Raw genomic sequence first — 72,089 nt, 5'->3', positions numbered from 1 at the left:
TAAATTAACAGAATCTCTCGAGTTCAAGTGTGAGTAAATATGAGACAAACTGTATAGTAATTGTAGTACAACAGGACGTCTTGGCCTAAAACCAAATTGGAAATTGCTTATTCGATCAGCAAACGCAGTGTAGAGTGGTGCAAAGATAAATTTTTCAAATAATTTTGCGACAATGTTTAATAGAGTAACTGGCCTATAGTTCGAAACTTCCTTTTTGTCACCATCTTTGTATATCGGACTGACAATACCACTCTTCCAAGCAGATGGAAATTTGCGCAATCGCTTGATATTACAGAACAAGTTTTTCAGGGACATAGCTATTGATCCCCCGCATCTTTTAAACAATAAGGGTGGTATCGAATCTTGACCTCTGCTCTTCGAGATGTTAAGTGACTTTAGCTCTGTTTTGATTAAATCTTCCGTAATTAAGATGTCATTTTCCCCAAAATTATGCTGTTCACTTGGTTCGAAGTATTCATAACCGTCATCAGTCACTACCGTAGCAAAGTAATTATTAAAAAGGTTTGCTTTCTCTAGATCTGTGCTAGCTTCCCTTTTCAAGTTTTCAGATTTTATGACTGGTGGTAGACTATCCTTTTTCAGGCTTTTCAAATATTTGTAGATTCGTCCTTTGTGTCTGCTGGCAAAAAGCTTTTGCTCGTACTCGACTCTATCGTTTATTTGCAATTGATTACATTCCTCAGTGAGCTTTTTCAGTTTTTCAGACGTACACAGTCCCTTTTTCTGTAGTTTTCTTCGCTCAGTTTTAATCTTGTTCATGTGATGGGATGTCTCTGCTGATGTCCATGGAGGCAGTAGTTGTCTATTTTTAGTTCGAACAGGAACATGTATTTCGATCAGTTTAAATATCCATTCATACCAGAGATTCGTGTTAACATCCACATTGCTATAGCAGTACGGCTTGAATGGGTTGGCAATAATAGCCTCATTCAACGCATCAAAATCACAATTGCAGTAGCTAAAATATCTCGTTGATGAATTTTCTGAAACTTTACTATTAATGGACACATTAATCGTGATGGGAAAATGGTCCGAAAACCGAGAAAGATTTCCGCACAAAGTTGTATCATTGATGATTGAATCTTCATTGCACAACACAAGATCAAGACAGCTTTTCTTTGTTGTATTGAAATCGATGTATTGTTTTAAATTCATATCGAACAGAAGCGAAGCAATCTGATTTTCATAATCGTTGGCAGAATCATATGTACTCCAGTTAGTGTGAGGCATATTGAAGTCACCGGATAAGAGGAGACGCTTGCAGCACGTTTCCTCAAGGAAGCGGAATAACTTCTGTAAATCCTCAATAGATATCCGGTATTTGCTTCCCGCCGGAGGGTTGTAGAGAACTGCGATGTAAAAAGGTTCTAGGCCAATTAACTTGGTAACGCGAAGTGAAGATTGAACTGATAAGGGTAATTCAGCCACACTAATTTCCTCGGATTTGATTGTTTTCTTCACAGCTACCAGCACACCGCCGTGACGAGACGCATCTGATTCAGTTGATCTATCGCCTCGTATAATATCATAATCGGGAAGGAACAGTTCAGCACTTTTTATCTCAGCAGTGAGCCATGTCTCAGTTAAAAGTAAAACGTCGAAATCAAGTCTGTATACATAGTCAGCAAATTTAATTCTTTTGTTCAAGTCGATCAAGCTTCTTACATTGTATAGTAAGATATTGATAGATTTTAGTCAGAAGCCAGATGCAGCAGCGTTTGAAACCGTTTTTCTGCGGCGTTTTTGAACCTGTAGCTGACTTGCAGTTCCCCTAATTGTGTATCTGTAGTTTATTGAGTCGTCTCCGTCCTTCTTTTTAGCTTCCTCAATCATTGAATTTATTTTTTTGCGGGTCTGTCTTGAGTAGTCATGAAAAACACTGATCAGTTGGAGTGTCGAATGCGATTCCTTCAAATTTCTCAATGATCTAAAGATGTTAATTTTATTCCTTTTCTCTTTGAGGACAATTTTCAGCGGTCTCGGTTTTGGTGAGCCTTCATTGCTAACTTTCCCAATTCGTATAACTTTTTCTATTTGATTTTCTTCCAGATCAATCCTTAAGCCCTCTTCGCAGAAATGAAGAAAGACTTGTAGGTCCACACTTTCTCTTTCCTTGGGAGTTTCGAGTTTGCTTTCTGGAACATTAAATAGTACCAGATTATTCTCCCGTTTTTCATTGTCCTCCTTTTCTTGTTCCTGCTGTTGTAGAGTTTCTTTCATTATTTTCTTCATGTTTGGTATGGGAGTCGATACATTGCTTTTTTGCCATGATGTCTTAATTTGATCCGGTATCTGCTGCTGTTTTTCAATGACTAAATTGATTTTGTTCTCAAGCTTTTGTTCAATATGCAACATTCTTTCATCAATGAATTTCTGCACTGTGTTTTCAAGCTTATTCTCATTCAGTTGTCAATCAGTTAACTGCTTTTGTATGCAGGCTAGCTTACTGCCAATTTCATTTATATCATCGGGTCCATCTCTGAGGAGTTTTTTACCACTTTCTTCGCAGTCTTTACACAACCAAATAAGCCCTGAAGTTTTTTGCAGACATCTAAGGACACTTGTAGCAATGCCGGAACAATCACCGGCGTGGTACCAGCAACCACATTTAAAACACGAAACTGATCCATCTTTGCATTCAAGATTACAGGTACCACATGGGTACTTCGTTGATTGAGTTCTAGCTTTATCTCCCATTTTCAAAGAGTTCAAGAGTTCAAGAGTACAAGAGTTTAAGAGTACAAGCCCCTTCCTACCAGTTAAGGTTGCGAAGGCACTTGTATTTATACAATTTCGTAAAAGTCTGAGAAAAGTCTGAGCCCCTTCCTACCAGTTAAGGTTGCGAAGGCACTCTAACAAAATCAAAATCAAACAACACACTCGTGCTTATAACGAAAGATAAACAGATCGAATAACTGTACCGTTTAGAAATCGTCAGAGCCCCTTCCTACCAGTTAAGGTTGCGAAGGCACTCCAACAAAAACCAACAACACAGTCAAACAATCAAAATTTACCTATTGAGCTGTTTCTTTCTTCCGTTTCGCTCTTTCTCTCTCCTTCTTTGATGGCTTGTTTTTCTTTGGCTTGCACTGTTTCGACCTCTTCTTCTTGTCACTCTTGTAAAGGCTTTTCAAGTTCTTTCTGTGCCGCCAAACAGTTGAGAGCAGTCGGGCTTCAAGTTCAGTGGACGGGTGGGTTTGTTTTAGGTCGTCTAATACTTTGAAATCTTTACTCTTGCGATGGGATAGAAGGTTTGATTTAACGTCTAATATGGTGATTTTGCTCTCCAACAATTTGCGAAAAATGTCAGGGGCTCCCTCACGTCTACAATACACAACGGCTTCGATTCGATGACTGAATTCACGCAGTATTTCGAGTAACTTTTCAGCACTTATGGCCCTGTAGTTGTTGCTTTTGTGTTTGTTTATCGAATTACTGATAACGTCGTGCCAAATTATAATTTTGTGCTTTCTGGCAAGTATACCCTGTCCTCTCAGTAGAGTTTGTAACACCTTCAATGGGTTGTTAGCGTTCTCGTTGAAGCTGAGCCCCCCAAGACTGTAACTTCTGCCAACTAATTCACTTCTGAATTTTTAGGGTATCCTTTTGATTGTGGCATTCAGTGAGCTTGCACCAATTATGTAAACCATATATGCCGGCCTCTAAAATCCCTTTCACGAAAAGGGCTCACAATAATCCGGTCTTTTCAAACAAGCACTGAAACTATTTAATAAGTTTATCACAACAATTAGGCTTTCTATTTCAATCAACAATTAGGCTTTCTAATTACTTTCTATTTCACATATTACTCACATTCAATCCCGAACGCTTGACCCCACTCCGCTCCCCCCGTATTGGACCCTTATTCCCTATTATCTCTACTGGTTTACCCCCTCTCTGTTTACTGAGTTTAACCATCCCTAGCTTAAGCTAGCCTCCCTAGGCCCCTGCTAGCTACTGACGACGCTAATCACTTGTCAGTCTTTTGCGAGCAATTTGCCTGACTTTATTATTCGGTCATCTTGATTATTCCAAACACGAAGATGAAGTTTTTCCCTGTCTTACATGTGCTTTCCTTTTCAGAAATGGTAATGAATTTGGGACAAATCTTTGTGTTGGCTTCTGTAATTAGTCCTCTCTTTGGAAACGAAATATCATTTCACAATACCTCTGCCTTAGATGGGATCGAGCGGTTGTACTTGAGATCCTTAGAAAAAGCGTACCCGTTTTTAGTGCCTGTAGATGTTAACTTTATTCCTGACGACTCCAAGACCATCCACGAAAAGACTGCTGGAGTGTCTGTAAACATTTATCCAAATAGAATTACAATTTCTGCGCAGGTATTCGTTCAATTTTATCTATTAAGCTAAGCATTGTTTCGAATTTAAGCCCCGTATAAGAGTACAGAACGATGTAGTTCTTTTTATTAGCTCTGGTATTGTGATGTCTGTTAACTGAAGCAAGAATGAATTTTTGTATTTTGCATTAATAATAGTTATGCTCTCATTGGGCAAGAAATTAATAGAATAGAAATTTTTAAATGTCCTTTTTGTTCAGAGGGTTCTGTCCCCTGAGTTTTGATTAAATCTACTTTATATTTAATTAACCAAGCAGAGTCTGATGCAATTAATTTTTCGAACTACCAACTTTTTGCCTGACCTCAAACACGAGATAAACACGTGAAGCCCGAAGACAAAAAGTTCTCACTAGTCTCAGTATGCGATTCACCGAAACTGTTTTGAGAAGATTTCATGGTGTAAAGGGTGGTTCTAAGAGTTCGACCCCGGTCCCACTCGACTAAATTGACGGCAGTCTACTTCTACCAATTCCGGTGCAACCAAATTTAGGATTACACCTGAATTGGTTTCACTTACTATTTCTAAATTTAGATTGTAAATCGAAAAGCAATATAAGTTACACGCTATATAATTATGGGTTTACTGTTTAGTAGTAGTAGTAGTTGTAGTAGATAAGAATTTAGAGTTTATCTCTAGGGTTCTTTTGTACCCACTTTTCGTCCATTGAAAGTTTAGAATAAGTTTTAGTCTATTTTGCCCATTGAGGTGCAATTTCCACATCTGCATAGTAATCTCCAAGTGCCTGTGTTTAGTTCTGAGTACTTGCTCGTAAAAAATTTACAGTATATTTTTCCTATTGTTCGTTTGTTCATATCAGGGCCATATTTAGAGTTTCGTGAAAAAATTGAATAGTTGTTGTGTTCTATGGAAGAAATTGGAACATGCGCGGGTTAGCCTTATTTTATTGATTTAAAGTTTGCCTCTACCGCTTTGTTTGGTTGGAATTTGTCGTGTTTGCAAGATGTTTGCACTCTATGCCTTATTGACAACTAGTTATCGCAAGCTCTGTCTGGTTGGAATTTGTTGTGTATGCAAGATGTTTGCGCTCTAAGTCTTATTGACCACTAGTTATCGCAAGGAACAGAATGAGGTCATGCATTTCAATATACAAACTCAGTGACAGAATCTGGAGTTGGACTAGTCGCTCTTTGTAGCTTTTTGAACCCCCTAAAATCCATTTTGTTGCTGTGTGCTGAAGTTTCTCTAGGTCTTACATATTTTTGCTTGACATCCAGGCTTGGGAGCAAAAGGTTGCTATTGGTACAACGTAGCCTTGATACGCATTTAGTTATTTAGTTTATTTTTTCGATGACAGTCTTTTGACACATTTCGCTTCAATTGGAATAATGCACCTAGCGCTTTTCGTTAATGAAGTTGACAATTTTCATGTAAGCTTTTTGTTAAACAGAAGTCTTAACTCACGCTGCACATCAGTTTCAGTTATAGCTACAAATTTTTCTTTGTTTAACCATTGATCAATGACAATATCTACATTACTATAACAAAAGGAGGTTAAATGGCTCGTCAATGATAGATTGATTGAACTCTTCCCACTTGGCTTTTTTTGATGGCTATTTTCTTTGAGTTTTGAAAACAAGGTTTAATGCATTTGAAATTTATATGTACCGTTTATGGATAGTGATGTTTTCCATTTAGGGAATAGCAAGGTTTTCCATTTAGGGAATAGCTTTTGTGCACGTCCTGATTGATGGTACAGTTCGTTCCAATTTCTGGATCATTACATTGCATACCACCAAGTTGAGTTGGCGAACTGTCTGAAAAGTTAAACTCAAAGAGGATGTCTAGGAATTGAGTTTCAAACTGATTACTAGAAAACATTGTTGACCAATCTGCACTACTTAGGTTATTATCGCCTGTAACTAGATCGGCATATCTTTTCATGTCGTCACTGATTTCCATCAAACAGTAGATTTTTTGCCGTCTAAGTTTTCGAGAATGATATTTTTAGTAAGGACATTCAATCTTTTTAAATTCTGGTGCGTCAAATTTGACCAGTATCTCATTTGGCGTTGAAAATACTAAACAAATATTTGAGTGAATTTGCAATGTAGAGATTGTCGTTAGCTGTCTTGTTCTGAAATGCATTCCTGAAGGAAGATCTGGGTTCTTTCCAATTGACGACAATACTTTTTTATTTTACTGCAACTTTAATTTACCTCAGATTAGAATTTGGAGAGGTCTGAGTCGGTGGCCTTTTTCAAGGTTTTGCCCGTCTTCTTTAGCTTGATTAGCTTGTCAAGACTTCGCCGCTTTGCTTTTATAGGTTTTTGCTTTTTTGATAATATTAGAGGTCTCTGGGGTTATCCATGGTTGCAACTTTGATCGGTGGTAGTTTACACGTGGAACAAATATAACAATTTTTTTGATTAACTATTGATACCATTGATCAATGAGAATATCTACATTACTATGACAAAAGGGGTTTAAATGACTCGTCGATGATGGGTTGATTGAACTCTTCCCAGTTCGCTTTTTTGAATGCTCATTTCTTTGAGCTTTTAATACAAGGTTCAATGCAGTTGAAATTTATATGAGCCATTAATTGATAGTGATCTGAGCAAGCTTTTCCATTTACGGAGTAGCTTTTGTGCACATCCTGATTGATGGTACAGTTCGTTCCAATTTCTGGATCTTTGCATTGCATAACATCAAGTTGAATTGGAGCACTGTCTGAAAAAAATTAAATCAAAAAGAGTGTCTAGGAATTGTTTCAAACTCATTACTAGAACACATTCTTGACCAGTCTGCACTACTTATGTTATTGTCGCCTGTAACGAAATCTGCACAGCTTTCCATGCCGTCACTGATATCCGTCAAACAGTAGATTTGTTGCTGTCTGAATTTTCAAGAATGATTATTATAAGGCCTTCAATATGCTTTAATTCTGATGCAAATTTGATCAGTATCTCGACTTGGCGTTGAGAACACTAAAAAATAGAGCCAATTTGCAATGCAGAGATTGTCGTTTGCTGTCCTGTTCCAAAAATGCCTTAATGAAGGAAGATCTGGGTTTTTTTCGAAATGACAAGTACTTTTTTAATTTACTGACACTTTTAGTTTTTAATATCTCAGATTCGATTTTGGAGAGGTCTGAGTCGATGGCCATTTTCAAGGTTTTTATACCTCATCTTTAGCTTGCCAAGACTTCGCAGCGTTGATTCAATTTTATAGGTTTTTATTCGTTTGATAACTTGAGGTCTCTCTGCTGATCCATGGTTGCAACTTTGAGCGGTGGTAGTTTACACGTGGAACAAATCTTTCAATTTTTTTGATGAACTATTGATACCATTGATCAATGAGAATATCTACATTACTATAACAAAAAGGGTTTAATTGGCTCGTCGATAATGGGTTGATTGAACTCTTCCCAGTTCGTTTTTGAATGCTAAGTCCTTTGAGTTCTTAATACAAGGTTCAATACATTTAAACTTAGATGTGCCGTTAATGGTTAGTGATTTGAGTGCGATTTTCCATTTAAGGAGTAGATTTTGTGCACATACTAATTGATGGTACAATTCGTTACAATTTCTGGATCATTACATAGCATTACTATAACGAAAGGGGGTTAAATGGCTCGTCGATGATAGATAGATTGAATTTATCTCCGTCTGTTTTTTTGAATGCTAATTTCTTTGAATTTTTAATACAAGGTTCAATGCAGTTGAAATTTGTATGAGCCGTTAATGGATAGTGATCTGAGCAAGCTTTTCCATTTACGGAGTAGCTTTTGCACATCCTGATTGATGGTGCAGTTCGTTCCAATTTCTGGATCTTTGCATTGCATAACATCAAGTTGAGTTGGAGCACTGTCTGAAAAAATTAAATCAAAAAGGGTGTCTAGGAATTGTTTCAAACTCAATACTAGAACACATTCTTGACCAGTCTGCACTACTTATGTTATTATCGCCTGTAACTAAATCTGCACAGCTTCCATGTCGTCACTGATATCCATCAAACAGTAGATTTCTTGTTGTCCGATTTTTCAAGAATAATATTTTTTTTTGGTTTAGGGCTTTGTCTTATTTAATTCTGATGCGTCAAATTTCACCAGTATCTGAAAAACACTGAATGTTGGCTTTAAAAACACTAAAAAATAGTTGAGCGAATTTGCAATGCAGAGATTGACGTTAGCTGTCCTGTGTCCAATGCATTACTGAAGGAGTGTCTGGGTTTTTTTTCGAATTGACAAGTACTTTTTATTTTCCTGAAACTTTTTCGAGAGGTCTGAGTTGATGGCCATTTTCAGGGTTTTTATTAGCTTGTCAAGACTTTGCCTCGTTGATTTGCTTTTATAGGTTTTTATTCGTTTGATAACATGAGGTCTCTCTTGTGATCCATGGTTGCAACTTTGATCGGTGGTAGTTTACATGTGGAACTAATATAACAAGTTTTTTTGATTAACTATTGATACCATTGATCAATGAGAATACATATGCTCATTATTTTTAATTGCTCTCAAACAACCTTTGTAGCAATTATATCAGCTCTACTGGTATTTTAAATGCAATTTTTCCTACTACCGACTTTGTCCGATAGTTTTTCGTCTGGCCTTTTGATTTTTCGTCCTCAAAAATGGAATAAACAGGTAAAATCAGAGGGCATTAAATCGCTGAGCAGTTCGCGCTTAGAGCCTTACGCCTTTATGTTGTCTCTAAGTATGCAATTTACTGAAATTGTCGAGGAGCCTTGAATTCATGGAGTGAAAGGCGGACTCCTCGGGTGCTTTAATTTGATTTTTAAGGTCGTAAACCGATTGAGAGAGAGGGTTCTTAACCGTTCCTTACAAACCCATTATGGTTTGTTTTGCCGTGATCTGATGGGCTAGTAGCTCGCGCGTTTGATAGTGGGCTAACAAAGCAAAGTATGTCAACTTGATGGGGGTTTTTCCCTTTATTGACCTCCAGCTTAGTGGAGATGGAGTCTCCATCCGTCGGTTACTACAACTATAATAAAGGGAGGTATATTTGCAGGGTTATCCATTGGGAAATTTCTGAAGCTTTGTAAAAAATTTGATCCCATGGCTGATTTTCGAAGTATTTTTAGAACACCTCAGATGCTGAGCTGAAGGAGGTTGTGAAACGAGCAGAAGCCCTTCTCAAGTACAGTCGAACTGAAGCCGTGAGGCAAGTTGCTGCCGATCTATACTGCCTTCTCAACTACAAAAGCCTTCACACTTGGACAATCTTCATTGAAAGCTTTAGATTCGCTTGGAGTCCGGTGGTGACCTTTTTAGGTCTTGTGTCTTCTGCAGGGTTGCTTTTTCTCCAGCATGTGATTGTTGGAGTGGCAAGTTTGCCTAATGTTGGCGATATTGACTCATCGAAAAGCGAGCTTGTCAAATCAATCGCAAAAAAGTATCCTCAATTGCGATGGATTCTAAGCTTGCTTTTATTCTGCTCTGCTTCTATCTTCTACTCAGCTGTAGCTGCGCTTGTTTTCTGTCTTCTCTTGTTTCTCTACCAACAATGCCAAATTTGGTGTGCCAAACGAAAAGGAACTACTAAAACGGGAAAGGTCACAAGGTCGGAAAGGGTCACAGAAGCTGTATTTGAAGAGGAAAGTGTGTACATATCGTCAACGTCCAATGGTGCTGCCAGGAAGATCCGCACCACTCGCACAACCCCTACGAAGAGATCTCAGAAATAAAATGGTTTCGCTCAGGATAAACAACTATCATCGGCCTTTGCCCTATCCCCGTTTTGTACATACCTACCACCATCATATATGCCTTGTGTTTGCTAAAGTTGTCTTGTTGAATAACAAAGTTGTCTTATACCTTTTCACTATTATGAAGCTTTTAAAAGTACAAATGTGTGATGAAGTTTGTTGTTTAAGTTGCATATTAGATCCAGCGAATCACTTCGTTATTGCGCGTATATATGATTCTAGAGAGGTTCGAAATTTGTGTACCTCCTGAACTGAGTCAATTCTGGCGCAATTATTTCGATGTTCAAAGCCATAATAGTTTTGAATCCTTACATATATGTATCTTAGCACGCAGCTGTACAACACTAGGTGATATAAGATTTAAAGTGAAGCGAGTGAAAGGTCGAGGTGCAATAAGATTTTAGGAAATGGTCAAAATGTCTAATTATTCCTTTTTTTTAAAAAGTTTGGCACGGTAAAACTTTCCACGGTTATTGATGGACGGTAAAAATTTTGCATTATGAAGTAGCTTCCAGCGTAACCTCAAATTACATCGTTCTGAAGTGAATTTGAACGGATCTATCTTAATCAGGAGGGCATTAAGTTCTCTTTGAACCGTACGCTTTACCAGTCTCTTAGAATGCGATTCAACAAAACTGTCTTGAAGAGACAATATCATGACCCCCCTCCTCGGACAACCGTTTTGGGAACTGTTCCCCACCGTTACCTCTATTGGTGCGATTCGAAAGATTTGGGTGCAATCTCGAGCGGTTTGGGGTGCGATCCTGAGTAGGAAAATGAAGGTGCGATCCTGAGTCCTAGGAAGATTCCTATCCAGGTGCGATCTCGAGCGCCTCCTACTCACCACCTTGGATGGGAACCCCCAGTCACCTCCTTCCCCCCCCCCACAACACTCCCCGGTCCACCTTCCTCCATTTGGCGATTTTCCACCAACCCCCCCATGCTAACATTTGTAAGCCCCGGCTGGTTTCTACCGAAGCCAACCGCTCGCCGGTCGTTTGAGAGCAATTCGCTCGTTACTCGACGTTACTGACGTTCGCTCGTTTCTAACGTTACTCGGTTATGTTTTGTAGCATTAAACGGGATACAGAAATGATGACTTTGCCTGCTCTATTGCAAGGCTTGGAATTCATACCGTTGCTTATTTGCGAGTAGAATTTGGCAACGCTCACCAGATGTGAGCTGAGACATTTGTTGAAAATCTAAACAAGCATACGAACCAATTTTATGTAAGAGCGTGAATTATGTTTTAGTGATCTTTTTTTGAGTATAATTAATAGCCGCGTCCTCAATTCTAGGCGGCTATTATAGCGCTCCTAAATTTTTACAATTCAAAGAATTTGAATTGTATTGGTGCGCTGTTTTTTTTTAAGATGTGTTCACACATTTTCAATGACTTTGATCTTTCAAAACGGGATAAACAGGTAAAGCCCAGCGGGCATTAAGTTTCATTAGAGGCCCAAAGTGCTTTCAAGTGCTTATAGTGGTGCAGCTGATGGGATGGCCTTAATTTAAGGTTAAAAGGGCATTTTTAGTTTTTGGGCTCAAAATGTTGCAATTTTTCATGTTTATTTTTTGTGATTTTTTGAGTTTTTAGTTTGATTAGTCTTAAGTCAAAGTTTTTAAAAGTTGATGAACGCCTTTTGCGAGACAAAATTAGTTGTTATGACGATTTTATGAGCTATATGTTTTGGTAATACAACACTCAAAATAATACTAATTTTTGCAATTTTTTTTTTATGTTTTTTGAAAAATTTTGTCATTTTTTGAGTTTTGTCATTATCAGAGGCCAGGAATCTCCTTTAAGGTTTGATAATAGGGCACTGCGTGGTTTCTAGTAACAATGGATTGGTTTTCAACATTTTACTTCCTCAAATTTTAGCACTTTTTCGATAAAATATGCAATTTTTTTCAAGGTTTCCTAAAGTTTTTGTCAATTTTTGATATTTGTTCATTCTCAAGTGTCAGAAACCTATTCCGCAGTCTAATAAAAAGTTACTGAATGGTTGTTAGTTTCAATGGATTTATTTTTAACAATTTAACTTTTCCGATTTCAGATGCTTAATAAAATATACACTTTTTTTCAAGTTTTTTTCAAAGCATTTGTCTTTTATTGTTTTTCTCGCCAGGTAGCCTCATCCCGGGTTTGTTAGTTAAATAGTTGCCAGGGGGCAATTGAATGGTTGTCAACCTTTTAATAGAACAAATTTCTATTTGAAATTTGAAAATTTTTCTAAAAATTATTGCCTATCGATCTTTGAACCAATGAATTCTTTAAGGCTTGGAATTGGGTTCTTGGATATCCTCTAGAGACATAGAGATGATTCTGAAGATATTAATGTCACAATATTCGGCAACATTTCATTAAAATTTGCAATTGAATTCGTTTTAAAAGTTTTCCTGTCATTTTCGAGTTAATCGACCTTCAACGGCCAATGAATTTTTTTCAGGTCTTGCAGATTTAATACTGGACCAATATCAGAAACAAAAATTGGTTTTGAACATATTTTTGAAATAGGTATGTTTGAAGGGGTCAAATTTTGGCTTAGGGGTGAAAGTTGAAAGATTTTTAGCAATGAGTATATTTTTGTCTGGTTTGTTTGATTGTTTGTTTCTCAATGTTTTTAGATGATTTTGTTTTTGTTTTGGCTGGCATTGCTCAACTGATCTACTGGTCAGGTAGAGTTGTCTAAGTTTTTTATTCAATTCTTTGAATTGTATTTCAGGACTTGTCCTGCTATGTTTTTTTACTTCGTCTAACAGATTTTTGTTTCGTCTTAACCTGACTTCTTGGAATTGACTTTTTCAATGACTTAACTCACTCAAAAAATGACTTCTGAACTCACTTATGGAACTTTAAATTTTATGAACATTTACTTGTTAAAGGTCATAGTGTGCATCTAAGTAGTGCCAAACATATATGCCCTAATTTTTGATTATTAGAGTCTTGAGTTTTTGATTTCGAATATTAATTTAGGGATCTTCTCCGTTTGTGCCCCCAGTACTTTATGTGTCCCCCAGTTACAGAGCACGTGCCATTACATAGTAATTCATTATGTAAAAAATATTGCACGTGCATCTGAGGAGTGCAAATAATATGCGCGCACTAAGCTAAGGGGGCGCAGATGGAAAAGATCCTAATTTTGAAAAGCCCTATTAAGGCTTTCTCCTTATAGAGCTTATGTGTCTCATAAAAATGACAGTCCAAAGCTAACCCAAAAAGTCTAGTGGTTTATTAAAGGACGGGTGGTCGATCTGTATATCTAATCTCTTTAGTTGTTTCAATTCATGGAAGGCCCCAAGCGTCTATCGAGGCTATTTTCCGGCAATCTGCCGGCTATGTTTTTATGCCTCGAGGCTGTACCATATAAGTTAAAACTTCTTAATATGTTGCCGAGCAAGGAAAATCAAATAAAGATCTTTGGCTGTAATTTCCAGTCGCTTTTTTGAAAATTTGTAGTTATGAAAGTGCTATCATGTAGTAATTATCTATGAGAAGGAAGTTGGTCCTCTGAGCTAATTGATAACACGGAGATTCGGTAATGTGGTTCGCACAATGTTTCGACCCCCCTCATTCATATGTTTGGATTAATTGTCTACCAAATAAAGAGATGTTCGAAAATAGATCCTTGACTTAAAAACAGATTGTTACAAACATAAACTACTAAATGAATTAAAGTTCATTCCGCAATACAAACAGAATAAACTAAAACATTATTCGCGGTGAAAAACTATATCTAAATTTAAAACACTTAATAACAAAGTCATTAACATCAGATAAAACCAAAACGAAACAAATTCACTTTTCCATAACTAGAAGGCAGATGGGACCTGTTTCTTTGGGACCTGTTCAGAAGGGACAAAGATACGAAAAAGGAATCAAGATATATACGTATTATACGTATTATTCTTAAAATACGTATTATTCTTAAAATATTCTCTAAAAAAACCACTAAATTTTTTGAAACTAAGTAATCTCAAAAAGCCATAAAAAGAATTAGCTTTTAACTAAAACTTCTGAATTGACTTACATGTAACACCTCAAAAAATGGGACCTATCTTTGGTGAGACTGAATAATGGGACAAGACTATAAAACAAAAAAGGATACAGAATTACACAAATATTACAAACAATTTACGGAAACACAAAGGATTGAATTCTTTATATCATTGACTATTAAGTGCATTTTATATATTTTCAATTTTTTTTGTATTATTTTAGTAACCGAACCATTGCATTAAACATTAAACCGAAACATTGCATTTGTTCACTTGGGTCTCATTTGAAAAACGATGCGATCTGTTATTAAAGGGACTATGTTAAAAGACTACAAATATTGAAATAAGAAAATGCATAGTGTCTGTCATAAAACATCGAGTTTATCACAAAAGCAAAAGAGCCTAACGTTTGCATTATAGGAAAGTTGATAGGCGCTCTCATTGATGAGACTAATTGACAAGTTAACAAGAAAGAACAAAAAAAACAAACTTCAAAAATATTCTCTATTTTTTGAAAAGAATTAAAATTAAAATTGACTATATTAGCTATCAACTGACGGCATTGAGAAAGTTCACTCTTTCTTCTCAATACTAAGCTATTGAGACCTGTAATTAATCAGAATGTTTCTTACGATTACAGAAACAACATTAAATACAGAATTTCAATTTGAAAAACGCGAGAGAGAAGCGAGGAAGCTATTTTAAAAATTCCAATTTGAAAAGCCTTCAGTTTTAAGCATTTTTTTGATAAAAATTAGAACCATCAAATGGTGATAATTTGAATTCAAATTTGATTAACAAATATGAACAATATTCAATAATCACAATATTTTTTCAAGGGAAATCGGAATCAACTCCTAATAGCTATAAGCCTTAGATCTACTAACTTCGTTTTCGCTAAGAAGACAATTGCACGCTTTTTTGTTCAGATTAAGTAATAGTACTACCAAAGTGCAACAAATGCGGGCAAAACTCTTAAAATTCTTTGAAAGATTACGAAAACAATGTGGAAGCCATTAAAACCATGAATTATTCCCTAAAACATAATATATGCTCATTTTGCCTCATTTGAACGTCAAGGATATTGTCATTAATAGGAATTTGTTATGAAAATGACTTGTCTATAATTGATTTGCAAAAAAGCAATAAATTCTTAAGATGTTTGCAAAAACAGCGTTTCAATTGAATTCGAATCCTTTTTATTTAAAACTCCAGGATGAGATAAAAACTAGCTTCTCTTATTGCCGCTGATCTATTCAGAACACGTAATTATTCGATATTGTTGCTGAAAATATATCTTTGAAACAACAAATATCCCTGATAGAAAAAATCTTCAATTGAACTAAAATAAAGCAAAAAATGAACAAACTCACGCCAAATATCAAATGTTCACGAAAACTTAAAACCTCGATATTCTCAAAAAAAAACAAATTCAAAAATCTTTCATTTCTTACTTCTACGCGTCAAGCGCTTTGTAGTGTTACCACTCACAAATCTTTACGATGAATATATCGACCGGCCAAAATTGACCGAACAAAAGACCCAGTTGAGCTCTTTCTGTTTCTGTTTACCGTATATCTTGAAGCCAATTGTATGGAATATCATTTTTTCACAGTGTAATAATTTGATCTGTTGTCTATAAAAGTTTTTTATTTCAGATGTGATGTTTATATATTAGTGTGTATATATAACGAAATAGCTCCGTGTGCGATGAGTTCCCATTCCCATGTGTCAAGCGGTGGTTCTGATTATTCCAAGATTCATCACAAGAGGTCACAGTGGAAAAATTCGCCATCTTTGAACAGTTTCCCTACATCATCGGGTAATTCCATTAACTCAATGGGACGTGTGAGAGATTTTCTCGTGTATTAAATTATTGGAAATATAACCTGAAAGTCTTATCAATGTGAAAAAACTTGTTAATGCTTTTAAACAAATTACGTAGCAATTGATCGAGTCATGCTAGTCTTATTTGTACCATTAATTGCTTTTGAACGAAGTTTGAAACAATTATTGTTAACGTGTTGGTTTTTTATGCAAATTTTTTGCTTGACCGTTTTGACTTTATAGCTAGAGCATTCTTTCGCTGTGTTGAGCGGTTTAAGTTCACTTTCAATCTTCAGAAATGGGATAAACTGGTAAAGCCCAGGGAATTAAGTGTCTAAACAATTCTCTTAGAGCTTTACTAAGCTCTAAGTGTACTGTTCATCAAAGCTGCTGAAGAACGCTCGAGAGGAAAATTTTCCTGGTTTAAAGGGAGTTATTGGACTGCCCCTCTCCCTGTTTTATCCCCGCCCTCTGAGGCTAGCCTCCCGTTGCTAAGCTAGCGATAATCAACGCCAACCCCTCGCCTGTCGTTCGAGAGCAATTTGTCCGAAGTTAGTCGGGCGTACTGCATTTCTCAACAAGCTATCTTCTCTGTTTAATTGGCTCACTTTGACAGGTAACTGGGCACGTATATTTTTAATAGCCGCGAAGCGATAGCTGAGGCTATTATTGGCCTTCTCTTGGTTTTTTTTATTTATTTCGTCATGATTTTTGTTACGACCGTATTGCGTCACAACCACTTCAAATCTGCTTTTTGTTCATTCGATCATGCAATTTCAACTGATTTGCGTGCGTGACGTCATTTTTCACTCTTAGTGGATCGAGTTTTTTTGTTCATTTGCGTGATTAAATTTTTGGTAACATGTGACTTACCTCACTCTTAAAAATGACTTCCTCGCTCTAAAATTGACTTTTCTTTGCTTTAATTCAAAGAGATAAGGTCAAATGAGTGCTTGTCACTCTAATTGAAGGATATTTAAGAGCAGCAAATAGAAACAGCAATAAATTATATAGATTTTTAATCAAAATTTAACATCTCAGCGCTTAATGAAAGGAATAAGTTTCTTTGTCTTTGTAACGTCTTTTTGAGACTACAGATCTATGAAGCTTTTGCGGCTATTTTCTGGCAATTTGCCAGCTATGTTGTTACTTTTAGAATTGTCTAGTGGTCACGTCCAATTAATTTCTGTCACTAAGCTTATAGCAATTTTTTTTGTACCGTTGATTTTTTCATGCATTTTTTTTGTTCGACCGATATTTCTGACCATTTTACGCAGATAAATAGGTAAAGCCCAAGAACATTAAGTTGCTGAGCATTTCTCTTAGAGGCATACTGTAGTATTACGAGAGCCGTTACAAATGAACGGATAATTAATCCCGCATTAGAGCGAACGTATTTAGGCGCTAATTAACCATTCTTTCGCCGCGCGCTAAACAAACTAACGCTTGTTAAGACTACCAGTACACAAGTATTTAAACAACTCAGTTCGACTTATTTAAATAAGAAACATTTAGGCCTGGATCTCCTCGCTTATATCCAGGACAGAAAATGTACGTTGTTGAACGTAGGCGGCCTGTAAAACCACAGTTTCTTTTGATTTAAATTACTTCTGCTTTTGACAGTTGCAATGCAGATCTTTCCCCCCCAAGTTCAATAAAGATGAAGCAGATTGCTTCAGGGGAAAAGACAATAGAGTCTCATAAAAAGCCCCCAAGAAAACCATAATTGTTGCGGTTTTAGAAGAGGGGAAAAGCAGAAAACAGGCGCCTACGAAATCAATAATTGATGCTCTCAGCTTTTTAGATTTTTATTATTTTTTGGAGTTTCAATAATTTTTCCGTGAGATAAAAAAGAGTTAATTCTCTTGCCTTCTCGGCCAATAGGAAAATTAAGAAGCACCTCACTATGAACGTGAGTTTGTGATTCGCTCCCTATCGGCCCGAACGGAGCTGAGAGGAATTAATTGTTTCTCTCAGCGAAGTGGGACGGAATAAAATTAGAGAGACAAATAACAGAGCCAACGACCAGCAGCAGACAACTGCTTCATTTTTCTTGCAAAATAAATTCCTCAATTTAAACAGAGAAATTTTATTAAAGATTTCCAACTTAGCAAATTTTCCAACAGAACATACTTGTGAGAAATCGACTGGAAGAAGTTTCAACGACGCACTCACTTAACAACAACACAATCAAGTAACAGCTCAACCCGGTTTAATACTGCTCAGTGTAAGCTTGTTCATTTAAACTATCTATTTAATTAATTGAACTTTTCAGCCCCCCAACTATTTTAAATTGAGACTTATAGCACAGACAGGTCTTAGGCATATATCTTTGCCTTCGATTTGTTATATCTTTTGTCAAGTTTGACTGGCATACATAAAGAGATCCCGTATTGTGTGATCTGTAGCAGCCCAGTCAAATTTGATAACTGGTGCGCCCAGAGGAAAGAATCACGCCTGAATTTTTGTTTTCCTATCCGATCGGATTAAAATAGTAAAATAACCACTAGCACAGAAGTGAAAGCACACTAATAGACAAACAAAAAGAGTAATTTATATCAAATTTACAGCCGAAATACAGTAAATTTACATTAAAATAGTAACAGGCAACTGATTCTTTGCTCCTGTAAAATTGTTCTGACCCGGGTGGGGGTAATCTATGTCCAATTTTTAGTTTATTTATATAACAATTGAAGTACTTCTACATTTTATAGTCAAAACTTAACCAAAAATCATCCCCCCAAAACCTATTTAGCCTAATTTTCACCCAATTTTCATCAAATTTATGGTTAAATTTTAGTTTTTACACCTTAAATAACCGAAATTCAACCAGATTTTATCCCCCCAAAACATATTTAATTTGATTTTAACCCAATTTTCACCAAATTTATGGTTGAATTTTAGTATTTTCACTCTAAATAATTGAAAGTTATACAAAATTCATCCCCCCATATCCTGTTTAGTCTATTTCTAACCCGATTTTGACCAAATTTCTGGTTAAATTTTAGTATTTTCACTCTAAATAATCGGAATTTATACAGAATTTATCCCCACCAAACTTGTTTAGACTATTTCTGACCCGATTTGGACCAAATTTATGATTAAATTGTAGCATATACACTCCAAATAACCAAAAATTATTCAAATTTCACCGCCCCAACACCTAATTAAACTAAACTTTAGCCGATTTTCACCAAATTCACAGCAGAATTTTAGCATTTTCTTACTAAATAGCCGATTTTTAACCAGAAATCATCCCCCCAAATCATATTTAGAGTAACATATGTCTAATTTTTACTGAATTTTTGACCAAAATGTAGCATTTTCAAACAATTTAACGTAAATTTAACCAGAATTCATCCCCCCAATACGTTTTTAGTGTAATTTATATCTAATTTTCTACACATTTAAGCACACGTTGTTGCATTTTAACATTAACTAACCCAATTTTGGTTAAATTTAAGCCTTCCTTAGTTGAATTTTCACTCTGTTTTATCAATTCCTTGACCCAGGTGGGGTAATATTAATCAAATTTTAGCCAAATAAGCATCATTTTGACCTAAATTCTCAAATATTAACCAGATTTTAACAAAATTAACGTCACTTTTATCATAATTTAACGGATACTAATCATATTTAAGCCTTAAAAACATCATTCTTATCCAATTTTAACCAATATTACTCAAGAAAATAGCCATATTAACGTCATTTTTACACAAAATTAGTAAATATTAACCAAGTTTTGACCACATAAATCTCAATAAGGCTCAAATTTAACAAAGAATAACGGGTTTTAAACTAAATTTTATCCCCCCAACATTGATTTTTAGCCTGAAAATAACATAAATTGATGAGAATTCCCCCATTTTAACCGGTTTCACAAGTACAATTTCACCAATAGAGGTTTTAAACAGTGCATGGACCAAACTGGAATAGTTATTGTAGAACATCTTAATCTAACAGCAATAGAAAACACTAGAAGGGATAAAATAACACGGTTTATTACTGACGGAATTACTTTCATAGCTATTTTCTACGTGTTTGAACATTATTCTCCCGCTGATTTTTGTATAACTTATGCATCTGAGAACCCTAATTTTCAGAATTTACTAACTTTGTTAAAAACTAAAAACAGTGTGATCGAGATTCCCGCAGAAAATTTAGCCAATAATTAATTAAAAGAGCGTAAACTAGCCTTTTTAACCCAATTTGTACACAAATTTAATGTTAAAATACGGTCATTAACAGACTTAAGCACTTTAGAAACAATATTTAAACACAATAATAGCTACAAAAATACTACTACTGATGTACTAAACATCCCGTACTAAACGTTTTTATACTGTCTTCTGTGTAATTTCATACAAAAATACATTAATAAAACAACAAAAACAATTGTTCTATGTTATTTATATGTCATATATTAAAGTAAACGTTCAAGATCTAAATATAAGTATTAAAGTACATAACAAAATAGGCAAAGTTTCATATTTTTTAACTGACCAGAACGAAAACTTTTTATGCATTTACCATCACTCTTCTAGCGAAACAGAAACTGAAATCTACATAACTTACAATTGGACCAACCCAAACTTTAATGAACTTTTGTGTGCTCGAAGAAATCAGAACAGTGTGATAGAATTAGCATAAACGTTATCATCTTGTGTGTGGATGAGCCACCAAAATAAAATTTCCCCGTTTGGTTTACAAATCTTAAAAATCATAAAACCCAAATACATCAACGTTTCTCCTGACGATCCGAGTTTACCAGATAGAGTTAAATTACTTATAAAAACAGAATTTGTCACACAAATTAGATTTTCAAAAATAAACAGATATCACCAATACTCTGTTGAATTTAAACACTCTGAAAACACTTATCCGTGGTTATTAAATTTTACTGTTGAGCAAACCGATATTTACTCTTGGGTTGAAATTTTTAGCACTGATAACGGCAAAAACTTTGAATTTAAAATACAATCATTAAACGGTCCTAAACAAATAAAATTCATATTACAAAACAAACAGTTCAACATTCTACTTTAGTATTAGCGTTTTATTACTTAAGTGTAATAAAAAAAATATTTCCTACACTAATTACCCAAACTAATAACACTTTCGTATAAAATATTCTTTTCGTACACTAAAATAAAACATGGCAGCGAACGTTGTTGCGTACCCCGACATAGCGTTAGAGAAATTTATAGGTTTAGATCCATCTGAAGATGCCCAGGAATTCTTTAGTTTAATACAAAGAAAAATCCAATTCTCACTAGGAACAAGAGATCCTGCGGATGCTGCCTTGCAAGCAGCATACGACGCTAGACAAAAAGCGTTGTTTGGTTCGGTTTTGCGTGGGCCCGCAGCCCAATGGTTTGAAACCTTAGCACCAGGTTTAGCATGGAACGAAGTTGGAAATCAGTTCATTGACCGTTTTACTGATGCAAAAGACAAGTATAGGAAAAGAATTGAAGTCGAGAGTATTAAAAGGGAACCAGATGAATTGATAAAAAACTATACACACCGAATAACAAAAGCAGTTGAAAAAGGATGGCCAGATCCAGATTTTAACGACGACCAGCGTAACGCTAAGTGTATGGAGTACTTTGTAAGAGGATTAACGCCACCTGCACTCAAGCAAAAGGCACATCAGCGGTTAATAGAAAACCCAGCTACAACTTGGCAACAATTACAGGATCATGTAGCAACTAAAGACTTAAGTTTTTCTGTTAGCAGTGAATTCACGGGTACTGCCTCAAGTAGTATCGACAATAAAATAGAAATAGAAGGGTTAAAAAACCAACTCACAGAAATTGCAAATCTAATGAAAGATCATAAAATAATTGCCACATACAACAACGACAATCCCAGATTCAAACAAAACCAGACTAGATTCTGAAAGTTTTGCAAACGTTCAGGTCACACAATAGCTTTCTGCTTTAAGTACAAGGACTTTAAAAACGAAAACCGAAACCCACCTCAACAACGAGAAAATTTCACAGATAATTATAAACGTAGTAGGAGCCATTCACCAGGTCAACAAAATTACAAATCAAACAATTATGACAATCGAAATTCTAGGGACAGACAGAGAAATGGTTATAACCAAAATCAATCCAATTATCAAAACAACTCTAGATCAGACTACCGACATCGATCACCGTACCCATCAAACTCTTCAAACAATTACCGATCATCTTCTTACGATAACCGATCACAGGAACGACAAAATAACCATCAAAACAACTCCTACAGAGATAACTATAGGCAAAATAGTAGTGATAGACAAAGCAACGGTCCTCCAAGATCAGATAATCGATATCGTGATAGGAGTAGAGACCATGACCGGGATAGGACACCTACTAGACAAAACCATAATACTCATTCAAGAGATAACAGTGAAGGGCGAAGCCCTCGAGTTCACTTTACCAGTGAAACTTCCAGAGACTATTACAATAATGAGAATCACAACGACGAGTATTTAAACTACACAGGTCTCCGTTCATAAACACTACTGATAACATAGCAAGTTACTCACATATCTATATTAATTTATACCAATCCGTCGGAGACTCTTATTTACATTCTAGTTTAGACTTAATCAGATTTTCGAGGTTATCTTTCCCCTTTGTTTCAGGCCATCGAATGCTAAGAGTTCTTTGTGTGGTCTTTCCCTTTTAATAAAACAATTTTCTACTGATCTTTCAATTCAATCAACTTCTTGCTTCTTCAACTTTCTATCCCACAACTCTTCCAACTACTTCTATTTTTGGTTAGTACCCAACTATTTTATTTTACAATTGTAACCAACCAGATCAATCTATTTTCCATATTATCTGTATGAAGAAAGTTTAAATACTATGATATTAAATCATGGGAAATTGTGAAGATTCTAATCATAAACAATTGTACCATGACACTGCGCCTCTAAAATTAAATTTTATCACTATTAAGGAGAAAATTTTGAAAGCATTTTCAAAGCATTTGGAAGCAATTTATTAAGCGATAATGACCACAGCCTTGTGTAAGAAAGCGATTTATGAATTTTGAATTCGCATTGCAATTTGTTCACAAAGTTCGTTCATTGGTGAACTGCTTGTATAACTGGGCACTAATGGCATTACTCTCTCTCGTATGTCACTTTCCTTTAAAATGAAATACTTCCTCATGAGTTCAGAATTTGATTGTGTTTGAAGAAAACTGTATTCGGCATTACTTACAACTGCAAGCGGCCTCACTTTGATTTGCTGATGCCCAATTAGCATATCTGTTAAGTTGTAACGATTTCTGTATTTGTTGCAAAAATATCCGAATAAAATTTGCAGCACCGATGATATCACAAATGATATCAGACCAAAGTAAATAGTCATTTTCCACGTTGAACTCTCCGTAAACCTGCTGCTCAAACTAGGACGGATAATTTTCAAATCCTCCACTATTGGTGTTGTTAATTCATTCAACCGGTCAAATGATTTGCGATAGTAATCAGAGTTTGTTGTCATCTTCAGTTGAACTTTTTCAATAATCTGCTGTCTGGCTTGCGACTCCGTTGCTATATGAGGCATCTCATTTAGAGATGGGATTTTTGAAAATAGATAACGAAGTGGTTCTGTTAAATTTACGTCTACTCGCATTACCGAATCATTCCTACAGGACACCATATCTGAACGAATTTCCATAAATCGAGTTTCGATTTTGGTTCCACATTCTAGTTCTATAACGCATGCCTTACAACCATCAAGTCTCTTTCTGTTGAGAGGATTGGTATCTCTCATTTCACTCAAATACATATCAAACTGCTCTGTTGCAGATATGATAAGCCACTTTCCATTCCCTAAGTTTTTCGCTTTCTCCTTCACGGGCAATTTGACTGTGTTGATGTTGCAGTTTTGAAGAGCAGCAAACTGGTTTCCAAGTAAAAGTGCTCCCAAACACGTATCTTCCGCAGTTTCCAGAGAAAATCCGTTAGTGCAAACTGAAAAGCTACTGGAACCGATACAAAGATCAATTTCGTGCTGTGATAACAATGCAATCCTTCGGGTAGATTCAGCAACAGCTATATAGTCAGCCTCGGTTTCGTACTGTGATGCATAGCCATCCGAGTCGTTAGTGGGCATCGGAATAGTAATTGCGCGATATAAATTCAAGGCGGTTGATCCTGATGCAAATGGTATTGCCAAACGAAATAACATTCCATATTCTTCCACGGAAACACTTGTCAACAACTTAGTTTCGTAATATGTTAGAATCTGAGCTGGCGGGATTGCGAGAGTAAGTCTGTCAGTTGATTTCACTTGTTGACTAGCAATTTTTTCAAGTATTTTTTCTAAAACATTTTTCGGTAACAGTGTCATTGGAATTAATTTTTCGACCATTGTCATTACGGCATTTAAAATTGTTAGCCGATAAGCGTAGGTCGCAATTCGATAGCTTTTAATTTCGTTATTCAGAGCCAATAATGAACTTGCTAATAAATTAATTTTGAGTTTGAGTTTTTGATCCCGAGCATAGAAATACTGAGAACATGCCATTAATCTGCGAGAGTTCGACTCGATAACTGCGATTGCGTTATTGAGAATTCGGGCATAATTTTTCTGCGTCGCGATTATTTGTTTTTCGTTTAATCGTATATCCTTCAGTTTAATTTTTGTTCCAGGATTAACATGAATTCTAGATAAATAATCGGCTGCAGCATTAGCTTTCCCTGGTATGTGGCCTAACTTAAAATGAAAAGAAAGTACATAGTCAACTGCGTTCCAGATATTTGTTGGCAATCTTTTTGCTTGGAAGAATCGACTGACACTCTTATTGTCGGTTAATACAATTATCGGCTTTGAAGTAACTCCCCAAATATAGTGTTCGAAAGCTTCGAATGCAAAATAAACACTCAAAAATTCTTTCACAAAAATTGAGTGCTTTAGATGAGCCGGCGAGAATAAATGCGATCCGAATGCCACTGTTGCATAGGTTTTTTCGTTTGGATTAAGAGAGTGGTCATGATAGTCTTCAATAAGCAAAATATAGCCTGCTGCGTAATAACTTGCATCACTGACTATTATGAATTGGCATCCTGGTTTAGCCATTTTTAAAGATAAGTTACATGCTTCCTTCAAACTATTTTTCAAAATGTCAAGGCTATTTTGGTGTTCTTGAGTAATTATTAAGTCAGTTTCTTTCCTTAACAATTGGAAAAATGGTTGGAGTTTCACAGATAAGTTGGGAATAAATTTAGCGAAATATTGCATGAAGCCAATTAGTCTGCGCACTTGTTTCAACGTTTTAGGCATTGGAATTGTTTTCAAAAACTGTTCAATTTTTTTTTGTTTGGAGCGATTCCATGTTCAGTTATTGTATGTCCCAGGAAATTAATTTTTCGAATACCGAATTCACACTTATCCATTGAAAGTTTAAATCCCAATTTTTCATTGCAAGCAAAAATGTGATCTAAATTTTGTATCAAGGACTCTCCATCAATAGCACCACTGCCTAGGTCGTCAAAATAAACAAAACATTGATCGTTTGCTACACATGATTGTAAATGCTTGCTTACACATGAACTGAATGCAGTTGGTGACCTACTAAGTCCTTGTGCTAGTCGTTTGAATGCAAAAGTTCGGCCACCAAAGTTGAATGCAAGTAGTTGTATGCTCAGCTCATCAGCCATTTGCATTGAGAAATATGCTTGACTGCAGTCCATTTTAGCGAAAATTTTCTTGCCTGCTAAATGCGCAGTTGCATCTGCCATGGTCGGAATAGGAAAGTTGTTATTTTTGTAGTCATGTCTGAGTAAATGATTTATTCGTCTGAGGTCAATTAGGATTCGAAGTTTACCTGATGATTTTCTCTGAGCAAAAATTGTTGAAGAATATTTTGAAAAAGGCAGTGTTGTTATAATGTCGTAATATTGCATGAGGGCTAGTTCGATAAGAAGTTCATCTCGTAAGTGAATAGCTGTTGTTGGATTCGGAGTATAGATCGGTCTTTCATGTTCTGGTGTGAGTTTAACTAGGCGATCTTTGTTTTTCCCTAAATCAAGTCGATGTCTAGCAAAAATTTTGTGGTGTTTTACTAAAAGGTTTTCCATTTTTTTGCGTTCGATTTTCGTGAAGTCCGTGTTTTTCCAATAAAATTTGTTAAGAAATTCGTTTCTGCTTTTTGTGTCCTTTGTTGGATCAAGTAGTTCTAATTTTTTGAAATTAACTTTTGTGTCATATATTTTTCTTTGCACGCCAGAAAGCGTTGTAGCATTCGGGCAGTTTTCTGGAGTGGCGAACCAAAATCCATCATTGTAGTATGGGCAGTAATTTGATTTGTTGTTTGTAGATTTGTTTTCTAAGATTGAATGTGTAGATTCTGTTGTGTTGAGGAGAGAAGGATGAATAGGAATTATAAATGATGCTTGTTTTGGCGTGAGAATTGTGAATTTTCCTATTCTTGTGCTTTGAGGTATTGTTACTTTGTGGGGGAGAAGATTAATAACTCCCACCTTTGTGTTTAGATTATTATCGACTTTACTAATGGTTGACATGAAGCAGAGTCCTGTCTTTTGCTCAAATTTTGTTGAAGGTTCTATTATTCCTATTGCATTTTCCAGGTGTCTGTTTTCTTTTTGTAATTTGCAATCTAAGATTTCCTGCTGGTTTGCTGCAATAGAGACTCGTGAAACGTTCTCTAATACATATTTTTTTGTGATTGTCTTCGAATTTTTCTGAGGTATCGTAAAAGTATAGTCAGGCAGATAAAGAAGTCCTTTACTTGGGTGAAATACAATTTCGTGGTTTTTGAAAAAAGGCATCCCAAGTAGAGTCGAGTTTAATTGTGGCAAGACTAGGAAATTTTCTTGAAATGTTTGTCCGCCGATTGATATTATGAGACAACATTTGAGAGCTATATAAGCGGAAGTCCCATCTGCCATTTTTACTGTTTTTCTAATACTTTCAGATTGTGATTCCACTAAGTGAGGACATTGTACTTTGATTTTCTCGAAATTGGGAAGAGACATTGCACTAGAAAATGCGCCAGTATCAAGCAAAGCTTCGATATAAAAGTTCTCGAATTCTAGGTTTACGTAGAAAAGTTTTTCACCGTGCGTGTGTATAAATTTTCTGTTAGTTGAGTGAGCTAGTGTTGATAAAAAAATTTCAGGCTGTGGCTTACTTAGTTTTTTGATTGTCCAGTATAAACATCATACGGCAAATGTCCGCCTCTTTCCGGTGGTTTTTTGTAGAAGCAGTCACGGACAATGTGACCCGGTTGCCCACAGTTTCTGCAGATGATAGGATTAAATCTTGATCTGTATCCTTGTTGTCCTCGGTAAATATTGTTGTTGTTGTTGTAATTATTGTTGTTGTGTCCGTATCCTCGGCGACTTTGACCTTGGTTTCTCGGAGTCCAATTTTGTTGAAGTCGTCCAGTCCACCTCGGTGTTCTGTTTTGAAAATTACCTCTGTATTGTGTATATCCACGAGAGTAGTTTCCTCGACTATTCCTGAAGTTGTTGTCCAGTTTTGTCATTTGTTTTCCCATTTCCTTTTGATTTTTTACAAGATCCTTTTGTGCTTCAATAACTGAATTGATTGCTGTAACCAATGACGTTGAAGTTTCTGGTTGTGTGACGGCGTTAAATGCTGTAGCATTAGCTTCATCGTCTGGAAGAATACTTTTAAGCACTAGTCGTTTAGACACCTGCGAACATAAATTGTCAACTGTATCGGTGTCAGGACGCAGTAAGAGCTTGAGCCTTATTTGTGTTGGCATTCCAGCAATGAATGCGTCTCTAATTCTTCTTGTTCGTTCACCACTTCTATCAACTGCGCCAGCTCCTGTTGTGCTTGGAAATGCAATGTTTGCTAATTTCATCAGGTCAGTCAAATAATCTTCCGGTGTTTCCTTCGTCGAATTGAATTTGCGTTCTTGAAATTTAAGTTTATACAGTTCAAGGTGATTTTGACTAGCATATCGAGTCGCAAGTGATCTGAGAGCAGTTGTAAGGTCTGCTTTACTTGCTGCTGGTAATTCTAAGAAATAACTAAGTGCTCCCCCGCTTAAATGCAATTTAAGATAGTCAACTTTTCCGGCGTTAGGAACTTGTGATAGTGTGAGTGAGCTTTGAATTTGTTCTTTGAACACACGAAAGTCTTCTGTTGGGCCCCCTGAGAAAAGCTTAAGCTGAACTGTAGGAGCAGGATGTGCAGCTGCTATCGCTGTACCGATGCTTGTTGTTAGTTATAGCAGTTGCAATGGCATTTGCTGCTGCTGCCACATCTGTCATATTTAAAATAAGTGAAGAAGTTCAAATTCAAAAATATCAAGTTCGACTGTTGTTGCAATGAGAATATAGTTTTTCAGATATAAGAAAGCGTGTTTGTCGAGTGTGAGAATAATTAATTCCTCTTTTTCATGATCTTCGTTAACAACAAGAAATATTACTCCTTTTTCTTCGTTAGTAATAATACACAAGGTTTCTAAAGAACGGTTTTGAAAGATAAGTTTTGTCTCTAATAAATAGAAAATTTCCAAAGAATTTTCCGTATGAGCCGAATCAATAAGTGCGTCAACAATGCTAGGCAACATTTCAGTTTGTTAAACAAAATAAGGTTTTCTCTGATAATAGGTAAATTTTTGTGTTGGTAGAATCTAAAAGAGCTAAACCTTTACTATGTTGGAAGTTTGATTTATCAATTATAAAGAGGCCATGGCAGTTTGAGATAATTGTCTCATAAAGTAAATAAATTTTTGAACTTTCAGTGTCAATGAAATAAGAAAGAATTTTCGCTTGTATAAGATCTATTTGAATGTAAAGGTTTTTCGATTCAATATTATTTAGGTAAAAACACGACATTTTAGGGAATCATAGACCACTTTTACCTGTCACCATCTTATTTACATTCTAGTTTAGACTTAATCAGATTTTCGAGGTTATCTTTCCCCTTTGTTTCAGGCCATCGAATGCTAAGAGTTCTTTGTGTGGTCTTTCCCTTTTACTAAAACAATTTTCTACTGATCTTTCAATTCAATCAACTTCTTGCTTCTTCAACTTTCTATCCCACAACTTTTCCAACTACTTCTATTTTTGGTTATTACCCAACTATTTTTTACAATTGTAACCAATCAGATCAATCTTTTTTCCATATCTGTATAAAAAAAGTTTAAATACTATGATATTAAATCATGGGAAATTGTGAAGATTCTAATCATAAACAATTGTACCATGACAGAGACAAAAATAAAAATAACGGCTTAGAAACAAAGTTTTTATTGGACACAGGAGCATCAAGCTCTATAATTAATTACCACACTTATCTTGAACTATGTAAATTACAACACATTGAGATGAAAGCTTCAAAAATCATACTTTAGCGTTTAATGGTGAGAAACTAAAACTTCTAGGTCAAATTACTTTCAAAACTTCTTTCGACATTGAAGGAAAGTATCAAGTGGAAGTTACCACATGGGTTTCAGCAAAAGATGGTTGCAAGCCGAATTTGTTGGGAATGGATTTCCTTGAATTTACAGTAAAATCTATTGACCTAACCACTCCAAAAATTGATTTAAAAACCTACCCTGAAGTAGCCGTCACACTATCTAGATACCAAACGAAAAGCTATCCATACATTAGCTCTTACAAAATTGTAACTCTTGACCAGCAACTACCATTAGCACCAAAATCAACTCGAGTAATATCAATTAGACCTCCGAATGAATTCTTCAGAAAGGGAACCTCCTTCGTAATTGGAAGTGAACTGCAAGCTCAAGGAATTTATACTTACAACGTTCAGTGTTTTAGAAAAGAAAAGGAATTACCAATAATGCTAAACAATCCTCAAAATAACAAGGTTGTCATCCAAAAGAGTCCTATTGGGCACACTTTAGAAGACATTGAAATTAGACAAGACCCAGAATTTTCTGTAGTTGACAACGTTGCATTCATAAACCACCTAATGAATAGTGACACTAATTGGGATCAAATATTCCATGTTAGTGAAAAACAAGGTCCAAAAATTTCAAAAATTCAAAATTTCTTCGCAAGCAAAACTCCTGAAAAACAAAAGAAAACAGAAAAGCGAAAAAGGCAACAAGATTTTACCAACAATTACGAATTAGAAACAGACTTTAGCGACGACCTCAAGAATCTTAGGCCACAATTAGAAACAACTGATGAAAACATCAGACCTGTTGAACTTCCCAAAGAAAAACTTAACAGATTTGACAAAAGCGATCAAGCGATTCTCAAAAAATTTGATTTCAGTCAAGCTGACATCAATGACGAAACCTTAGACAAATTATTGAAAACTCTGACTAAAAATAAGGACGTTTATTCTCAACACAAATACGATGTGGGAAAGATAAAGCAAAAATTTTATGTCAAACTTTTACCAAATTCAACTTTAACCAAACAGAGACCTTCCAAAGTACCATTACATTATCAAGAAAAACTAGAAAACCTTTTGGAACAACTGTGTAAAACAGGTATAATCCGGGAAATGGGTAATGATAAAGAAATGGGATCAGAGTTTTTCAATCCAATCATAATCCTACCCAAGGGGAACACAGTAAAACTTGTTATAGATGCCCGATATTTGAATTCAATAACAGATCTTAGTCGATATTCATGGCCACTAGAGCCAATCGGAAGCCTATTAACTAGATTAAAAGGTAATTTCTTCACAACCAGTGATCTTTGTTCAGCCTATAACCAAGTCCCTCTAACTGAGGAAACCAAACAGCTGGTAAGTTTTGTAATTGGTCCAAAGCAATACACATTTGAACGCGGATTTTACGGCCTATGCGGTCTACCTAATTTCTTCAGTCGTATAATGACTATCCATTTTGCACCATTAATTAGAAAAAAACAAGCTATATCCTACATTGATGACACCATCATGCAAGCGCAAGATGAAACCGAAATGTTTGAAATAATTGACAAGTACCATGAACTTTTAAGGAAATCAGGATTCAAAGCTCAACCTGAAAAGACTAAATTTTTCCTTAGGGAAGTACAGTTCTTGGGACATAAAGTAGGTAAAGATGGGATACAATCAGTCAAGAAGCGAGTAGCAGGTTTAAAAGCACTTAAGTCGCCTGAAAACAAACGTGATGTCATGAGAGTTCTAGGTTGCTTAGGATTCTACAGCATGTACATCAAAAATTTGCATGTTGACTGCAAACCATTTTATGACCTAACTCGCACAGAAACCAAATTTGTCTGGACAACAGAACACGAAAAACTGTTTAACGGCATTAAAAACAGGATTAGCGAAGATACTTTCTTAGCAATACCTGATACTAAATACCCTTTCCACGTGCATGTAGACGCTTCTTCTATAGGAGTAGGCTCAATTCTCGTTCAAGAATTTCCAGAAGGGAAACGAATAGTGGCTTTTAATTCTAGAATTAACACTAAAGAGGAACAAAAAATGAATACCACAGCACGCGAACTTTGCGGTGTAATATCGGCATTACAAACTTATGAGCATTACCTAATTGGTTCTCCCCATCCCGTATATGTGTACACAGACCATAAGCCTTTAATGTATCTATGGGGTAGAAGAGGAAAACTCTCTCACAGGTTTTTTAGATACCAGTTAGTAATTTCTCAATTCCAGAACTTGAAAATTATTTGGACTGAAGGAAAAAACTTAGCTTTTCCCGACATCCTAAGTCGCAATGTAAAACTTAAAGATCTGGACAAGTATCAACTTAAACACAAAAAGATACCAAAAGACATTAGTTTTTACGACGAGCATGGTAACGAGGAAAAATACTTCATTTTGCGTGATAATGAAAAGGGACCAGCAGATGACTTTTTTCCAATCCTAAAACAAAGCATAACGGGTATCGACAAATTCATTTTCAAAAATGACAAAATGGTAAAGCAAAAGTACGACAATAATCAAAACAGACTTTGCTCAATAAACAATATTTCGGAAGATTTCTCGTATGGTTCATCAATTAACCACTATAGGCGTCACCGCAAACATGAAATAACCCCTGTATCATAACAGGAGGAAGACGAAACGTCTGATCATTATACAGAAATTGATTCCTACCCTGATGAAGGGATAACCGAACAAAATTTTGACCCAATTTCGGAATTTGAATTGTTCAATGAGAACCAGTCACCGGAATTAGATTTTGACAAACTCTACATTGATCAAACTAATACCACAGACTCGGAGTACAGATTCCCTCTAGAATACGATAAAGTTTTTCTCGTGAAGAATAGCACTTGTATAGATAAAACCGAATTAGCAAAAAAACTTCCCGAAAATCCAAAAATAAAGGATGCAAGAGAACTCATTGATAAACTGACAACCTTCTCTAAAGAAGTTGATTTAAATACATCAGTAATTTGTCAAGAACAAATAAAAGATCCAGTAATACAACAAATTCGTCAATTAAGAACGAACAATAACAAAGATGAAAAGAAAATTGAATTCCGACAATCTAAGGCCATAATGTCGTACATTAATAACTTTGAGAAACTGAGTTTTGTATGTAACATATGTATTCAACAACAAAAAGACGAACCAGATATTGAATACTTAAAAATTTGTGTACAACTGTCATTGTTCTTTAAAGTTTTTCAGCTAGCTCATTGTGAACTGTCAGGTCATGTAGGTTTAGATAGAACACTTGCTAATGTAAAACGATTTTTTTTATTGGCCCGGAATGTATAAATGGATTGAAAACCTAATTGCTGATTGCCTTGAATGCCAAAAAAATAAACAAAAACGGAGAGACATCCACGAAGCACCTCTCGAAAAGTGGACTGATACAGTCCCATTCCCCTTTCATACGGTCCATATTGATTACAAAGGACCTTTAAATCCTCCATCGAACGGTAAACACCATTGTTTAGTTATTGTCGATTCATTTTCGCGTTTCATTCAAGTATACCCTGTACGTTCCACAGACGCAGTAGACACCATAAAAGCTTTAGAAAAGTTCATCTTGTCTTTTGGAATACCACAAAAACTTGTTTATGATAAGGGTTCGGCATTCATGAACCAAGATTTTGCGAGTTACATTCATGAATTAGGTATAACACCCGCACCTCGAACTGCTTATGCGCCTTGGACTAATGGCAAAGTCGAGATCCAAAACAAACATCCAGGAGCACATTTCCGAATTTTTCTAGAACAAGCTCGAGGTAAATGGGACGAACTGGCACCAAAATTTGCTTCTTCTCATAACACGGTTCCAAATGCTAGTACTGGAATCTCACCTTATGAAATTGTGTTCGGACAAAAACCACAGATACCTCTGTCACTTAAGTTAGGACTCCTACGAAATTCACAACTCACATGCTCTTTCGAGTTTTGCAAAGACCTGCCTCTTCACAGGCATACCTTGCGAACTTCAAAAAACACCGAAAGTGACAAACTTCTAAAACCGACTATTAACAATTCGTTGCTTATGCGAGAAAACCAATTCAAACAAATATACAATAACGCTTATAAAAAGAGCTTAGAAAACAATAACCGCGCACATAAACATAGAAACAAACACAAATTAGGCAAGCCACTTGAGGTTGGACAAAAAGTTCTAATGGAAAACCATCAAATTGAGTTAGGAAAGTCAAAAAAACTACATGAACTGAGATCAGGTCCTTATACGGTAGAAAAAAAACTAACCAATGTTAACTATGAATTAACTTTAGATAGCAACCCCGCCACCAGGAAGGTCGCTCATAGAAATCACCTAGTCGAGTACTACCCAGCTACTGAAACTATACCAGAGTTAACCCTAGAATATGGTATAGATAAAAATAATTGTGACACCTTTTATAATAATCTAATGACAAGTCAGATGAATAAACTCAACAGTCCCTTGACTAAATTCTCCTTCCAAAGCCCCACTAAGACCGAATATTTCCCCGTGGATAATTTCATACGAAGAGACTCCCCTATGCAGAACTTCGACCCTGACCGAACACCTACCAATTTTGATTCTGGATTCAACGAAGCAAGTTCAGGTGGTCGTGACAACCCACCTCCAGTCCAAACACACCTGCCTAGCGGTAGTCGAACAAGAAGTTCAACTCCTTGCCCACAGCACAATTCTAGAATACCTCTGGACCCTAATTTAAGTCCTCTCCGCCCTAATACATCGGAAGAAGGACCTAATTTACAAACTTTAGAAAATAATAATAATAGGCGAACTTCTAGTCGCTGGGCCAAGCCGCCATCACGCTATCAAGCCGGATTTGCTTAACTTTGTTTTAGGTAGCAATAAATCCAGTCAACATTTACTGGCTGTGCCTATTACTACAACTCATAGCCTTAATTCCCGACTTGAAGCGTTAAAAAAAGAACAGGATGAAAAGATATCCTTGTTTTGAAAAACTCTATTTTTCTTATTTACTTAAGTCTTTTCTACTTTTGTACTCTTTCGATAGTTATTAACGCTACTGGACCTCCTTTTGAGGATATTAATGACGTATCTAACAAACTTAGGGTCATTCATTATGACTGTTCTAAAATGAAAGAAAATAAAATGTATGCTTTAACACAAGTCTCTCCTTGCAAAATTACACCCGAAAACATTCAGATGGTTGATACACATGTAACACTTTATCAACGGTCTTATCGGACCTTTGTTAAAGCTCTTATGTGCAAAGTCACTGCAATGCTCATTCGTTATAATTGTGGTATGTTTTCCCATTCATCAATTGTACACAACGCTCCAATAATAACATACGATATTGTTTCACCCGAACAATGCCTAAATGCTAATAAAACTGGAAAAATTACTGTTACCGAATTTGACGATGATGACATGGAAATTGACATAAAACATGGAATAAAAACCGTCTCCTATAAAAACCAGGGAGTTGATCTTGAAGGTGAATCATCAACATCTTGTGATAATCGTGGTCAAATTAAACATTTCTCTTTTGAAATCCTGATGCAAGAAACTGTACTCGATATTGATCTTAATGACAGAACTGTCTATAACAGTCAAGGACTAAAACTTCCTTGTGCCCTCTCAGAAGGAGTTTGTCATTCGACATCACTCGACCCCTTTGCATACAATTGGGAGGCACCGGAAAATTGTATAGTTACTAAAAGATTTTCACAAAACGCAAAAATGCTTAAACATGAAAACGAACTTGGTAACGTACAGTATTTCATAGTGAGTGATGAAAAACCGGAGACGCCCTATGAAGGACCAGGAACGTATTCTCCTGCTGAAATGGACATAAAAATTAGAGTAATTGATGAAAAAGAAAAGGTGTGTGGAAAACCAGAATTTATTTACAGAACAAATTTAGATTCTTTATATGTTTCTTATAAAGGCGGATTTAATATGAAGACTGGCAAACCTTATAAAACAAAAACTCAACAATTTTTTCATAAACTTCGTGTTGAACCTGACAATAGCCTAAGTGTAAATGGGTGTAATAGGAAGCCTTCAGATGAACAGATCCGAACATCCGACAATGGTTTTGTTGGGAACACTTAGACAAAGACAAGTTAGACTATGATCTTAACCTTGCGGTAAAAATGGATTTTGTCATATATCATAATTACATGCAAATAAAACAAGCATGGAAAGGTTTGGTCATAGAACAATGCGAACTTGATCGAACTCAAAAACAAATGATACTAATGCAGGCTATCCAAAACAATCGTTTAGCTGGATACATGTTAACCGGCAACCGCTCGATGTTCTTAGACACAGATGGTAGCATAGGTTGGCTGTACCACTGTCCAAAACGAAACTCACCACTTCAGGTTCTTGAACAGTGTTATGATAGGATTCCTATTCATTATGATGGTAGGACAATGTTCGTCGACCCAATTACTCGACAAACCTACCCATTTGCAAACGAAGTAGATTGTGTTGGAGGCTACAAAAATGCCTACCAATTAGATATTGATAATGAAAATTCATGGTACCATTTGATGCCAGCACCTGTTCCTTTACAACCGCCAAAAATATTCTCTTCAAGAGTTATTAGTTCTATTCCAAAATATACCGGTTACGAATCGCAACGTGCCGGAATTTACACACCAAATCAACTTAAATCGTTTTGGGACAATATCTTGCATTCGGAAGCTTCAAAATCTGTTTTGACAAAAATTTCAAGAGAAGTTCTGGAAGGAAGAAGCATAGACTATTCTCAAAAAGATATCTATGCGTCAGCAATGGGAATTAACAGACAAATTTATCTAGATTCTCTTCTTTCACCTACATTTTTTACAGACCAGTTCAAAGGCACTTTTGGAATCATCACTTTTTATCTGGAAAAAATTGGAGTTTATTTTGCTTGTTTCTTGTGCATAAAATTCTTAACTGATGTAATCGTAACAATCATAAGAGCGTTCGAAATCCACAAAATATCCAACAAAACAATGGGTTTTTGGAAAATTCTATTAGGAGCAACATATAATCTTTGTATCTTATCGTTCTTCACACCGGTATTCTCTAACGAAACCAAACCGTCGGCCCCACAGAACAACAATCATTTTTTACCGCTTAGTAATTATCAACCTTACAGCACAATAGAAAAAACTTACAAATGCGTTGAGGATCAACCAAGAGAAAATAAAATTGATGAGCATTGTCATACAGAAAATAATAAAGCAGAATACCCAAGTCTGGCGTCACATCAACCACAACCACAAAATGATGCAACCATTCGAAGTATGGTGGCACCTCCTTAAAGCTGTGACTAAAAATCATCCTTTTTATAAAAAAAACAATTTGTCTCAAAAATAATAAAAATTATTTGTATTAGACTCTGTAAGTTAGTTAATATCTTGTTTAGATACATCTCAAGGATGCTATGTTATGCAGCCCAAATTCATAAAACAGCCTAACGCTTTATTCATTCGATTTGGACAATACACCGGACAAATATTATCATCAAGTATTTCCGCCTTGAAAACTACTGTAACTATTAGAGTTGCATCTTTCTACTTCAGTGACATCATTGATCTGGATGTACAACATTCAAATTTTCAATACTTCTCATTGTTAAGAGCCCTGATTGATAACACAATTACTTTTGTAAACATTGGAATCGAATACGAAATTGTTTCAAAGCACCTGAAGAAAAATATTACTAGATTTTGAAATCTCTTGTAAGTTCAACATTGAGAGACATGTATGAATTTCTTTCTCTTTTTATCTCTTATAATCCAGTTTCAACTATGTAATCCCAACTATGTTTATCTAGCTATTGCCTGCACTCTTCCCCTACTCCGATTTTGCTACAGTGAATCCGATTGATATATTATCTATAAATATCAATCGTTGTCAATAATCCTGTTTTTAGCAATAATTGACACTCCTTTTTATCCTTTTTTTAAATTTTTTTTAATACCTATTTTGAAATGAAGAACACTAAGTTAATTAACAACTAAAACGCTTCCATTGATGTACTTTTTGTTTCAAGATAGACTTGTTACAATTTATCAAATAAAGAAAACCTTTGAAGAACAACACGGAGACATTTTCCCTCAAATTATTATAAATGTTGAGTTTTGGGACACTTGGGAAAACGATACTGTGATTTTAACCCCTCATTCGTTGTATTGGAATTATTTCGTGTATTTAGCAATATTCGACCCTAATAGTTTGCCAAATGAGCTAGATCAGCAACATGATTCATTTAACTAATAGAAACTTACAAATCAGAATCGGAAACCAAAATTTTGAGCTATTAGCCCTATACTATGTTTCTGCTATAATCATAATGACTTTCGCAAAAAAACCCATGACAAATATTTACAGACTTTTAACTATTTTCATTACTCATCCTCAGTTCGCCGAATTCACCATTTTTCTAGCATTCAAAGAGAACTCGGTATTTCAAGTACAACATCCAATCTACATTGCTTAGGTATCATTCTAAACTATGATATTTGCAGTTAAAAATAAATTTGTAGAGTTACAAAAAATTCAACGATCTTTTGATGCATACCCAACTCCTGTACCTACTATGCTAGTAACGCTCAAAGGAATCCAAAGTGAAAAAATTTGTTTAATAAGTATTAATCCTCTCTCAGTTCATTGGAAATTCTTCCTATTTATTCTAGAAAATCCAAACTGTGTACCTCACAATATTTATTTTGATATGCAAAAGACTGATTCTTGCCAAAACGATTCAATCCTTAAAGAGTTGGAAACTATTAACAATTAAAAGCAGCAATGATATTCTCATACCAAAACTGCCTTATACAAATACAATTTTTTGAAAAATCATTTGTCACGACAAAAAACAACAGAGTAATCCCACAATTAATACTCCATTTTGAATATTTAAACACTTGGACTGATGCAACCATTACCTTAACACCATCTTCCCCCTATTGGACATTCTTAATAAATATATCCCAAGCTTTAAATGGTTCTAAAATCCCTTTTAATTTAGATCTTCTATAATGCTGTTCCACTTTGGTGAGCGCCTAGTCAAAGTAGAGTCCCTCGAGAGATCTTTCATTGAAACTTCCACAGCAGAGATTAAACCCTGTATAATTATACACTATACAGACTACGAGCGTGGATGTGAGGGTTCTACTCGAGTCACCATGGGAATGATGCACTGGGAATTCTTTCTTGCACTCATTGATATCGAAGAGCATTTCCCAGTCAACTTGGGCGCTCTTCAGTAAAGTAATTTGCTTCACATAACTTTCTCTCCCCAAAAAAAATATTTTTTTCCCTGCTCATTATTTCTTTTTTCTAATCAATTTGTCCCTTTTCCCTCAATTCTTTCCAAATTGTTAAAAATAAAATGATACTAATGCAGGCTATCCAAAACAATCGTTTAGCTGGATACATGTTAACCGGCAACCGCTCGATGTTCTTAGACACAGATGGTAGCATAGGTTGGCTGTACCACTGTCCAAAACGAAACTCACCACTTCAGGTTCTTGAACAGTGTTATGATAGGATTCCTATTCATTATGATGGTAGGACAATGTTCGTCGACCCAATTACTCGACAAACCTACCCATTTGCAAACGAAGTAGATTGTGTTGGAGGCTACAAAAATGCCTACCAATTAGATATTGATAATGAAAATTCATGGTACCATTTGATGCCAGCACCTGTTCCTTTACAACCGCCAATAATATTCTCTTCAAGAGTTATTAGTTCTATTCCAAAATTTACCGGTTACCAATCGCAACGTGCCGGAATTTACACACCAAATCAACTTAAATCGTTTTGGGACAATATCTTGCATTCGGAAGCTTCAAAATCTGTTTTGACAAAAATTTCAAGAGAAGTTCTAGAAAGAAGAAGCATAGACTATTCTCAAAAAGATATCTATGCGTCAGCAATGGGAATTAACAGACAAATTTATCTAGATTCTCTTCTTTCACCTACATTTTTTACAGACCAGTTCAAAGGCACTTTTGGAATCATCACTTTTTATCTGGAAAAAATTGGAGTTTATTTTGCTTGTTTCTTGTGCATAAAATTCTTAACTGATGTAATCGTAACAATCATAAGAGCGTTCGAAATCCACAAAATATCCAACAAAACAATGGGTTTTTGGAAAATTCTATTAGGAGCAACATATAATCTTTGTATCTTATCGTTCTTTACACCGGTATTCTCTAACGAAACCAAACCGTCGGCCCCACAGAACAACAATCATTTTTTACCGCTTAGTAATTATCAACCTTACAGCACAATAGAAAAAACTTACAAATGCGTTGAGGATCAACCAAGAGAAAATAAAATTGATGAGCATTGTCATACAGAAAATAATAAAGCAGAATACCCAAGTCTGGCGTCACATCAACCACAACCACAAAATGATGCAACCATTCGAAGTGTGGTGGCACCTCCTTAAAGCTGTGACTAAAAATCATCCTTTTTATAAAAAAAAACAATTTGTCTCAAAAATAATAAAAATTATTTGTATTAGACTCTGTAAGTTAGTTAATATCTTGTTAAGATACATCTCAAGGATGCTATGTTATGCAGCCCAAATTCATAAAACAGCCTAACGCTTTATTCATTCGATTTGGACAATACACCGGACAAATATTATCATCAAGTATTTCCGCCTTGAAACTACTGTAACTATTAGAGTTGCATCTTTCTACTTCAGTGACATCATTGATCTGGATGTACCACATTCAAATTTTCAATACTTCTCATTGTTAAGAGCCCTGATTGATAACACAATTACTTTTGTAAACATTGGAATCGAATACGAAATTGTTTCAAAGCACCTGAAGAAAAATATTACTAGATTTTGAAATCTCTTGTAAGTTCAACATTGAGAGACATGTATGAATTTCTTTCTCTCTTTTTATTTCTTATAATCCAGTTTCAACTATGTAATCCCAACTATGTTTATCTAGCTATTGCCTGCACTCTTCCCCTACTCCGATTTTGCTACAGTGAATCCGATTGATATATTATCTATAAATATCAATCGTTGTCAATAATCCTGTTTTTAGAAATAATTGACACTCCTTTTTATCCTTTTTTTAAATTTTTTTTAATACCTATTTTGAAATGAAGAACACTAAGTTAATTAACAACTAAAACGCTTCCATTGATGTACTTTTTGTTTCAAGATAGACTTGTTACAATTTATCAAATAAAGAAAACCTTTGAAGAACAACACGGAGACATTTTCCCTCAAATTATTATAAATGTTGAGTTTTGGGACACTTGGGAAAACGATACTGTGATTTTAACCCCTCATTCGTTGTATTGGAATTATTTCGTGTATTTAGCAATATTCGACCCTAATAGTTTGCCAAATGAGCTAGATCAGCAACATGATTCATTTAACTAATAGAAACTTACAAATCAGAATCGGAAACCAAAATTTTGAGCTATTAGCCGTATACTATGTTTCCGCTATAATCATAATGACTTTCGCAGAAAAACCCATGACAAATATTTTCAGACTTTTAACTATTTTCATTACTCATCCTCAGTTCGCCGAATTCACCATTTTTCTAGCATTCAAAGAGAACTCGGTATTTCAAGTACAACATCCAATCTACATTGCTTAGGTATCATTCTAAACTATGATATTTGCAGTTAAAAATAAATTTGTAGAGTTACAAAAAATTCAACGATCTTTTGATGCATACCCAACTCCTGTACCTACTATGCTAGTAACGCTCAAAGGAATCCAAAGTGAAAAAATTTGTTTAATAAGTATTAATCCTCTCTCAGTTCATTGGAAATGCTTCCTATTTATTCTAGAAAATCCAAACTGTGTACCTCACAATATTTATTTTGATATGCAAAAGACTGATTCTTGCCAAAACGATTCAATCCTTAAAGAGTTGGAAACTATTAACAATTAAAAGCAGCAATGATATTCTCATACCAAAACTGCCTTATACAAATACAATTTTTTGAAAAATCATTTGTCACGACAAAAACCAACAGAGTAATCCCACAATTAATACTCCATTTTGAATATTTAAACACTTGGACTGATGCAACCATTACCTTAACACCACAATCCCCCTATTGGACATTCTTTATAAATATATCCCAAGCTTTAAATGGTTCTAAAATCCCTTTTAATTTAGATCTTCTATAATGCTGTTCCACTTTGGTGAGCGCCTAGTCAAAGTAAAGTAGAGTCCCTCGAGAGATCTTTCATTGAAACTTCCACAGCAGAGATTAAACCCTGTATAATTATACACTATACAGACTACGAGCGTGGATGTGAGGGTTCTACTCGAGTCACCATGGGAATGATGCACTGGGAATTCTTTCTTGCACTCTTTGATATCGAAGAGCATTTCCCAGTCAACTTGGGCGCTCTTCAGTGAAGTAATTTGCTTCACATAACTTTCTCTCCCCAAAAAAATATTTTTCTTTCCCTGCTCATTATTTCTTTTTTTCTAATCAATTTGTCCCTTTTCCCTCAATTCTTTCCAAATTGTTAAAAATAAAATGATACTAATGCAGGCTATCCAAAACAATCGTTTAGCTGGATACATGTTAACCGGCAACCGCTCGATGTTCTTAGACACAGATGGTAGCATAGGTTGGCTGTACCACTGTCCAAAACGAAAATCACCACTTCAGGTTCTTGAACAGTGTTATGATAGGATTCCTATTCATTATGATGGTAGGACAATGTTCGTCGACCCAATTACTCGACAAACCTACCCATTTGCAAACGAAGTAGATTGTGTTGGAGGCTACAAAAATGCCTATCAATTAGATATTGATAATGAAAGTTCATGGTACCATTTGATGCCAGCACCTGTTCCTTTACATCTGCCAAAAATATTCTCTTCAAGAGTTATTAGTTCTATTCTAAAATTTACCGGTTACCAATCGCAACGTGCCGGAATTTACACACCAAATCAACTTAAATCGTTTTGGGACAATATCTTGCGTTCGGAAGCTTCAAAATCTGTTTTGACAAAAATTTCAAGAGAAGTTCTAGAAGGAAGAAGCATAGACTATTCTCAAAAAGATATCTATGCGTCAGCACTGGGAATTAACAGACAAATTTATCTAGATTCTCTTCTTTCACCTACATTTTTTACAGACCAGTTCAAAGGCACTTTTGGATTCATCACTTTTTATCTGGAAAAAATTGGAGTTTATTTTGCTTGTTTTTTGTGCATAAAATTCTTAACTGATGTAATCGTAACAATCATAAGAGCGTTCGAAATCCACAAAATATCCAACAAAACAATGGGTTTTTGGAAAATTCTATTAGGAGCAACATATAATCTTTGTATCTTATCGTTCTTTACACCGGTATTCTCTAACGAAACCAAACCATCGGCCCCACAGAACAACAATCATTTTTTACCGCTTAGTAATTATCAACCTTACAGCACAATAGAAAAAACTTACAAATGCGTTGAGGATCAACCAAGAGAAAATAAAATTGATGAGCATTGTCATACAGAAAATAATAAAGCAGAATACCCAAGTCTGGCGTCACATCAACCACAACCACAAAATGATGCAACCATTCGAAGTGTGGTGGCACCTCCTTAAAGCTGTGACTAAAAATCATCCTTTTTATAAAAAAAACAATTTGTCTCAAAAATAATAAAAATTATTTGTATTAGACTCTGTAAGTTAGTTAATATCTTGTTTAGATACATCTCAAGGATGCTATGTTATGCAGCCCAAATTCATAAAACAGCCTAACGCTTTATTCATTCGATTTGGACGATACACCGGACAAATATTATCATCAAGTATTTCCGCCTTGAAAACTACTGTAACTATTAGAGTTGCATCTTTCTACTTCAGTGACATCATTGATCTGGATGTACCACATTCAAATTTTCAATACTTCTCATTGTTAAGAGCCCTGATTGATAACACAATTACTTTTGTAAACATTGGAATTGAATACGAAATTGTTTCAAAGCACCTGAAGAAAAATATTACTAGATTTTGAAATCTCTTGTAAGTTCAACATTGAGAGACATGTATGAATTTCTTTCTCTCTTTTTATTTCTTATAATCCAGTTTCAACTATGTAATCCCAACTATGTTTATCTAGCTATTGCCTGCACTCTTCCCCTACTCCGATTTTGCTACAGTGAATCCGATTGATATATTATCTATAAATATCAATCGTTGTCAATAATCCTGTTTTTAGAAATAATTGACACTCCTTTTTATCCTTTTTTTAAATTTTTTTTAATACCTATTTTGAAATGAAGAACACTAAGTTAATTAACAACTAAAACGCTTCCATTGATGTACTTTTTGTTTCAAGATAGACTTGTTACAATTTATCAAATAAAGAAAACCTTTGAAGAACAACACGGAGACATTTTCCCTCAAATTATTATAAATTTTGAGTTTTGGGACACTTGGGAAAACGATACTGTGATTTTAACCCCTCATTCGTTGTATTGGAATTATTTCGTGTATTTAGCACAATTCGACCCTAATGGTTTGCCAAATGAGCTAGATCAGCAACATGATTCATTTAACTAATAGAAACTTACAAATCAGAATCGGAAACCAAAATTTTGAGCTATTAGCCGTATACTATGTTTCCGCTATAATCATAATGACTTTCGCAAAAAAACCCATGACAAATATTTACAGACTTTTAACTATTTTCATTACTCATCCTCAGTTCGCCGAATTCACCATTTTTCTAGCATTCAAAGAGAACTCGGTATTTCAAGTACAACATCCAATCTACATTGCTTAGGTATCATTCTAAACTATGATATTTGCAGTTAACAATAAATTTGTAGAGTTACAAAAAATTCAACGATCTTTTGATGCATACCCAACTCCTGTACCTACTATGCTAGTAACGCTCAAAGAAATCCAAAGTGAAAAAATTTGTTTAATAAGTATTAATCCTCTCTCAGTTCATTGGAAATTCTTCCTATTTATTCTAGAAAATCCAAACTGTGTACCTCACAATATTTATTTTGATATGCAAAAGACTGATTCTTGCCAAAACGATTCAATCCTTAAAGAGTTGGAAACTATTAACAATTAAAAGCAGCAATGATATTCTCATACCAAAACTGCCTTATACAAATACAATTTTTTGAAAAATCATTTGTCACGACAATAAGCAACAGAGTAGTCCCACAATTAATACTCCATTTTGAATATTTAAACACTTGGACTGATGCAACCATTACCTTAACACCATCTTCCCCCTATTGGACATTCTTTATAAATATATCCCAAGCTTTAAATGGTTCTAAAATCCCTTTTAATTTAGATCTTCTATAATGCTGTTCCACTTTGGTGAGCGCCTAGTCAAAGTAGAGTCCCTCGAGAGATCTTTCATTGAAACTTCCACAGCAGAGATTAAACCCTGTATAATTATACACTATACAGACTACGAGCGTGGATGTGAGGGTTCTACTCGAGTCACCATGGGAATGATGCACTGGGAATTCTTTCTTGCACTCATTGATATCGAAGAGCATTTCCCAGTCAACTTGGGCGCTCTTCAGTAAAGTAATTTGCTTCACATAACTTTTTCTCCCCAAAAAAAAATATTTTTCCCTGCTCATTATTTCTTTTTTTCTAATCAATTCGTCCCTTTTCCCTCAATTCTTTCCAAATTGTTAAAATAAAATGATTTTGTTCATTGGTAAGGAAAAAGTTAGTTGTTAAAGCAGAAAGATGGTGTACTATCTGTTTTATACAATATAAAGCATGTATCAAAATAACTTATATGTTCCTAAGCACAGGTAGCATTAATCATTATTACATCTATCCAAACGAGAAACACTGGAATTTCTTTTTTGCTATTGCAGATCTAAATGTAACTATCCCCAACGAACTTGAACACCATGGATTAGGAGTCGCATACCCAGATCTCTCTGATTTATCCATATAATGGGAAACACTTTGAAAATATTATCTCAGCAACCACAAATTGACTCAACCCCAAAAATCGAATGTCCTATTTGTTACCTCCCTTGTCGTCAATTTGAAAAATTGCACAAAAACCCAAACGGTCAACCCCCCCCATTTTGCTTGCATTCCCTGTAGAAATGAATTATTTAAGTATTGGAACCAACCTAAATGCCCCATTTGTACAATCAGTCATTGCCATTATTTCCAGTGTGATTCTTGTCAAGAAATCAAAAAGTTATCCACTTGCCACAGCCACTTCAAAAGCCTACACCCTAAAAAATCAATTTGTTTGCAGTGTATGACTTGCACAACTACTAAATGCCCTTTATGCAAACAATCAATTGACCCAAACAACCCGTGGTAAAATCCTCAATTCAAAACTGCGTTCACAAACTATCCAAAATGTTTACCCCCACTTTACTTGATTTTTTTTATTAATGGCCCTTATGATTATTGCAGCAGCCTTCTCCTTCGTTTTAACCGTTTTCCTCGTAGTTGTAAGTGTTCCTTTCAACTTTTTAATGTTCATAATTATATTAGTAATAGACCAAACAATAAAATCCCAAAATAATCGACAACCAAATCCTCCAACCGTGCCAGTCCCATAATTCCTCCCAATAACAATCTTTCAAAAATGAATACAATTGACAAAGAAACCAATACTATAGAATCCGAACCGGTCTCATTAATTTGTTTATGCTGCAGACGTGAAACAATTGTTTTCAAGAAATTACACGAGAACCCCCCTAGCGAACTACCCCACGTAATGTGTCTGCTCTGTTACCAATATGTTATAAAAGTTATGGGCTATGATATGCTCTAAATTTAATGTTATCTTTTCAATCTTTAACTGGTTTCAATGTGATATTTGCAAACAAACAAGATTTCAATATTCTGTTGCAAAAACGTTTCATCACAGTGATCATGAGCCCGTCAACTTTTGTAAATTTTGCGTAGAAGATTATAAATTATGCCCTCGTTGCGAAGAAACGATCACATAATCTAAAATGCGTCCAAGAACATCCAAAATTTTACTTCTTTCCCTAGTTTTATTTTTAATCCAATCGATATCCCTAATTCAACTCAGTTTTTACCAGGAGCAAGTCACCTCCTTCACCCTAGTTCTACACTACTCATTGAATTGACAAACTGCAACCCATAACATTGATTATTCTTCTATTTGTTCTCTTATGCGCATTGGCAATATCCCTTTTTATTAATCACTACCTCCTTTCCACAATTCGCCAAATTTTATCCAGATACTGAAAATGACCAATCTAGACCTATCCACAAAAATATTTATCCTAATCCTAATTACCTTGCTTGCCATATCGTTCCTCATTAATCTCATCCTACTGCAGTTTCTCAAAGGTTTTCCTGTTTCTATCTAAGGAAAATAAGAGAACAGTCACTCGATGGGTCTTTCACAATCCCTATTCGACGGTTTCCGTTGGTTCTATCCCCATAAGGACATTATCTGCCCCATATGTTCACGGAAACCCGTTATTGTAGAAAAACTACATAAGCAATTTCCCAGAGAAAATCCTCACTATGTATGTTTTCCTTGTAGAAAGGCACTTTTTAAAACATGCACAAACCCTAAATGTCCCATTTGTCTTCGACCTTGTCTTCCCGTCCTGATCACATCCTACTTTCATTGCAATTTATGCAAAAAAAAATGAAAACAGAATTAGGAGTAACAAAACACCCACATTTTTCCAAACATGACAAACACCGATTCTGTCGGGTGTGCATAAATAAGCTGACAAGATGTCCCATTTGCAAAAATTTTTTTTAGACGACGTTGTCTAATAAACCAAAAACAACTCAAGTACAAACGATCTTTTTTTTCTCATTTAACTTTTCCTCGGGAAGGGGTTACCTCAGCTTTCTCCAGCCTGCCCCCCTGGCTTTTGAACCTAAATAATTCAGAACATTAACACGATAACTGAAAATTCCAAAAATGACCCGAAAAAATTTCTTTCTTTTAGCTCAGCACGGTTGTCTCCCCAGCTGCACGGGTCGTTGCAGCCGTGTTAGTGTGACGCACGCCCCAAGACTCACACCTCCGGGCAGCGGAGAAAGACGTACTTGTGCCAGGGCTGCCCGCCTGGCATAAGTATAAAATTTTTTTTATTATTGCTCCCCTCCCTTTATTAAAGTTACATTTGCATTTTGCAAAACAAAAACTTTTCTACCAAACTTTAATAACAAATGCATTTAGCATTATAATTTTTAAGTAAAGCAGTTAGCAACAAAACCTTACAAAAACATTTTTTACAATAGAATATATTAGCAATACAATTGCAAACTTGAAAAGAGACCATAATGTGTGATAATTAAGACACAGGAAAAATAATCAAAAATAATTTTAGATCCCACACATCACAATGAACAGCCAAGCAACACTTAAGAGTGTGATCACCACAACTGATCAAAATCAGACTGTCAACATGTCCTCTACACGAACAATCTACACTCCCCACGAACAATCTGCAGCACACCCAAATCAAATTAGGAAAAATGACCATCCAAGCAAAACATCATCTCCCCCGTTTGCACCCATTAAACCACAACTGGACACTCCATCAACTTCTAACCAGTACGACCCTGAAGTTAACTGGAAAATAAACCGCAAAAGATGCCCCTCACAATTTCTGAATAATAACCATGCGGAAAAGATCCGAAAATTAGCCAACATTGATGACCTCTTATCCGAGGAAGATAGGAAAAACCAACACTACTGCTTGAACGTACAACGAAGCAGAGAGGCAGACCTAAATCCTGAGAACCCGAGATTTCTCAACCATCTGAAATACACGCTCAAAGCAAACTACAACAAATTCACAACATTAGAACGGGTGAAAGTTAGAAACGATGCTACGAATGAGGATTGCTTCATGAAATCGGACGAATTGCCACTCGTAAAACATTTTAGCCTAAGCAGTGAATCTAACACGTGGAGGATAAACAACAGAGATCCAGAAACGAAAACGTATAACGTAAGAAATCACCAGCTTGATGTCTTAATTAATGTCCCTTATGATGCTATGACCGCGTTCCCTTCAGCAGAAGACCATTGTAGCGAAACATCAAAGGAAAGTCTCATCACAGAAAACAAACGCTTCAAGCAAGAGCTCTTCATCAAAGAAACGGAACTACAAGAATTGCAAATAAAATTTGAGAACCTCAAAATGGAGAGCAATGAGAAAGAAAAAACTACCAGCGATGACTACTGGAGACGTCAGTATGTGATTACAAAACAACTTCAGAAGACTGAAGACAGCAATCTAAAACAATTGAATAAGGTGTACATTCAAAAACATCTAGAAATCACATCAGCGAATCAAAAGCTCGGAATTGAAAATAAGAAGCTAGTGCAAAAGATTAAAGAGCTAAACCGCGAATTAAGAAAAATGAAGGACAAGAAAACTCGGAAAAATAAACGAGAAGAAAGACGCAAACTAGAAGCCAAAAAGAAAACAGACAGAAAACCTGTGGAAATTGCGGCATCATCACCTGTGGAACTGACTATACAAACTGAAGAGGTTGTGGAAGTGTTTGATATATTGGACGACGGCGACAGTCCTGTAACGAGCCCGGTCATCCTACCGCCAGAATTTATCAACTGACATGGTCGCCGCCCTTTGCAAATCTTTTGTACCTATCGCCATTTGCGATAAACTTTATATACAAATGATACTATCGCCCTTTGCGACTAATTCTATAGCATACCATTATCGCCCTTTGCGATTAATTTTATAACTGTCTGAACCTGTAGTAACTCATTTACATGTCCCAAGCACAATAAAATTACGTACGATGCAGTATATTTCTTTCTTTTAATCATTTTCTTTTCTATCTTAAAAATCGGGTTGAGCTGTAGTATTACGAGAGCCGTTACAAATGAACGGATAATTAATCCCGCATTAGAGCGAACGTATTTAGCCGCTAATTAACCATTCTTTCGCCGCGCGCTAAACAAACTAACGCTTGTTAAGACTACCAGTACACAAGTATTTAAACAACTCCGTTCGACTTATTTAAATAAGAAACCTTTAGGCCTGGATCTCCTCGCTTATATCCAGGACAGAAAATGTACGTTGTTGAACGTAGGCGGCCTGTAAAACCACAGTTTCTTTTGATTTAAATTACTTCTGCTTTTGACAGTTGCAATGCAGATCTTTCCCCCCAAGTTCAATAAAGATGAAGCAGATTGCTTCAGGGGAAAAGACAATAGAGTCTCATAAGAAGCCCCCAAGAAAACCATAATTGTTGCGGTTTTAGAAGAGGGGAAAAGCAGAAAACAGGCGCCTACGAAATCAATAATTGATGCTCTCAGATTTTTAGATTTTTATTATTTTTTGGAGTTTCAATAATTTTTCCGTGAGATAAAAAAGAGTTAATTCTCTTGCCTTCTCGGCCAATAGGAAAATTAAGAAGCACCTCACTATGAACGTGAGTTTGTGATTCGCTCCCTATCGGCCCAAACGGAGCTGAGAGGAATTAATTGTTTCTCTCAGCGAAGTGGGACGGAATAAAATTAGAGACAAATAACGGAGCCAACGACCAGCAGCAGACAACTGCTTCATTTTTCTTGCAAAATAAATTCCTAAATTTAAACAGAGAAATTTTATTAAAGATTTCCAACTTAGCAAATTTTCCAACAGAACATACTTGTGAGAAATCGACTGGAAGAAGTTTCAACGACGCACTCACTTAACAACAACACAATCAAGTAACAGCTCAACCCGGTTTAATACTACTCAGTGTAAGCTTGTTCATTTAAACTATGTATTTAATTAATTGAACTTTTCAGCACCCCAACTATTTTAAATTGAGACTTATAGCACAGACAGGTCTTAGGCATATATCTTTGCCTTCGATTTGTTATATCTTTTGTCAAGTTTGACTGGCATACATAAAGAGATCCCGTATTGTGTGATCTGTAGCAGCCCAGCCAAATTTGATAATACTGGCATCTATATATGCTACTCACCGAAACTGCTGTGGGGGCATAAATTCTGTGTGGGAAGAGCAGTTGTTGGAGTTTTTGACCCCCACATGACACACCCGAACTCCGCTGTGCTAAGCGTAAATGCTCGGTGGAAAGAAAGGAAAATTGTAGGTGCCCCCCCCCCTCGCCACTTATGCCCATGCCCTTCTTTGCCCCATCCAGTGGAGATAGGTTTCCGTATGCTTAAGATAGCGACTACTAGAGCCAATCGATTGTTTAAATGCTTTCAAACAACGTTTGTAGCAAATATTTGTATTTTTAAGCGATTTTTCGTTTGATCGTGGGACAAGCTGGTAAAAGCTGAGGGCTTTAGATGGCAGTTCCGTTGTTGCTCTCTTGCCACTGAGGTTAGCCTCCCTTAACGTTAACTGGCTACAATGAAAGCCAGCCACGCGCAGTTTGTTGCAGAACAATTCGTCTATTTTTTAATTCAGAATTTGACGGAAATTACTTTTGCGGGTACTGAGGATTTATACACTTCTTAGGAAGTCCACCTCTTGCTATTATGGTGTTTTCTGAAGTTATCGGGTAATTGAAATAAGATAAAAGTAGTGGATAAAACAAGGCTACCAGCCACCAGCCAACTTGGTCCAGTTTCCCTCGTAAAAACTCGGGAAATGGACCAAGCCGTCTGCTAACTGGTAGCCTTGTTTTATCCACTACTATAAGCACAATCAAAAATAAAAATTAGCCAAAAATAAGCCAAAACCCGCATGCTTACGCACACCATGCGCACGCGCTCAGTTGCGCATAGTTTCCTACTCAGAATAATGCACAAGTATGTGGATATTCGCTTATCTCTTAATTTTCAAAAAATTTTATTATTATATTTCTAGCCTATAATTTTATTAAAGATAAGGCTTGAGATAAGGCTGGAGATAAGGTTTATCAGGGAACCTGCTTCGCAGATAATTTTTTGTAATCTACTCTAATAATTTGTCTATATCTATACCTTTGGCTTTTTATTTACAATATATTAGATAATATTTATAATACTCTGATTCTTCTTTTATTTCTTTATCAGGGAACCTGCTTGGGGAACCAAGGGCAGAGCCCCTTCGTAGATTAATGCCCCCGGCCAGATCTATATCTTTATGAAAATTTTTTATATGGCTCCTTAACCCACTAAAGCTAATAATCGAAGGGCAATATTCACACTTAACCTTAGTGGAATTGCATTCTTTACATATTGCCTTCTTTTTATCAAAACATGTTATTTGTTTTATAGCTCTACATCTATTACAAATTTTATTTATATCAAATTTTGTTTCTATATGACTATCAGTGAACGGGCTCCGTCCGTGGCATGGTAAAGTGGCTTCTCCCTTGGTACCCCAACTGCTTTGCAGATTAGAATTAGAATCAGAGTTAGAATTGGAATTAGAATCAGAATTAGAATCAGAAAAAGGGGCTTCGCCCTTGGTTCCCCAACTGCTTCGCAGATTTGAATCAGAATTAGAATTAGAATTATAATCAGTGAAACTGCTTCGCAGATTAGATTCAGCATTAGGATTAGAGCTAGAGCTAAAGATAGAACTAGAGCTAGAGCTAGCGCTAGAACATTTTGAAGCAGCACCCCTTAACTTAGAAGAAATTTCTTCCACACAATTACCACTTGTTGTTTGATTTCCACATGCGCACGTACTAACTTTATCTTTATAATCTATTTTATAATGAAAAAGCAAAGTGTGTGGCGTTCCACATCTATAATTACAATCTAAACATTTCATATGCATTATTTATGAGCAATCGAAATTTATAAGTAATCAAAAACAATTACCACTTATTGTTTGATTTCCACATGCACACTTACTAACTTTATCTTTATGTTCTCTTTTATAACGAAAAAGCAAAGTGTGTGGAGTTCCACATCTATAATACAGTCTAAACATTTCATGCATTATTTATAAGTAATCAAAAAATTTATATTTATTTATAGTTTCAATTATTTATTTATTTATATTTATAATTATACTTATTTGTATTTATAATTATACTTATATTTTTTTATAATTATTTATTTATAATTATTTCTTTATTTATTTTATATTTACAGTTTTATATTTATATTTATTTATTAACTCTTATAACTAATCCAACTTTATCCTTACAGTTTTATTTTTATATATTTATTATTATTTTTAACTAGCCATAATTTCATTTAAACTTCTAGCATGATCTTTAGAGAAGGTAAACATACCTAAAACTTCCATGCCTAGCTTATTAAGAGTATTATATTTATATCTTTTATCTAAAAATTTTTTCATTACCCAACCCAGTTTTATCTCCAACGAAATTCATAACTTCATCTCTAAATTTTTAATTATTTATATATAGATCTTTTAAATCATCTCTACCTTTTTCGTTTAGAGCTTCAGTCTCTTCATCTACGAAGCAGCTTCCCTGATCAATATACTCTTCTTGTTCTCTAATATCAAATAAAAAGCTTTTAATATTGTTTTCATCTTCTTCGATATTATCACCATATGTTACATTTGGATTAGTAAGAAAGTTTATAAACCCATCTGAAAATTCATATATATTAAATTTTAACTATAAATGCACCCTGCTCTAGAGTTATATTAACACCATGCATTTTATATCTCCTAGTAGGTAAATTTACGAGATCGAATATTGAGGATTAGTTTGAGCCCCCATGTCATGAAGAAGTTTGGCTGTTTTTGTATCGACATAAACTGGTGCTATATCTTGAGTTTCTTTTAAGGTTTTATTGGAAAAATCGGGCTTCATTAATGCCTGGTTTCTAGTTTGCTCTATCATCTTAGTTTTTTTCTTATCTAACTCTTAATTTTGCCAATCAATTGCTCTTAATATTTGTTCACCCAATGCTAGATTCTGTTCATTTTTTGCATTTAGTGTTTTAGATAAAGGATCAAATAACTCTTCTATGTCTCCATAATATTCTTGTTTTAATTTATCTTCTAATCTATTCTTTCTATTTTCTTTTTCTAGTTTATTTAATTCTATGAGTTTATCTAGTTTAGTCATTTTTTATATATTGAAAAATTATAATAATGGAAAAATGGATAACGAAAATTATCTTGATGAAAACTACTCTGAGTTAAAGAAAACAATATCGAATTTGGGCCAGATTTCTTATATTTTTATCTGATTTTTTTAAAAAATGCTTTTCTCAATTAATTCTTAGTCCATTCTAGGTCTAGTTTTTTCTGTTTAGTCAATGAAAATTCCTTGAATTGTACGTCAGGACTTGTCCTGCTATGTTTTTTACTTCGTCTAACAGATTTTTTTTGTCTTACCCTGACTTTCATGACTTTTCATGACTGAGCTTTCAAAACGGGATAAACAGGTAAAGGTCAGCGGGCATCAAGCTTCATTAGAGGCCCTTAGCCGCGTTTGGTAGTCCTTCAAGTACTTAGAGTGGTGAAGTTACTGGGAACTTACCTCACTTAAAAAAATGACTTGTGAAATCACTTAATGAACTTTAAATTTTATGACAATTTACTAGTTAAAGATCAATAGTGTGCATCTAAGTATTGCTAAACGTATTTTCCCTAATTCTTGAGTATTAGAGTCTTGAGTTTATGGTTTTGAATATTTTTGAAAAAGCTCCCTTAGGGCGTATGTGTCTCATAAAAATGACAGACCGGATCTAACCCAAAATGTCTAGTGGTCTATTAAAGGACTGGTGGTCAATCTGTCTATCTTTTTAGTTGCTTCAAATCCATGGAAGGCCTGAAGCGCCTATCGCGGCTATTTTCCGGCAATCTGCCGGCTATGTTTTTAAGAAGGACACTGCTTTGGTGGAGTGGACAGGTGAAATGGGGCTTTTGACATCTTTCAATGTTTCTTAAATCTTTTTGCTTTGATTTATTCTTGTTCATAGGATCATCAAGTCAGCCTGATCATGAGAACATTGAAACTAAACATGACGAGTATCTGATGAAACTTGAGGAACGCAATCGGATGAAAAAGCAGCTACTAGAGATGAATTGTGACGAGAAATTGCAAAATGAAAAGGAAAAAGGTTTCAACTTGTACATAAATGGAGCCAACACGTCCTCAAAGTTTGATACTCAAGTTATAAGTAAAGGATTAAGGAAGTCACAGCATCAACCAACGGCTAGGAAAACCTCAAAGGAAATTGAAAGTGGCGGTGATGCAACTGCTGAAAGGGCGCGAACCGCTCCTGCTAAGCGCAAGAAATGGACCCAAGATAATGATATTGAAATTCTGACTCACAGAGATGGAAAACTGAAGTTTGAAGGCTCCGAATTTCAGTACAAGTACTCCGAAGATTTCACACACAGTGACGATTTTGATTCGGGTGTTCTAATTGCCTCAGATGAAAATAGTTGTTCAGGTTCATTGACGGCATCGAATTCCAATTTCGGAGGTGAAAGTGACAAAAAGCGTGATCTAAATGACGAAGTAGTTTTTGATCAAAAGGAATGCGACATTTTACGTCAAAGTCTACGACTTGATGAAGTGTTGAGGGAAAGTGTACGCGAAAGCTTGATGGACGAAACACCCTCGGATAGTGAAATTCAGGAAGATTTGAAGGAAAGTGTTGTTATTGAGTTTGGATCGGGTGGCCCGAAGAAAAATAAAGAGGCAAAAGTACTGAAATCAAGCAGTGCAAAAAGTGAGCCGAGGTGTTACACCCCGACTGGCCGCTTTAATAAGCCTCCTTTTGAAACGCCAAAAGGGCGTTCGTCTGCAGAACCTGTCTCAAATTTACTAGAAAATGTTGCAATAATTACCCCTAAATTGGAAAATACGTCTATTTCGACAGCATATGAGCCAAACTCAATCGATGGAGACATAAATTCAGTAAACGACAGTGTAAGTTACCCTGATAACGATATCAAAGATGTTGTCGAAAAGTTCAAGAAACTGGGTGTGGATCAACGGAGGCTGTTGCTTGAAGCATTAGCTGCAGAAAGTAAAGATCTGGCTGAGTTTTACACTCCTAAAGAAGTGAAAAGCGCCAGGCCTGCCTATACTTCTGGTGATAGACAAGGTTTCTCTCAAATTGAAAGTTTTGACAAAGTTAGCAAATCAATGTCTACAATGGAATCGGTCGGCCAGAATCTTGGAACTTCAGCCAATGAATTGAAGTCATCGTCTGAAAAGCCGACATATGCTGCAATTAAGACGTATCGAGTGAACAATCAAATTTCTTCATCTGGTGAAAAATTTGGCCTCCAGCATTTGATGCAAAGCGCCTCGTTATCAGCTGAAACTGGATCACAGCCTTCAGACATGGTTGAAATTCAAACTCAAACGTCCGATTATCGTTCTGGCTCACAGAGTGAATTAGTCAGTGGAACGCAACGACCCGAAAGTCAGGTATCGGTGGTTTCTTTTTCTTCGGAAGGCGAATTTCCCTCAAGGTCTAGTTCTCGACTTCAAAATTACAATTTTGGCAATAGTTTTGATGAGAAGGATACATTTGCAGCTTCGAACATACGTGACTCTGTGAATGTTCTTGAGTCATCTGAAAATACAATAACTATTTGTCTAAAATTGCTCTCAAATTGGGGAGATTCTAGACAGATTGGCTTAACTGGTGTGCAATTTTTGGACGAGAACTCGACAGAAATCAAGTGCTCGAAATGTTCGGTCATTAATGCCGTGGAGCAATCTTGTGACATGAAAGTTCTGCTAAATAAAAAGACAAAGACAACAAAATCTTCAAACATGTGGTCGTGTATGTATACCAAATACCCAGTTGAATTATTTTTTACTTTGAATACTTGTAAAAAAGTGAATGCCGTTAAACTCTGGAATTATAATAAGTCGTTGAAAGATTTGGCGAAGGGGGTGAAGAATTTTGAGGTGAAAGTAAACAATGTTTTGGTGTACAGTGGCGAACTGGAAAAGGGCTGCGGTAATCATATCTTTGATTATGAAAAACTAATTAAATTAGAAGAGAAAGAAGACTTAGAATTTGAGAGCAGCGAAAGTATTTCCAAGTCTTTTGTGCTCAGCCCAGAAGCAACTAGGAGCAAAACTTTTGGACAGCAAAGCCAAGTAGCAATTGAGAATATCCCTGTGGATGATTCTGAATTTTCATTGGAGGAGCTTTTGAACCAATCAAATGGAAGTGGAAGAAATTCTGCGCTGTTGAACAAAAACAATTCCTCGCCCAAAAAGTCAACGCCTGCTGGTATCAAGAGCAAAAAGATAGAAAAACAACCGAAACGAAAACAGTTGGTTAAGCTTTCTGGAATTTTTGACTCCTTGGACTTGACTACGAATGAAGAGTTTCATTACCAACCCACGCCTACCCCTGGGTCTAAGCATGAAGCTGCTCAAGGTGATGTAATAGATGAAGAACTGTTCAAGCAAACTGGAGGTAACGATCGACTGGACGAAAGTTGGTCACACATCTTTGCCTTTGAGCGAGCAAGGTCTGGCAGGCGAACTGATCGAAATGAAAAGAGTGATTTAGATATTCTGAAAGAAATTGAAAGAGAAGAAAAAGGAAGCAAAAAGACACCTAAAATTACAAACCCTTTGTCTATTCGGACTTTCTCATCTGATTCGACCAGCTCAATTCCTGATTCCGCGAAAGCTAAATCAAATTTCTCATCTGAATTGAAAGTTTGTGACTGGGATTCATTTATGATCCCTGAACTGCCCTCGGGATCTCGACTTGTGATCAACATTTTGTCCACATGGGGTGACAAGCATTATGTCGGTTTGAATGGAATAGAACTTTTCGATAGCAATGGTCAGAAAGTTGGCATAGCCAAAATCGAAGCTGACCCCTCGGATATCAATGTACTACCCGAGTATTCAAAGGATCCAAGAGTCGTTACTAATTTAGTTGATGGTGTTAATAACACGCGTGACGATACACACATGTGGCTGGCACCCTTTACCACATCCGAAAACCATTTCGTATTCATAACTTTTGAACGGAACTGCACTTTGGCCATGTTAAGATTCTGGAATTACAACAAATCTCGAGTACACTCCTCACGAGGAGCCAAATTGGTCCAGGTACATCTTGATGGAAATCCTGTATTCAGAGGAGAAATACAGAGAGCAGGGGAACTTGGTGAAAATTACAAAGAGACGTATGGAGATACGATTATGTTAACTATGGATTCAAATATTCTAAGTCTTGTTTCGGAAAACGATGAACTGTTTTTAAACGACTGGAACGAGTCCACGAATTGTGATGAGTCGGCTCGACCAATGACCGCAGGCGATGATGAAGGTCGGCCAATTACAGTCGCGTCCAATCAGAAACCTGGCTACGTAAACTTTCCATCAGCGGATTGTGCAGTCGAGAGTATGTTAAACATTACTGATAACTTGGAAATGCCAAAAGTGGCGACAAAGAGATGTAGCAAAGTGCAGTTTCAGTTTTTAGAACCATGGGGTGATGCTTTTTACATGGGTCTGTCTGGCATTCAGTTATTAGATGAAAAGTTGAAACCAATAAAGTTGAATGCCTCGATGTTAGAGGCCAATCCGCCAGATCTGAACTGTTTACCAGAGTACAAAAAGGACTTGAGAACAGTTGACAAATTAGTTGACGGAACAAATTTTACGTGCGATGAACGACATATGTGGTTGATACCTTTTACACAACATAGCAGGCATACTTTGACTATTACACTGCCCTCTGAAACTAAAAGCGTTTCGGGTTTCGACGTCTGGAATTACAATAAAAGCTGGGAGGATTCGTTTAGAGGTGTTAAACGTCTGAAAGTGTTCCTTGATGATGTTGAAATTTCACCGCCTGAAGAAGGCTATACGTTGAGACGTGCACCTGGTCATACATGTTATAATTTTTGTCAAAGGATTGAGTTTTCGAAGTACAAGGCTGGTGGTAACGTGGAGACAGATTGTCCTTGTGGTTTCGTGTTCACCATCATGATTCAAAGCAGTCAAAATGATTTGTATTATGTCGGCTTAGACGGAATTGAGTTCGTAGACGACAAAAATAGGAAAGTTTCTATCAAACAGAGTCAAATCGATGCATATCCACGAAGCGTAAATGAGCTTGAGAATGTGAAAGCGGACATTCGGACACCTGATAAACTTGTAGATGGGGTAAATTCATCACGTGATGGAAGTCATTCTTGGTTAGCGCCTATTTTCCCTAACGTGAACAACAAGATCTACATAATATTTGATAAACCGCAACCAGTTTCACAAATTCGAGTTTGGAACTACTCTAAAACTCCATCGCGAGGCGTTAAAGAAGTTGCAGTGCTAGTTGACGATCTAATCCAGTACCAAGGAGTGTTGAAGCCGATAATGAATGTTGCCAGAGGTATCTTACCAGGAATGGATACTGAAGTCAGATTCCAGGCAATCAGTTTGAAGGATTTCAACCCAGAACAGTGCGAAATGAAAGGGGAGGAGTTAACTTCAGGGCTGGACAATGTAAAAGTGCAGCAGACAGCAACTGGAAATAACAGCAGCGATGCTGCCAACCAAAAACATAGACCGAAGACTTGCGTTCCTAGAAAGTATTGTTCAAAAATTGGTTATATTTTAATATATATCTGTAAATACATGTTTAGTAAATATGTTGATTGTAATTGCAAATGTCATTCTGAATACGTGTAAATAGTTTTAGTCTGCTCAGTTTGTTGTGTAAATATACATCTAATTGACCTCTACACTTTGTTTTCTGAGGTCTAAGATAGCGATTTAAGTTTCCTGAAATTTCTTTCAGTTGCTGTTTTGGACTTCTCTGGTTTCCGGTATTTAAAGCTTTATATTGACAATCATTTTGTCGTCTCAAAAATCTCAAAGCAGATATTTTTATCGTGATTCACGATGTTTCGAGCTGAATGTAGTGCATGAAGTATTTTACTTTCATGGGTGTGGTTGTTTTCAATCTTGCAAATAGATTTTTGGTTGCAGATGACCCCTTTTCTCGCTATGACTGCTACCTACTTTCTTGGGTCATTAAAATGGACTTTCAAAGTCACTCTCTGATTGTAGGGGAGAAGGTAATTGTTTCACAGTGATGCATAAATGTTTTTCGGGCTTCTGTCCGATGCGCTCAATTGCTTTCAAATATGGTTTGTAGAAACTACTTTAGTCCTGCTGGTCTTGTTTATACGATTTCTCGTTTTAGTCATTTTTGTCTGATCGTTTTTACATGGAAAACAAACTTTGTGACTTTTTGTCTCGAGAAACGGGACAACTTGGTAAAGCCCAATCTCAGTAGGTTGCTGAGCAGTTCTCTGAGTGCCTAGTCTGTGAATGAGATTAATCGAAACTGTTAAACTAGACGTAAATTGAAAATTCGAAGGGCTCTTACTGGAAGCTTTGGAAGACTAGTAGTCACGATTCGGTGACATGCTCAAGTAGAAGAAAGCGGTAAAGAGTAACTCAAGATAGTGAGCGAATTATCATTACCTTCCGCTCACCTCACACGATTCCTCAGTGTTGTCAAGTACGCGTGTACCCTACGTATCCAAATTTGGTTTAGAAATGGCTGCAGGTTTCGCCAAGACTTCAGGTTTGCGACAAGATTTCATGTTTTGTTGATTGCAAATGTAGTGGTAGCGCAGTATGGGAGCGATTAATAAGAGTGATTAGGGATGATGATTGTCATTTTTGTGTGCATCCAATACATTTGTTAATGGTAGCAAATTGATTATGGCCTCTACTTTGACGATGATAGTGTGGACAACGTCGAAAGTGAAACTGTAAGCCTCTTTTTGCTGCTTACCCAGTTCTTCAATTCTTCAGAACCTCCGGTAATTTTTTTGGCGTTGTCATTAGAAATTTAGACGTTGGCACGTGTGTGATGTAAGACGACGGCAAATATTTATTAACAGGGCGGCTCGTGGGAGTCTGCGCGTAGCACAGAATGTTGCAATATACTTCTCAAGGCTGCAAAACAACTTTTAAATTCTGTCAGAGAAACCATTGGGAGATCCAAAAGAAATTTATATGCATTGGAGAAAATTAGTTGTACTGTTTGAACCCAAAAATGCCGTCTGTCGGCGGACAAAAACGAAAACTTTTCAAAAAATTTTAGAATGGTATGTGTAGTGTAATTTGAAACACACAGAAAGAATCATACAAACGCACAAACTAAAAATTACAAACAAACAAATACAAAGCCCAATACCAAAAAAAAAATTTTTAATTTTTGTATTTGGAAGGTTCGTCACTGTTCATTTAGGTCATTTGTTTTTTTTTCTAAAAAAACTGGGCGTAGACTTTTTAAGACAGTCGTATCGGTAACTGTAATTTTGACACTAAACTTCGAAATGTAACTTTTTGAAGTTTGTAGATTTTTATTCAGTTTTGATAATTCAGGAGCATAATAGGACCATTAATTATAAAAAATCTCAAATTTGTCATTAACGAGACTTAAAACACAATTTGGTTTTCGACTTATTTTTGATCAATTTGCAACAAATAAGTAATTTTTCTAATTTTGCCACATACTCGGCAACTTCACAGACACTCATATACACCCAAAAAAGCGCGCACACACACATACAAAGCCAGACACCGAAAACCTGTAATGTAAAACTCTCGTTTTGGCATCTGATCTTTACTCAAGGTTGCTCACCGTTGATTTATGTTTCGATTGTTTTTTTTCTGAAAAAATGTTGCGGATTTCATGATATTTCTATCGGCAATCTTAAAATTGACGCTAATATCTGATATGAACTTTTCGAAATCGTGTATCTTTTTGATGTTTCATGCACATTATGGAATAATCAATTTTTCAAAACCTCGCAGATGTGTTATCAGCGAGATTTAAAAACCTTTTTGGCATTGAAGCCGCACATAGAGCCGCAATTTGTAAAAAAAAATAAGTAAATTTTTGCTAATTTTGTTTTCATTTTTTGCACTCTGATTTTGTTTGCACTCTGATTCTATTTGTCTAACATTTGAAGGAACACACATAATCTTTCTCACACACAGCAATCGCATATTACCAAGACGCACACCCATACATGCACCCACAACAAGCGTGCACACAAACAAATACAGACCTCGGAACAAAAAATTTAAAAAAAATTTTTTTGGTATCTGATCTTTACTCAAAGTTAGTTGCCTTTCTTTTGCATTGATTGTTTCTGGAAAAAAAGGTTTCTACACCTTGAGGCAATTGTATTGGTGATCCTAATAAGGGCATACCCATACATACATACACTCACACAATTGGGCGCACGCACACAAACAAGCAACTCAAAAATATAATCCTCGCCACAAAATCAAAAGTTTTCAAATTTTTCAAATCGGCATCTGATCGTTACTCAGTGTTCATCACTGTTTTTTTGTGTCCCAATTGTTTTTTCTAGAAAATTAAGTGTGGAAATATTCAGGCAAATGTCTCGGTATTCGTAAGCTTTACAATAAGATCTGAAATAAACTTTTTGAAGTTTTTAGAAATATTATGTAATTTTTGATGTTTCATGAGCATAATCGGCCTATTTCTTTTCAAAAACCTCGCATGTAAGTTAACAGCTAAGTTTAAAAAACACAATTTTGGGATTTTAAATTTTTAAAACCGCAATTTCAGCAAATTTTCTTATGAAATTTTCCTTTTTTAAAATTCTTTTGACAATTTTTGAACTCTTTTGACAATTTTTTCGTCTAAAATGTAATCAAATGTTGAAGTTGTTCCTAAAAGCTCTTATTGAGTGCCGTTGAAGATATTTGTTTGACTGCAAAAGTTTGCATTTTGTCCCTTTCAGTCATTTAAGAAAGCTTTTTTACAATAGGAAAATTTGATAATTTTTATGTGAACTGAAAAAGAAAAAATTTTCTTTCAAAAGAAATTTTTGTTTTTTATATGAGAAGTTTACAATCAATGAACTATCTGGTGTTTCTACTTACTGAAATAACCAAAGACGAAACGATTAGTTCAAAGAGCATTTTCTAAACGAAAAAACATTTTTCTCATTTTCGAAAACTGAACGTTGTTTTAATTTTTTTAACCTGACAAACCATAAACTTTCTAAATCTGAAACTGATCTGTTTTTCATTATACTAGAGGAGATAAGTTCGAAGAATCTTCTCGGACATAATGAATACAAATAAAAGATAAGAAGATATTTCCGTTTTTTCAATGTGGATGATAAGTTGTTTATTTCAAGAAAGCATTTTTTACGTCCCCGAGGTTTCGAAAATAAATAAATAGTAAGTTCTGATAAAATAAGAAAAATTTTGCAAAACAGCTCTAGAATTAGAAAAGAATTCATTTTTCCGCTTCTAGTTTTGTATATTCAAAGTTGATTTTTGCTATTTTGGGATTCTTAATTGTGTGAAAATCTTCAATTTTCTTAAACCTCTTTGTGGTGGAGAGAAAAATGGTTCGTACAAAATTTTTAACCAGCAGAAAACAGAGAGACATAGAAATGTTTTCAATACAGAACTTTGAGAAAAAAATTCTTTTGGAAATTTTCGGTCATATAGATTATATTTTAATTTTTAGGCTACTGCTGAAAAATCTGCATTCATTTAAATAAATTTACTGCAAGTATTCCGTTTGTTTCGATCTTAATTTCTTAAAATTGTCACCAAAAATTCTTTATAATCTTTGCGTTACATTTTTAGTTCATTTTGCTGTCTAAAATAGCAGCACATTTTTGCTCATCATTTCACCTGAATGTCTCTTAGTATATTTCTTTCTTTGTGAAATAAATATTATACCGACCCAATTTAGTGGGGGAGGAACTATGTACTCAAATGAGTTTTTTGTCCAGTCATTTTTGGCTGAGCGACATAATCATCGTAGAGAGTTTTGAGTGGTATCGTTAGAAAGCTCGTCCAGCGTAGAATAAGGAATTAAAGAAATTTTTTGATTTTTGCTGTTTACAGGGAGTTATCGAGGTTTAAATTTTTGTGAGTAATAGAAGATTTTCAGCTGTGTTTATTCACATTTTCCTTATATTCCAAATTTGAGTCAATTTTTGGTGAAATATGTTTAAATTGTTAAAGGTATTGTTATTGATTTTTTAAAAACATAGAGTAGGGTTGCTGAAATGTTCCATGTTCCGTCCGTGTTTTTGGGTACAATTTATACTAAATTGTTAAGAATTCAGAATTTTTTTGTCAAAAATTGGACCAAATATGCTTTTTTAACCCAATTTATTTAAGTTTGCTGGAAGTGGACACCTTGAAACTTCGGGAATACTCTGTGAAAGCTCAAAAAGAGGGTTAGTTGTAGTGCCACTGGCTTTAGGAGTCTTCTGGAATTCTAATTTGGCCAGTTTTTTTTGCAAATTTAAACTCTATAATTATACAAAATGCATTATTTCTTTTTGATATACTGAAAAATTTTGTTTAAAATTTGTTTTTTTCGCAATCATTTGAATAATTGAGTGTTTTTGTAGCCGCGCAGCAATACCAGGGCTGATCTTGTTCTCACCATGGATCCTTACGTTAAAAAAATATTTAGGTTTTAATGGGTCGCGGCCATTTAAAAAAAATTGAGCATTTAAAGATTTTTATGAAAATTACTGATAAGAATTGCAAATCAGCCTTGACAGGTAAAATTTACAGAAATGAGGCCCAATTGCATTTTATTGCGGTTTTAAAAATGAGCCCATAGTTTTGGCTGTGGCCATTTTTTTCGTAAAATTTTATGGGCTTCTTTTGTTTAGCTTTCATTTGTTATACATTTCTATCCAATGACTTAATATCCCCAATCAAAGTTCCAATAGGATTTTTAAGAGGTACAAGTAAACCTAGACAATGTTTTCAATTGTTATCTTATGCCTCTGATGACTTTGACTTCATTTGTTTTAAGAAATTGTCAGTGAATTTTGGAATTTTTTTGCCGTAGTGTCAGTAAAAACATGCAGAAAACATTTCTTTTGGGTTTTAAATTAATGTTTTTAACGGTTTTATAATAAGTATAGTTTCATGGTTTTGAAAATACGAGTTTTCGAAAGTTTTTGTATTTTGAGCATAATTGAACATTTTCGTTTTGTTTCGTTGTCGATTTATCACATTATTGATAGGTCCAATTGAAGGAATTGATAGTTGGGAAAATGCATAGCGTTGAAAAAAGGCGTATCAGAATATTTTAATTGTTTTTCTTGAATAGTTTATGCTTTTGGGCTGAGACACAGTTCTCTTGCAAAAATTAGTAGACTTTTTTGCCTGTTTGCCTTTCTTCTTGTGGTACGACATATACTTGATAGTGATAGGTCTCAATTGATTTCGCAGGACGTATAGCCGGACCAATTATAAAGATGTCGGTTTATAGTTATTTCTTTTAATTGCTTTCAAAATATCTTTTAAAAAAAATTCTTTCACCTGTCTCCTTTTTTATTTTTGTCCTCATGTTACGCAATCGCATAAATAAGACGTCTCAACTACTTTCAGTCAAACAATGTTTTCTTGGTATATGTTTCGACTGACGGCTTCTTTCATTTGGTTTCATGAGACATTTTCAAGATTTCTATAAAGTTCAACTTTTGGATTCTTTTGTTGTCATTTCTATGTAGTCCTTTAATAATGAGGACTGGTTGATTGTCCAATGAGAAGCAAGTGATGGTTTACAATTCTTGCAGATAACATTTTAGAATTATAGTGCCTCGAACACTGTTTTCGTAAAATTGTTTGAAGTTCAGGCTTCTGATTGTATTTGTTTTTCTTTTGTAGTCTCGTGACTTACTCTCGTTGTTCGGTCGATTTCTAGCTTAGTTTCTGAAAGGACAGATCACAACCTGTTTCCAGTGACCTGTTGTATAATTGTTATAACCAATTTAGTTCCACCTATTTTTTTCTCGACTTTGCTACTGCTGTTACTACGAGATTACGTAAACTGTTTATGATTTTTTATATAGTTGTACATTTTAAAGGATTTTCGTTTTTTTAAATTTGTAATTTGAATGGTGGGTCCCACTTGCTTCAAAATAGTGAGCAATTGAACCTTGCTGATGCTCTTAGTGAAAAATCGATGATTTTAACGGCTTCCCTGCCATTTTTGCGAAAAGTTTAATTGAAATTTTTAATTTTCCTGGTGTTTGTTCTTTTTTTGTAGACTTATGACGTACATTGGACAATGAAAGATCTCAATTGCTTCCTATAGAAATATTAATGAACATTTTGGCAATTTCGGTTAATATCTAATGATATTAATCACTTTGAAATTAATTGTTTTCAAACATTGAAACCTATCTTTGAACTTCGCACCTTTTTGCTCTTTTTGTCGACCTGTTACCCAGTCGCGTTGAGGGCAGGTCCAATATTTTTTCTAATGAAGTACAGTTATATTTGTTTTGTTAAAGTTTTATCTGCTGCGAGTTTGATTTGGTTCTGGTTTTTTTAAATATAGACCGAGTTTTGGTCGTAAATAATGTTTATTTTATTTTAATATTGTCTTTTCTAGTTGTCCTATTAACAACAAGTTCCATTGGACCTCTAGCGTGGCATTATTGTATTCCATTTCTGTTTTATTGAACGATATGTATGTTTTTAAAAGTTTTCTATCTCCTTATCATTTGGTAGCCAATTAAGTCAAGAATGTGGAGGAGCGGGGTCAGAACATTATGTGCGTACGCACATTCCCGAGCCTCCTTGTTTAGTAACTACTTTTGTTCCTCACTCTCTTCATTTGATATATCTCGAGCGGTTGTACAATTTAATCTTGTCGACATTCTTGCCTGTCAAATCAGGCGATATAAGCTAAGTAATAGATTTCACCTTGCGAAATCCAAACATAATTTAGCTAAAGACAATTGGCTCCTCAGAATCCCTACTCAAGTTAAGCTGAGTAGGACCAAGTGACAAGCAACTATAATATCTGTTAGAATATCGATCAAACTATAGTCCTAAACTTAGTGAGAATTAGAAAGAAATTTTGACTTACCAGATTAGAAAGACAAGCAATATAACTTCGATCAAAGAAATTATATAAATGAATCGTCAAGAAATGGTGCTTAGAGTCAATATTCGGTTCAAATTTGTGAATCTAGATAACTATTATTACAGTTAGATTAATTGATGTAAAATCTTCCCAGCATGTAATAAATGATGATGATATCTCCGGAAGTGTGAATGAATTCTTAGAAAAGTGCAATTGCATTCCATTTATGGTTCCCTTTGCGACTGATTTGCAGAAGCAAACCATATTGGGTAACCTTTGCGACCCCCACTATAAATCACGGTGCTAAGATTAGTTTTGTATCTTGACTTTTTCACACTGATAATGGGTATATATACAGCTGATTTTTGAGTCCTTTTTCATCCCCAAATTCAAATCACCATCTTGATCTAATAATCAGATCTCTCCTGTAAATCTCTAAATTCTACTGTAAAATATTATTTTTTTATTCTCTCATTTTTGAGAAATTAATTCTTTTACTTAATTAAAAACGCTTTTTATTCCTCTTGCGAAAGTCCATAACCCAACAGGTTATGGGCCCAGCAATTTTCTAAGTCATAAAATTAATTTCCAAAACAAAACTAACTTGTTGTTGACAGTCATAATCCTTTTCTTCTTAGTATCTTTCTTTTCACAACTGTGTCAGAGTGTGGAGACACCGACAGTGATGACTTCAGTGGCACAGCTTGCTCGACTGCAGCTCGAGGGTTCTGAGGATTTGGACAGCTTCTTCATCAGAGGACAGGAGTTGCTCACAAGGCTACAAGAAGTAGGGGAAGCAGTCTCAGAGACCCTCTTCAACCCCTTGGTCCTCAATGGTCTGCCAATGAGGTATGAAAGTTTTTTATACAGGAAAGCTTCAACCCGGCAACGAACTTCACAGAGTTGAGGAAAAGGCTGCAGAACTTTCATGAGAGCACGGTGCAGAGACACAAGGGACAAAGTGGTTCAGTGGCACTGGCAGTGAAGCGTGACTTCAAGAAGGGACCCAAGAAAGGAAACTGCTTTGTGTGTGGGATCCCTGGACACTTTGCCAAGGACTGCAGGACGAAGGAGACAGCACAATGCAGCAAGTGTGGTGAGAAGGGTCACCTAGACAGGGCATGCAAGAGACAAAGAGATGGAGGCAAAAAAGGGTCAGTGGCAATGAGTCCAACATTGGCTACACCAGACGAGGAATGCTGGGCAGCTCTTACCCAGTGGAAGACAGCAGGCATGCTAGTGGACAGTGGTTGTACAGATCACATAGTGACGAACATCGATGCGTTCCTGGACTTTGTGCCCATTCAATCAGTGGTCAGAATTCCCAACGGAGAGGCTTCCAGAGTGGTGGGCAGAGGCTGTGTGAGGATCAACATACCCTCAAACAAAAGGGAATTCCAATGCGAACTCAAAAATGTTCTGTGTGTGCCGGACTATTCTTCAAACCTCCTATCAGTCTCAAGATGCACGGAGTGGGGACATAGCTTCACTTTCGAGAGAGGAAACAGCTGCATGAAACTCCAGAAGGGAACTCGGGTAAAACTAACACACGAAAATAATTTGTTTTACTTGCCCTGCAGCGTTCTAGAATTCAAGATGAGTTCCAACAGCGTGGAACTTGACAGTGCAAGGAAGTGGCACAGACGATTTGGTCATTTGAATCAAACGGATGCGGTCAGGAATGCACCAGAGACAGTGGGGGAACTCGATGATGTATGTAATGTGTGTGCATTGGCCAAGATCACAAAGACTCCAGTACCAAGAGTGGCAGAGACCCAAGCAGAAGAGAAGCTGGAGAGGGTGTTCACAGACGTGATGGCACCTTTCAGAGTAGAGTCACTGTCAGGGTTCCGCTTCTGCATAGTGTTTGCAGACCAGTACACGAAGTTTGTGTTTGTGAAATTGCTTAAGGTAAAGAGTGAAGCATATGCCAGCCTGAAGAAATTTGTTCTCAGTGTGGGGACGCCCAAGAAGCTGAGGCAAGACAATGCGAAGGAGTTTCTCTCAAAGCAGTTCAAGACGTACTGCTTAGATGCAGTCATTCTACAGGAGAAGACCATACCAGAGACGCCACAACAGAATGGGTTAGCTGAGAGGTGCAACAGGACACTGCTGGAGATGGCAAGATGTTTGCTCATTGACTCAGGACTTTCCAAGATGATGTGGGGAGCAGCAATTCTTCACGCAGCAAGGATCAGAAACTTGGTTGTGAGACGAGGAGAAGAAAAATGCCCAGCAGAGCTAATGAGAGGTATAAAACCTAAGCTTCTAATTAGTAAATTATCTTTTTTTGGTTGCACAGTCTTCATGAGGAAGAGGGACAGAGAATTCAGCAAACTTGAACCCAAGGCACTGGAAGGAAAGTTTGTGGGTTACACTGAAGGAGAAAACGGATACCTGGTGTACATACCCAACACACGCAAGGTGATGGCAGTTCAAGATGTGATCATCAAGGAGTCTGAAGTGGGCTCAATCCCTGACAACAAAGAAACGGCTGACCTACTAGATGATGGGTCTGAACTGGGAATCTGGCACCCAGGTGATGGTCATCAAGACGATGACAACAGAGAACGACAGGACACATCTACTGCAATAAAGGAGGAGTGGCATGACGCAGGGAGCGTGAATACTCAAGAAACAACACTGAGACAAGAGGCCTCGGATGTTGGAGAAACAGCACTAGATGAAGGATCTACTGCAACAAGAGTGAGTCACAGAGACTCAGAGTCACTGGAAGACAGTGACACAGAAGACTTCTCACAGTTAGAGACAGTTGGCTTCAATGAAGATGCACTGGAACACGCGGACAGAGCAGAGCCCAGACGAGGAACACGAGCAAGGAATGTTCCGCAATTTTTTGAAGAAGTCAGGACCCATCTTGCCGTGACTGAGGGCGACTATGTGGAACCCAAAACAGTCTACGAAGCCAAGCAAGGTGACTATTAGGACCAGTGGCACCGGGCAATGAAGAACGAGGTCAAGGCACTCCAAGAAAACGAGACTTGGAACCTAGTGAAACCACCCACAGACAGAGACGTCATACCGGGCAAATGGGTCTACAAAGTGAAATTGGGACCCAGTGGTCAAGTGGACAAATACAAAGCGCGCTATGTGGCGAAAGGCTTCAAACAGTGGAAGGACTGAACTACTTTTGAGACTCTTGCGCCTACCTGCAAGCCAGAGACATTCAGGATTCTACTTCAGCTATCAGCGAAGCAGGGCTATTTGATGCACCAATTTGATGTCAAGACTGCTTTCCTGCACTCACCAATCGAGGAAGAAGTGTATCTGGAACAGCCACAGGACTTTGTAAAACGCGGATCAGATGGGGAGAAGTTAGTATGTCGACTAAATAAATCAATATATGGTTTGAGACAGGCTGCTAACAACTGGTACAAAGAGCTGGCAAACTTCCTACTGAGACAGGGGTTCACCAGAAGCAGGAACCATCACTGCTTTTTCGCAAGATCAGAGGCAGAGGATCACACCTTCATCTTGGTCAGGGTTGACGACATCATAGTGGCATCAAGAAGTATGACATTGGTCTGTGATGTCAAGAAGGCACTAGAAGCAACCTTTCACATGGAAGACAGAGGGAGACTACACTGGTTTCTGGGTCTAAGAATCAGACGAGAAGAGGGCAAAGTCACAGTCGACCAAGAACGCTACATAAAAACAATGCTTAAGCGGTTTCAAATGGATCAATACAAACCCTCAAGAACTCCAGCTGATTTGAATTTGAAACTTCAGACAGCACAGAACGGAGACGAAGAAGTGGACAGAGGATCTACAGAAGCTTGGTTGGATCACTTCTGTATCTGGCCAAACAGACGAGGCCAGACATCATGTTCACAGTCAACATTCTGTCCAGACACATGAATGCACCTAGTAATCAACACTGGATGTGCGGAAAACTTACTTACACAAAAGAGGCTAGTTATGATTTAGTGGGGGAAAGTGATGCAGACTGGTCTGGAGACGTGAACGACAGAAAATCAACAACGGGCTATTACTTCAAGCTCAGCGGATGTGGCGCAGCACTCAGCGGGGTTGTCAAGAAGCAGGCCACAGTTGCTCTTTCTTCATCAGAAGCAGAATATCAGGGCATGGCAGCAGCAGTTCAGGAAGCACTCTACCTGAAACAACTTCTAGAGGATTTTGGCATCCAACAAAAACGTCCAATAGCAATTGGAGAAGAGAACCAAAGTTGTATCAGACTCTGCCAAAAGCCAGTCATGCACAAAAGGAGCAAGCACATCGAAACAAAGCTTCACTTCATCCGGGACAAGACGGAGGATGGGACTATTTTAATTCATTACGTCCCTACAGACAAAATGGCAGCGGAAATCTTCACAAAGTCCTTACCCGTTTCGAAATTGGAAACATTCAGAGCAGGTTTGATGGGAACAGACTCTACGCAATCAGCTCAAGTCTGAGTGGGGGTGTTAGAATATCGATCAAACTATAGTCTTAAACTTAGTGAGAATTAAAAAGAAAGTTTGACTCACCAGATTAGAAAGACAAGCAATATAACTTCGATCAAAGAAATTATATAAATGAATCGTCAAGAAATGGTGCTTAGAGTCAATATTCGGTTCAAATTTATGAATCTAGATAACTATTATTAGAGCTAGATTAATTGATGTAAAATCTTCCCAGCATGTAATAAATGATGATGATATCTCCGGAAGTGTGAATGAATTCTTAGAAAAGTGCAAATGCATTCCATATATGGTTCCCTTTGCGACTGATTTGCAGAAGCAAACCATATTGGGTAACCTTTGCGACCCCCACTATAAATCACGGTGCTAAGATTAGTTTTGTATCTTGACTTTTTCACACTGATAATGGGTATATATAGAGCTGATTTTTGAGTCCTTTTTCATCCCCAAATTCAAATCACCATCTTGATCTAATAATCAGATCTCTCCTGTAAATCTCTAAATTCTACTGTAAAATATCATTTTGTTATTCTCTCATTTTTGAGAAATTAATTCTTTACTTAGTTAAAAACGCTTTTTATTCCGCTTGCGAAAGTCCATAACCCAACAATATCTCTGTGCACTTTAATGTGCTGTTAATTGTGGGGAAAAGGAGCAAATCCTCCCAATTATGCTCCATGCGCTAGCGGTAAATTGTTTTTCATAATACACTCCTTCGGGAAATATCTTCGAATATCGTTTACTTTGATTTCTTGGAGATGCACTTTCGATGCTAGCTTGACGATAGTTTCCTGTTTTGCTCCCATCTCATGAACAAGTTTTTTCCAAAAAAATTAGCTAATGAGGCCAATTGAGCCTTTATGATTAACTCTTTCTTCTCTTAGGGTAGTCATTGCGGGAGCTCAGAGATGGGTTATTAGATCTAGCAGGCCAAATGTGAAACTCTTTAACAAATTTATCAGAACAATTAGGCCTATTACTACAATATATAATCGCCAAGAGGAGCTGTTTGCCACGTAATGATATCAGAATGGTCAAAATAATTTTTTAAATCTGTTTTCCATAATTGGAAAAATCCGTGAGTTTTTAAGTTGGCGTATTTGATGTGATTAGCTATAGCTGTTTCTTTTTCTGTATTTTGCTTTTTAGAAAACTATGAGTGCTGAAAACTTGTTAAAACTAATTATAAAAATAAATTTGGCTACTCTATGTACACTAGTTGATTGATAAATGGGGTCATAAAACCTTGCTACAAATTTATTAGTGTTGGAGCAGTGTGAGTGTGTAATTGAGTCCATTGTTATTGTCCCAAAATTCTCCGCGTTCACTTTTGTATTGAATGCAGAATATCACTTTATCATCAATTTGCCAATCTTGAAATTCCACCTCAAATGAAAATCGCTCACAGCCATTTATTTCTGACCCCGGAACGTAATTGGCTCTTAAATCATTTTGGTGTGCCCAATTATTAAGCGTATAGCGAATCGTGACTTCTTTGTAATAACCCAAGTTAGTTACTAAAACTGAACCCAATAATTTGAGCCCGAATATTTGAATGTTTTCCAATTTCACGTTTTGCGATTTGGCTTTTTCAAGCACAG

The 72,089-nt window shown here is 36.0% G+C and overlaps 5 protein-coding genes across 10 annotated transcripts in view; 2 read left to right on the top strand and 3 right to left on the bottom strand.

Annotated features, from left to right (window-relative positions):
- LOC142341359 (uncharacterized) overlaps nucleotides 1–1,854 on the bottom strand; it is a 15,362-nt gene extending 13,508 nt beyond the window's left edge. The window contains exons 1-2 of the mRNA XM_075392287.1: nucleotides 1,771–1,854; nucleotides 190–1,581 (exon numbers count right to left, since the gene is read on the bottom strand). Of these exons, the coding sequence (XP_075248402.1) occupies nucleotides 190–1,581; nucleotides 1,771–1,854 (1,476 nt within the window). The remainder of the gene's footprint in view (nucleotides 1–189; nucleotides 1,582–1,770) is intronic.
- Nucleotides 1–3,769, bottom strand: part of LOC142341797 (uncharacterized) — a 444,522-nt gene extending 440,753 nt beyond the window's left edge. The window contains exon 1 of the mRNA XM_075393033.1: nucleotides 3,748–3,769. The gene's annotated coding sequence lies outside the window, so the exon portion shown is untranslated. The remainder of the gene's footprint in view (nucleotides 1–3,747) is intronic.
- Nucleotides 3,770–4,075: 306 nt separating this feature from the next.
- On the top strand, nucleotides 4,076–10,221 carry LOC142341796 (uncharacterized). The gene is made up of 2 exons (XM_075393032.1): nucleotides 4,076–4,361; nucleotides 9,444–10,221. Exons 1-2 carry the CDS (start codon nucleotides 4,107–4,109, stop codon nucleotides 10,044–10,046), a joined length of 858 nt encoding a protein of 285 aa, XP_075249147.1. The 5' UTR covers nucleotides 4,076–4,106; the 3' UTR covers nucleotides 10,047–10,221.
- A 5,507-nt stretch (nucleotides 10,222–15,728) lies between these two features.
- On the top strand, nucleotides 15,729–58,875 carry LOC142341794 (protein KATNIP homolog). Its single transcript, XM_075393029.1, has 2 exons — nucleotides 15,729–15,888; nucleotides 54,107–58,875. The coding sequence occupies exons 1-2, from the start codon at nucleotides 15,777–15,779 to the stop codon at nucleotides 58,813–58,815; spliced, it is 4,821 nt and encodes a 1,606-aa protein (XP_075249144.1). The 5' UTR covers nucleotides 15,729–15,776; the 3' UTR covers nucleotides 58,816–58,875.
- Nucleotides 58,876–71,644: 12,769 nt separating this feature from the next.
- LOC142341073 (protein phosphatase 1 regulatory subunit 3B-like) overlaps nucleotides 71,645–72,089 on the bottom strand; it is a 21,883-nt gene continuing 21,438 nt past the window's right edge. For all 6 annotated transcript variants that reach the window (XM_075391930.1, XM_075391934.1, XM_075391933.1 and 3 more), the window contains exon 3: nucleotides 71,645–72,089. This exon is cut by the window's right edge and continues 589 nt beyond it. In XM_075391930.1, the coding sequence (XP_075248045.1) occupies nucleotides 71,749–72,089 (341 nt within the window). In that variant the 3' untranslated portion in view covers nucleotides 71,645–71,748.

This window comes from Convolutriloba macropyga, chromosome 6, assembly GCF_964194025.1.
Source record: "Convolutriloba macropyga chromosome 6, txConMacr16.3, whole genome shotgun sequence".
NCBI classification, from domain to species: Eukaryota; Metazoa; Xenacoelomorpha; order Acoela; family Convolutidae; genus Convolutriloba; species Convolutriloba macropyga.
Note: the sequence above shows the minus strand (reverse complement) of the source record. Positions and strands in the feature narration are given on the sequence as shown.

Bases quoted from the DNA above. Each gene is read 5' to 3' on its own strand.
- LOC142341794 (XM_075393029.1), top strand. From the start codon at position 15,777: ATGAGTTCCCATTCCCATGTGTCAAGCGGTGGTTCTGATTATTCCAAG. The intron at 15,889-54,106 runs GTAATTCCATTA...TCTTGTTCATAG, and splicing joins CAGTTTCCCTACATCATCGG to GATCATCAAGTCAGCCTGAT.
- LOC142341796 (XM_075393032.1), top strand. From the start codon at position 4,107: ATGGTAATGAATTTGGGACAAATCTTTGTGTTGGCTTCTGTAATTAGT. The intron at 4,362-9,443 runs GTATTCGTTCAA...AAGTATTTTTAG, and splicing joins GAATTACAATTTCTGCGCAG to AACACCTCAGATGCTGAGCT.